The sequence below is a fragment of the Hordeum vulgare genome, chromosome 4H (genome assembly GCF_904849725.1).
Source record: "Hordeum vulgare subsp. vulgare chromosome 4H, MorexV3_pseudomolecules_assembly, whole genome shotgun sequence".
In the NCBI taxonomy this organism is placed as follows: Eukaryota; Viridiplantae; Streptophyta; class Magnoliopsida; order Poales; family Poaceae; genus Hordeum; species Hordeum vulgare.
Genome location: NC_058521.1, coordinates 298,488,660 through 298,560,748, shown reverse-complemented (window position 1 = coordinate 298,560,748; position 72,089 = coordinate 298,488,660). Strand labels below are relative to the sequence as shown.

The window sequence follows — 72,089 nt, the reverse complement described above, 5'->3', positions numbered from 1 at the left end:
ATGTTTGTCACATAATTTTGTTTGATCTACTAGGTTTTTGCATTTCCTGTGTTGTACCTAATACAATTTTTAAATATTGCAGCTACTTGCTAGATGAATAAGATATGGAGTCTGATGGTGTATTTAGCCACCGTTTCGTACCAAAACGGTTGCTGAAATTGACAAGTCTAAGCTCAATCCTTCGAAGAGGAAATACATATATGAAACTGGATTTGGTGATCTCAAAAGCATCTCACCTTTTGTAGTATCGCATGATCTGATGGAGTGCTTGTCAATGAACATAAAGACTGGTGATGTCTACTACACAACTTTATTCTCGTAGACTATGTTGGGCCTCCAAGCGCAGAGTTTTGTAGGGCAGTAGCAATTTTCCCTCAAGTGGATGACCTAAGATTTACCATTCCGTGGGGGTGTAGGATCAAGATGGTCTCTCTGAAACAACCTTGCAATGAAATAAAAAAAATCTCTTGTGTCCCCAACACACCCAATACAATGTAAAATTGTATAGGTGCACTAGTTCGACGAAGAGATAATGACACAAGTGTAGTATGGATAGTAGATATATATTTTTTAATATGAAAATATAATAACATCAAGGTAGCAAGTGTAAAACAGCGATCAAAATGTTGTATAAATGCTTGGTAATAAGGACTAGGTTTTATACTTTCACTAGTCCAATCTCTCAACAATGCTAACATAGTAGAATCAATGATCATACCTCAACTTGCAACAAAGAATCACTCCCAAGTTCGTATCTAGCGGAGAACAACAAGATGAAATTCGTGTAGGTAGTAGAACCACCACAAAGTTATTCTTTCTGATCAATCTTTTGAGCTATTCATATAAGTGTTACAAACAATCCTAGAGTTCGTACTAGAATAAGACCCATGATACATATCAATCAACCCTAATGGCACCTAGATACTCCAATGTCACCTCAAGTATCTGTGGGTAAATTCTACAACATGCATCCAACAATTTCAGTTCTATCATATTCAATCCAACACAAAGAAATTCAAGGAGCACCCCAAGATTTCTATCGGAGAACATAGTATGAAAACGTGCAATCAACCCCTATGCATAGATCCCCAAGGTCATCAGAATCCGTAAGTTGATGCCATGACATTTATCAAGTGAATCACTTGAATACCCCAATGTCACTACGGGTATCCACATACAATACATACATAAAGTGTTCTCACCAATATTCCATCCAGCATAACGAGATCTCAAAGAGAAAGATTCATTTCATCACAACAATAGCAAGGGACAAACACCATATGATCCAACTATATTAACAGAGCTCATGATACATCAAGATCGTGACATCTCAAGAACACGAGAGAGAGAGATTAAACACATAACTAGTGGTATAAAACCTCAACCTCGAGGGTGAAATACTCCCTCCTCGTCATAGCCTCCGCCGGGATGATGAATATCACCATGAGAGATGATTTCCCCTCGTCGGCAGGGTAATGGAAAGGCTCCAAATGGGTTTCTTGTCGATACAGAGAGTTGCGGCGGTGCAGCAGAAGTTCTCTCTTTACTTTTGGGGTTTATGGTATATAGTATTTTTCAGCGTTGGAGTTACGCCAAACGGAGCCACGTGGGCCCCACAAGCCATCAGGGCGCGACCTAGGGGGGTGCGTCCTGTTAGCTTGTGGCCCAATGGTGCCTCCCCTCCGGTGGTTCTTCGCTTCAATATTTATTATTTTCTCAAGAAAAGATTATAAAAATGTTTCGGGTGATTCCAAGTACTTCCATTTTCTTCACAAAAACAAAAGCATGATAATTGTGCTGAAAACAGCGTCAGTCCGGGTAAGTTCTAGATAAATCAAATAAAGTGCATCAAAACCATATAAAAGTATTGTAAACATAGGCAAACATGGCATGAATACTTCATAAATTATTGATACATTGGAGATGTATGAGCACCCCCAAGCTTAATTCCTACTCGTCCTCGAGTAGGTAAATGATAAAAGAAATAATTTATGAAGTGTGATTGCTAGCATAGTGTATAAGTTTGACCAATGATAATTCCAATCACTTTTTCAATCATCATAACTTGCAACGTTTTCATAAAAATTATCATGGTTGAGTAGCTATCAATTCACACGTCATGGTTCAAACAATGCATTCTCTTGAAATACACATCATATGTTCTTAGTCATCAAACAATTTCAATGCATCATCAAGTCTAAGTAAGGGCTCCACATACTAAATTATCATATAGTCTTCTATGATTGATTGTCACACCGTGTGTTTGTACCACTTTGTCGCATTATGTTTTTGAAAAATTTAGAAACATTTAAAAACTTGTTGTGTACTTGTGATGTTTGATATGGATGATACTTGCTTGTGTGATTGATTGTGTTTTAAACCACAAAATTTATTCTTCTCTCAAGAACTCATATATTTGACCCCAAACCTTTGCCCAATCATAATGTCGTGTGTATAGGTCCCATAGCTATTTTTATAAAATAATATTTCTAATCAAAAGGTATTTATTTACTTTAAGCTTTCAAAACCCCCTCAGTTGAGATTTGTACTACAGGTCCTTAGTTTAGGACACATGTTTTACCCCAAAGATTTTATTTTGATCCTTTTATCAAAAATACTTCCCAAAACAACAAAATAATTATTTTAGAAGTTATTTTCCCATTTTAATTAAACAACTTTTCTAAGGCGAGAGATGGTCTTTTGTGAAGGAAAATTATTTTGTTGTTTCAAAAATATTTAAGAAAAATTAGGGAAACTCACTCGCATATATTTTCCATATATAAGAGTTTGAACACATGTTCATGTTCAAAATACTGGAACAAACCCGTGAAAACCATTTTTTTCCTATTTCAAGCTTTTGAAAAAATTTCATAGGAAGTATTATCACTAAAATCCAAGAAACTTCTAGCAAGTCACAAATGAGTTATGTGATCATACTTCCAAGTTTCAACTCAATACAAATAGTTTTGGTTCACCAAACTATTCCAAAAGTCTGTGTGGCGGGAACCAAATTTGACCAACTTTACATTGCCAAGTATATCCAATTAATCTCAAACTTTGCAAAAGTGATCTAGACCCCAAATAAGTATGCTACACCATGTTGTGCATTTGTGGGAATAGATTTGCCCAGCTAGATCTACATAAAGCTGATTGTGTCCATTTCTAGGGATAATCATGTTTACATTGTCAAGATTGCTCAAATGAGCTCAAACCTTGTGATCCCTCTTACTTTTGCCCACCATTCAATCTTTTCAAGTATCATAGCAAGTTGGTTTGGTAAAAGTTAGGTTTTAACCACATCCAATATTCCCCTTGACTCCAAACTTTTACCACAACCCCACGTTGTTACCTTTTGCCTCCACTAAGACTTGCATGGCCACAACTCTATGACTGGGGGTAAAAACCCTCATTTCTACCCCTATGCATCAAGTTTTTACCTTCCTCTACGCTCCCCTCCTATTATGTGAGCTCGGAGAGCATCCAAGGCCTTTTTCCTGTTAGTTTATCCCCCTAGACCCCCTAGATAGAGGAGGTCGTGTCCATGACACTATGAGGATGTCATGGCATGCCAAAACAGCACTCTGGGGGCCCTAAAGTGCACTCGTGCACTATAGCTGCCACCGAATCACGTCTCCTTACAGCCCCGAGCCGCCCCATTGTGTCCCCCGAGGTTCCCTCGGCGTCCGTGACACAGCACGCGGTCGGCCCTCTCCTCTCTCCTCCTCCTTTTCTCGTCCCGTGCGTGTGCCGAGCGCCGCGAGCTCGTCCAACCAAGGGCCTCACATGTGGAAGCCCCTATGGCCTCGCCCGCTCCCTCTCTGTATTCTTCTCAACATGAACCACGACCAAGATGCACCATTGGCTCAGAGTCGAGCCTCCCATGGCCACCTTGGCTATTTCCGCGGACGCCCGTGGGCAGAGCTCGAGGTGAGCCGTGGCCTCGCCTATAAAAGCCTCCCTATCTCCCCCTTGCTCTCTACTCGGTTTCCCCTCCCCCCCAATCGCACGCCCGCACCTTGCCCCCTCCATTTTGGAGCTCAAACGCTCGGGATTGAGTCGGAGCTCACTACCTCGGGTCATCTGCGTTCGCACGGTGAGGACCCTCCCCGTCGTTCTTTTCCCTCGATCTCGAGCCACCTCGACCTCCTGACCCATTCCCCTCTATGTTTCCCTCCGTTTGGTGCATAGGGTGACCAAGGCTTCTACTTCCCGAAGCATCGCCGCCAGACTCCTCGTCGCCGGCGAACAAGGGCTCTCCGGCATCCTTCTCCACCAACATTCGACGTGCGGCAACGCCCTGAGCCCAATCATGCCACCCACTCATCGAACGACCACCAAAATCGCCACCATTGAGCACTACCTCCTCTTTGTCATGAGGTAGGAGAAGACAAGTAGGCCCCTCTTCTCATCCTCCCCTCTCACCGCACCCTCTCTCTCTCTCTGGAAGATGGGGGCCACTGGTTGGGTTAAAATGTCAGCTGACACACGCACCCCATCGCCCTTGGGCCAAATCTTATCGGCCGGGTCGGGTTTCCTTACGATTCGTCCCACTGTCAACAGTCACATTCTTCTTTTCCTAATTTATCAAAAACTTGCAAAAATTCCCTAGATTTGATTATTGATCGAGATACAATAATTCAATCTCCTAAAAACTTGCAAAAACATCACCTATTTAATAGTACCACTTGTGGAATTTTTAGAGAAGGTTTTATACACTCTTTGCAATTAAAAACTACTTTTAAATATTTTTAACCTTCTGTTAAAATGCATTTTTATACTTTTTACACTTCAAAAACTAAGCCCAATATTTTTTACAAATCTTACATTCACCCCCTATTTTACAAACATGGTGTTACATTTTTAGAAAGACTTTATTTTCTTTGTTTTTTTCATGGTCTTATTATTCCGGTTATAATTGAAACTATATATGTGTTTTTAATGAAGGAGTTGGAGCAAGAGACTTTGAAGACCTGGAAGACTTTGTTGAGCCACGCAAGAAGCCCCTTGATCATGACTTGAGACCCTTTCTGCATGTCATATAACACTTACTTTGCTGCACTGAATCATGGTGACTATGGTGACCACCTTTATGGGTTGCCTCCGTTATTTCCTCATTGATACTTGCATGGCATGGCTCTACCTATGCTTAGAGTTGTGCGGGTGGGAAGTAGATAGCGTGCTTAGTAGATGCTATGCAAGCAGGATGGGAAATAAGCATGCTGTCGGAAAGGAAATGTTTTCAAAGACTTTTCAAAAACCCCGTCAGGTGGCACTAATGCCCGGGGGTTATGGTGTTAAGCTAGGTAACCACTAGAGAAACAAGTGGTGTATCAAAGCAAGTGATTGTGTTGTTTATTTTGAAAATGGATTGGTTTAAGTTGCGACCGTTGCTCCAACCTTACATGCACAACCATGATACCCCTTATGGGACGATGCTTTTCTAATTACTATGGTTGGTGCTAGCAGAGAGCCCACATTACTAGTGGTGGGAGTGGCGTGGTCACTCTCGAGATGGGATCATGCCAAGAAAGGATGGCCATGGATTGTTTTTACACACATGAGGCACACCGTTGTGTGCCCTCATGGATGATACATGTGTTTGTCATGAGGGATTGTCACCAACTAGTGGACTCTTTGTTAATATCATCATGGGGAAGGAATTTCTTGTGTACTTACCTCGGGTATGAGCAATACCGCGAGTCGTAGATTGACACGGAAGTTTCCTGAGTCTTGTGGGGAAAGTGTGCAACCTCTAGAGAGTGTAAAACTATTCAAATAGTCATGTCCACGGTCAAGGACAGTTGGATCACCGCTCTTGGGCTATGTCCATGGTTACCGAACTGTGTGTATGTGGTGTGAGAATGATGGTACTTGAGCTAACTCGAAATACTTTATATAATGACAGAACATGACATGTTATATCCCTGTTTATATTGATATTTGTAACTTTTTCATATGGAAATCGGTCACTTCATGATGCATACCTTCAAAAGATATTGATCATGTCATTGCACTTGAAAAGTAGCTTTCTCCAAACTTACCTACTTAGTGATATATCATGCATTGTTATTACCTTGTTCCACAACATGGGTTTCTTGCGAGTACATTCAAAGTACTCATTGGCATGCCACTATTTATTTAATTGGCCAGGCATGGAAGAACATGAGTTTGACAAAGAGTTTGTTGGAGACGAACATGCTAACTAGGACGCTTCCTAGTCAGAATGCATGTAGGGTTAATGCAGATGGCTCCGGTTCACACTTTCGTTTAGGATTTGCGCTGCTAGTTGAGTTTGGTGCATTGGCCTTCATGGCCCTATCTATGTAAGACTTAACCTCCAATGTACTTATTTGTATCAAATGGTATGAATGGATGTAGGACTCTCATTATTCATCTTTTGTGTGTTCGGGGAGCATTGATCTCTAGGATCAATGTACACATGCATTCGATGATCGCGACTTACGAGTAGGGGTCCCCACATTGCTAATACTCAAGGCATATTTTTAGAAGAAACAATATCTATCGAACACAAAGAAAGATATAGGCTTAATGTTTCGCCTCCCAACATACTTACATAAAGATAATTGTCAACAACAATGAATCATGACCAAATATATTTGACTGGATATAGATGTTTGGATCTTTACCCACCACATGGTGCTTTCCAACTAATAGTTTGATGTTGGAATAAGAAGTTGACTCAGCATGAAAAGTAAGTAACATGAAAGTAAATAGATTGTCCCTTCGCAGAGGGAAGGAGGGATTTACAGAGGTGCCAGCGCTCATTGTTTTAAAACGGAGATGAATATGTAATACTGGGTGGTGTGCCTTTCATGTCAATGTCACGACAGAATTTTCAATATCTTATACGCCAATCATATTATTGGCTTCCCAAATAGAATTAAATTTTTTACTCCCCCTCAACCATTCAATCACAATCCATGCCTAGACGTATCCACGGGTGCCCTCCAAACAATCAACTTTCTTGGGGGTGTTCCTGTTTATTTGTTTTTGTATTATGCAGTACTGTGAATCCTTTTTACCAGCCTCTCTTGTGCAATGACAAGTGAAGAAACACTCATGTTGAGAATAACTCGCTTAGACCGCCCCGTCGGTCCATGAGCGGTACGAGCACACAAAACAGATGCTTAGTTGAATGTTTAGAGGTGGCACGTGCAAATTTACTTGGAATGGCAGTGAAATACCATATAGAGGTAGGTATGGTGGACTCTCATGGAATAAACATGGCTCAAGGATTTGGATGCACAAGTATTATTTCTACTTAGTATGAAGTTTTGGCTAGCAAAATGTTCTAAACAAGCACTACACATTGGAGGATCCATAACAATATAACTTCTATGCACATATACCCAAGCATAACCATTACGCTGTCTTCCTTGTACAACTTCAACTATTTGATGTGGTTTGAAAATAATTAATGTCTATTCACAATCATAAAATATGTCCAAGATAATATATTTATATGCAGAACTTCTCTATCTTATACTAATCATTCATGAATTGCTTGTACGACAAATTTGATGATTGTCAAACTTCAATAGATTTTACTTTACAAATAGATATGAAGCAACTACTAAGCATAAATCACAATGATAATTTAATATTTATGATATTTGATTCATTCACAATTTACTCTTACTATATAAGTGAAGCAGAAGAGCAAACATCAAACTACTCCCAAAAGATATAAGTGAAAATCATTGAGTAGTCAAACAATCAAGTAGCTATGTAAGGAATATCTCTCAATGAAGATTTTCAGATCTGAGCATGTTATTGAAAAAGAAAGGAAAAAAAATGCACTCCAAGCATAGCACATATCATGCGGACAAATAAAAACTTAGATTCAACATAGGCTAACCGATACTTGTTGACGAAGAGAGGTGGGATGCGTAGCATCCCCAAGTTTAGATGCTTGAGAATTCTTGAAATATTTACTTGGGGTGCCTTGTGCATCCCCAAGCTTAATCTTTTGTATCTTTTTCAATCCTCTCATATCCTGGTTTCACCGAAGTCTCAAAAACTTCATCTACACAAAACTTGAAATGAACTCGTGAGATAGGTTAGTGCACATAAGAATAAATCAACTCTTTATGTACTGCTAAGACAAGTTGCATGATAATTTTCAAACATTATTTATTGTTCACTATCATTTCCACAATTTATATCTACCAATATAGGCTATGGAAACTATAGGATAAGTAGATAACAAAACTATGACAACAATCTATCTAAACAGGACAGTCTGTAGAAATTAATATTAAAAGTATACCTATGTAACTCAAAGAATTCTAAAACTTTAGGAAAGGGTAGATAATTCATATGAAGGTACTGTGTCAAAATTACAAAAACTTTTCATGTTCGAGTAAAATCTGATAATTCCAATACTACAGTAAAATTTTCTGTTTTTGTGCAGCACACATCACACGTGGAATTCAAGCATTCTAAAGGCAATTCTTGGAACTTTGTATTGAAAAAATATATTATAAATAAAATCTAACAAATAAAAACAAAATAAAATGATTCTCCGAGAAAAACACATATCATGTGATGAATAAAAATATAGCATCAAGTAAGATATACGGGTAACATTGGAGACGAAAGAGCGGATGCCTTTCGGGGCATCCCCAAGCTTAGACCCTTGAGTATTCCTTGGATATTACCTTGGGGTGACTTGGTAATCCACAGGCTTACTTTATTGATGCTCCTTATTCAGCTTATATTGTTATCTCACCCAAAATTTGAAAACTTCAATCACACAAAACTTAATGAAACTTTGTTAGACGGCTTAATATAATAAAAAGTAGATCATGCACTTAGGTACTATCAAGACAATATTCATAATTTTTATCACATGATACCTACTGTATTGTATCATTCCCATAATTTATATCACTAAATATAAGCTACATAAACACTAAAACAAGCAAGCCATGCATGAAAAATAGAATCTATCAAAAACATAATAATGTGTGAAGATCTGAATGAACACCATACTTCCCCGACTATAAAAATTACGAAGAATTAGGACAGTGTAGAGAATTTTCATACAAAAATTGTGTAAAAATTTCATAATGGTTTGACTCTCGAGTAAAATCAAATAAATTATGCACTACACGTAAAAAAATATGTTTTTGCACAGAGTCAAACAAGCAAGTATCCACACTATCCCAAAGGCTTTACTTGGCACCTTATTGAAATAATTGACAGAAAACATTGTTAATAAAGTAGCTTAATAATTTTAACATAGAAAAACAAAAAGGATAAATATTGGTTTGTCTCCCAATAAGCGCTTTTCTTTAATGCATTTTAGCTAGCCATGATGATTTTAATGATGCTCACATAAAAAGTAGTAATTGAAACATGCACGAGAGCATCATGAATCACATAATAAGCAGATTTAAGTCTAACCCAGTTCCTATGCATAGGTATTTTTCAATCAAACAATTTATTTTAGCAATAATCAACTTGCATAGGAAGGAAAAACAAGCATGACTTCAGAACTTTGAACACATAGGGAGGAGACGTGATATTACTACAATTCGTATAAGCATACGTTCCTCCATCATAATAATTTTCTGTAGCATCAGAAAGGAACTCAACAATATAACTATCACATAAAGCATTCTTTCCATGATGCACAAGCATAGAATTTTATTACTACCCACACAATAAAAGTTCTTATCATTCATAGTAGTGGGAGCAAACTCAAGAAAATAACTATCATGATATACTTGATTGATATAATACATGTGAAAATTAAAATCATGATGAGAAGTTTCATGGTTATCCTTATTATTTGTAGCATAAATGTCATCACAATAATCATCGTAGATAGTAGGCATGCTTTCATCTTAATAAATTTTGTCATCAAAACTTGGGGGGGGGGACTAAAAATAGCATCTTCATCAAATATAGCATCCCTAAGCTTGTGGCTTTGCATATCATTAGCATCATGGATATTCATATAACTCATACTAACAATATTTCTATCATTCTCATCATTCAAGGATTTAACATTAAGCATTTTCATAAATAATTCCTCACACAATTGTGCACAATTTTCCGAACCATCATTTTCACAAAAGACATTATAGAGACGAAGCAAATGAGGCAACCTAAATTCTATTTTTTCAAAGTTATCTTTTGTAAAACAAAACTAGTTAAAAATAAGAACTAAAATATCTAATTGCAAGATCTAAAGATATACCTTCAAGGACTCACCTCCCCGGCAATAACGCCAAATAAGAGCTTGATGTATACTACACAACTTTATTCTTCTAGACTATATTGGGCCTCCAAGTGCAGAGTTTTGTAGGACAGTAGCAATCTTCCCTCAAGTGGATGACCTAAGGTATACCAATCCATGGGGGGTGTAGGATCAAGATGGTCTCTGTCAAACAACCCTCCAATCAAATACAAATAACCTCTTGTGTCCTCAACACACTAAATACTATGGCAAATTGTATAGGTGCACTAGTTTGGCGAAGAGATGGTGATACAAGTGTAGTATCGATAATATATATAGGTTTTTGTAGTATGAAAATATAAAAACAGCAATGTCGGAAGGGTAAAACAACGAGCAATATGTTGTATAAATGCTTGGTAACAAGGCTTAGGGTTCATACTTTCATTGGTGCAATCTCTCAACAATGCTAACATAGTAGAATCATAAGATCATCCCTCATCATGAACAAAGAATCACTCCAAAGTTGCTATCTAGCAAAGAACAATAAGATGAAATTGGTTTAGGTAGTAGAACAACCTAAAAGTTATTCTTTCTGATCAATCTATTGAGCTATTCCTATAAGTGTCACAAACAGCCCTAGAGTTCGTACTAGAATAACAGCCATGATACATATCAATCAACCATAATGTCACCTATATACTCCAATGTCACCTCAAGTATCCATGGGTAAATTATGCGGCATGGACCAATCAATTTCACATCTATTATATTCAATCCAACACCAAGAACTTCAAAGAGCACCCGAAGATTTCTATCGGAGAACATAGTATGAAAATGTGCCATCAACCCCTATGCATAGATCCCCAAGGTCATCGGAATCTGCAAGTTGATGCCATAACATATATCAAGTGAATGAGTTGAATACCCAAACGTCACTACATGTATCAGCATGCAAGACATACATCAAGTGTTCTCACGAATATTCAATCCATCATTACGAGATCTCAAGGAAAAAGATTCAATTCATCACAAAAATAGCAAGGGACAAACACCATATGTTCCAACTGTATTAACAAAGATCGTGATACATTAAGCTCGTGACATCTCAAGAACACGAGAGAGAGAGAGAGAGAGAGAGATCAAACACATAGCTACTGGTACAAAACCTCAGTGCCGAGGGTGAACTATTCCCTCCTCATCGTGGCCTCCGCCGAGATGATGAAGATGGCCATTGGAGATGATTTCCCCTCTTTGGCTCAGTATTGTAAATGTTCTAGATGGGTTTTTAGTTGATACAGAGAGTTGTCGTGGTGGAGCAGAAGTTCTCTATTTATTTCCGGTTTTTTTGGTATATATAGGATTTTTCAGCGTTGGAATCACGCCAAACGGAGCCATGTGGGCCCCACAAGCTATCAGGGCTTGACCTAGGGGGGTCACGCTTTGTTAGCTTGTGGCCCACAGATGGCTCCCCTCATGTGGTTCTTCGCTCCAATATTTCTTATTTACTCTAGAAAGTATTATTAAAAAATTGGGCGATTCTGAGAACTTCCATTTTCTTCACAAAAACGACATCATGGTTATTCTGTTGAAAATAGCGTCAGTCTGGGTTAGTTCTAAATAAATCACATGAAGTGCATCAAAACAATATAAAAGTATTGTAAAATAGGAAAACATGGCATCAATACTCCATAAATTATCGATATGTTGGAGATGTATCAACTAGCAAAAGTGAGCTCAGGTATTGAACCCCCTTGTCTTGTTTGTTTTTCTCTGTCAGCATCTCTACAACATGTACTTTCTTCACATCATGTTGTGACATCAACAATTTTAATACGTTCCCTAGTTTTTATGTTGAATCGGGATAAGTCTATTGTCTTTAAAAGAGACATGATGATGAAGGTTTTCAACATTCCATTAGGAAACATAACAAATGAGCTTTACAAGAGGCATGAGCACTGTGATCTCCGCAACATTTATCATGTGAATGGAAGGGCTCCAATTGCTCATACAATGGATGTGCTCCAAAAGGCGAGGAATGATGATGGTGAGACTACCAAGAGGGCATGGGTGCTCTTCGCGCTCGCAATACCCCTAGCACGGGCAACATCGTGCCCTTAGAGTGCTTGAAGAACCTTGAAGAAATTGACAAAGTCACTGAATATGCTTGGAGGAGCAAATTTTAAGCATTGCTATGAATGAGGTCAAGAAGTTCCAGGAGAAGATTAAATCATAGGATATCACCAAATTCTGGGTTACGGGTTGTTTCCCTATGATAGCTGTATACATTTTTTCTTCCTTGAAGTTTCCAATCACCTCACATTATGTTTTTGGTTTTTTGTGATCACATTTCTTTTGTGTATGAGATATTACGAGTGGTGTTATCTTAGATATTATGTGTTGTGTTATCAGGTTATTTGCATGGATCATTTGATTATTCCTCAAGCTGTGATCAAGGAGCAACTATTGAACTATTCTCTCCCAAGGGCATGCTTTGTTCAACAAACCGACTTTGATCTTGTGTGGGAATATGACAAGAACAAGCTATCTTTGGGCAAAACCTCATTTGGAAAGTGCCCTGTTAATTTTCTTCCCCTAGTCTGTTTGCAGCATTTTTATTTCCGTTGTTCGTTTTTCCTTATTTTACTGTGGGGCATTCAGTTGCGGCCTGTGTCAGAGACACCGTATGGAACATTGTCTCCAGAAGGCGGAGTAACATGTGTTGTTGTAGGCAACAGTAGCACAACTTCTCAAGATGTGGATTGTTGTGATACTCAAGATTGCGGTGCTGAAGATGTCAACATTAATGGAAACCAAGATGGCGTTGGTGCAAAAGACTATCCTATAGAAAATATTAATCCAATGAAAAATGGGAGAAGTGTGGAATAAGATGTGTGTGGTCCACTAGATGATTGGCTTCAGAACCCAGTACAATTAGGGGTAGAGCATGAGGTGAGATTATTTCTATTTTTTGCATTATTATTATCTATTTTTATTTTTTTCAAATACCCTTCCATCATGTAGTAATTTTCACACCCACTGACCACCTCCACTTTCATTTTTGTATACATTTCAGCTCGCGCCACATCTCGCTGAAATCTAAAACGATCACACAAAACTATATGTTGCAGATTTAAAAGGGACTACTAATACTTTTGTTCAAGTGTTGCAAGAAATGCATTGTAGGCGAATGGGAAAGCTTCTCAAAGATGTTCATCTCGTTTTGTCAAGTAACCAGCAAGCAACTGATGTTACTTTTGACATTCCGCCACATTACAACAATGATGCACCCAAGGCTGATGAGCGTGGGGTAGCAAGCAAAGTTCTAGCAGTAAGGCTCCTAATGAGCGTGGGGGTAGCAAGCAATGTTTTAGCAGTAAGGATCCTAATGAGCGTGAGGGTAGCAAGCAAGTTCTAGTAGGAAGGTTGCAGATGATCCAAGGACTGACAAGGTGGTGGTTGAGCCGGCTAAAGGAGCTCGAAGCAATCGTTCTAGTAGCAGTGCTCATGAGACTAATGGAGGCAATGTGGTAGAGCTTCGTGTAGAATTTAGTGCTCATGCCAATAATGCCAATGCAGAAAAGGAGCAAGTGTCTAGTGGCAAAGATGTTAAGCATAGTCCCTGTCGGGGATATGACCCCAAGGGATAACTCGCCATTTGGGTTTGGTTAGACCATAGGCAGCTTAAGAAGCATATACTTGATGGGCCGTAGAGATTACAAGAAGGCAAGGAAGAGGACTTACCAAGTGAGTCACCTAATGGCTCGGTACCTAAAGATGATGGCTTAAGGCCCATGAGGTGGAAGATGCCAAAAGCTTTCCTAACTTGGGAAACAAGGCAAGGTAGAATTGTAATAGGTCACGGGCATTTATTGACCCAGACTATGTTCTAAACTCGAGGCCTCTACCTATCTATAAATGGGAGCTCTCGAGCCGAAAAGATCAAGAAAGAAACTCTTGAGGGCTAGCTTAGCTTTTCTGCATCCTTGTAATTGATATCACCATTAATATAGACATATAAGTAGGACGTAGGCTTTTACCTCCATTGGAGGGGCCAAAACTGGGTAAATCCATCTCTCGTTCCCGATCAAGCCCTTCAATCTGCCACATAGCAATGATGGCCTCACACCTAAGTCCATCCACGAGGACATCTACCGTGACAAACCCATGACAGTTGGCACCCACCGTGGAGCTATCGCAACATGGAGCTGAGTTCTCGGAGTGAGCTCTTCCGGGGTTCGGGAGTTACATGGCGGGTCATATGACCAACAGTCGCCATGGCAAGATCTACATTGACGATTCAAGCTAGGGTCCCGATGCCGACTCAATTGAGTACGGGTATCGGGTCCCCTTCAGCAAGATGCACATCTTCATCGGCAAGATCAATGAAATGACGCTCAAGACGAACATCTACACCTACATCTTTGAGACGGGTCGCCGCATTCAACACGGCAAGCGTAGGGCCATACAGAGCCGTTCCTTTGTGGAGAATAACAGATTGGTTCGTCCTCTCAAAGGTGGGAACACTGAAGACAAGGGAACAACAAGCGAAAGTGGCCCGAAAGCGGATAAGAATATGCGGTCAGTACCAATGCGACTTTCAAAAACCAGGGTCAGAGCGATTGTCCTGGAAAGATTTATCAGCCGAAGCGGACGTGCAACTAAGATGATGCGCTAAGAGCACCTTGTCCCAAGCATAGTACTCAAGGAAGGTCGGCCAATCATTCATGGGAAAACTGCTATATCATCCAGGATTCCTAGAACTAGGTTCTTGAGAAACACCAAAGGGGACATCCCGATCTGTACGCACGTGGTGGGTCATCTGGGGATCTCGAGCATCCAAGTAATGGTCGGCACCATGTATTCAGCACCAATGCTAACAAACGAGATAGTAAAGTGAGAAATGGAGCTATCAGCATGGCTGAGCGGATGTTTCCAGAGTATCTCTGTTGGTCTGAGCAGCCGATCACCTGGAGCAGGGAGGATCAACCCCCCCCCCCCCCCGGATGACAATCCTGGAGATCTCGCCTTGGTGGTAGCACCCCAGGTGGGGGTTATACCCTGACAAAGGTCCTCATGGTGGGGGAAGCAGCATCAACATAGTGTATTATGACACCTTTCGGCGGATGAACCTCCCGGGCAGTAGCTTCAAAACTTCAACCACCATTTTTCATGGCATCATCCCCGGAAAGTTGGCAGACCTAGTTGGGTGCATTAGGATTGCTGGCCTTTGGTGATGAGCATAACTATAGGGTCGAGCCTTTAACCTTTGAAGTGGTGAAGATACAAAGCCCTTATCACGCTCTCTTCGGAAGGACAACTTTTGTGTGCTTCATGGCTCGCCCTTGTTATGTCTACATCCACCTCAAGATGTCGGGTCCCAATGGCACTATAATGGTGAGAGGTGACAGTAAGATGGCTCAGGAGTGTGAGGAAGGGGATGCGGCCAGCAATGAGTTGGCCTGCACTGTCGAGGAGGTGAAGTTCTACACGGCTAATGTTGACCCGGCTAACATCAGTCCTGTCAAGAAGCCGACTACTGAGTCCGAAGAACCTCTCAAGTTCAAGACGACCGAAGATACCAAGCATGTTGACTTCATTCCAGATGACTCTTCCAAGCAGTTCACCATTGGGACCGGTATGGACCCCAAATAGGAAAGCGCGCTCATCAAGTTCATCCATGAGCATCATGACATCTCTCCATCAAAGCATTCTGAGATGCATGGACTATCCAGGGAACTCGCGGAGCGCCATATTAACGTGGATTCAAAGATGAAACGAGTACGACATTACCTCTGTCACTTCAACATGGAGAGACGCAAGGCTATTGGAGTAGAGGTTGCCCGGCTCCTAGCTGTCTGGTTTATCGTTGTAGTTTTTCATCCTGAATGGCTGGCTAACCCGGTGCTTATTTTGAATAGGAATGGCACCTGGCACATGTGTGTTGACTATAGATATCTCAATAAAGTTTGTCCTAAAGATCTTTTTTCTCTCCCGTGTAACGACCAGATCACTGACTCTACGACAGGTTGCGAGCGCTTGTGCATCCTGGATGCATACTCACGCTATCACCAAATCAAAATGGCTAAGGAGGATCAGGAGAATACTTCTTTCATAACCCCCTTTTGTGCCTTCTGCTATGTCTCTAAGACTTTCGGGATTAAGAGCATAGGGGCAACCTATCAACAATGTGTACAAAATTGCCTTCACTCGCAGATCGGGCGCAATGCTCACGCTTATGTTGACGACATCATGGTGAAATCTTGGAAGGACGAGACACTCTTGGACGACCTTAGGGACATTTGATAACCTTCGAGTGTAGCAGATGAAACTTAACCCGACAATGTGTGTTTTCAGGGTACCCACGGGTAAATCGCTGGACTTCGTGGTCTCTGAACGAGGCATTGAAGCTAACCCTGATAAGATCAAGGTGGTGACCTCAGTGGGTAAGCCGTCTAATATAAACTAGGTCCAATGCCTGGCGGGTCGTATCGCAGCATTGAGTTCGTTTATAAGACGCCTAGGGGAGAAGGCAATCCCTCTCTATCGGTTGCTGAAAATGACGAACAATTTTGTTTGGACTAATGCAACTAATGAAGGTTTTGAAGCCCTCAAGAAGGAGTTGGTTGAGCCGCTGGTTTTACCCGCCCCGACTGACAAACAACCCATGCTTCTGTACATCGTTGCCAATTCAAGGGCGGTAAGTGTTGCCGTTGTTGTTGAGAGGAAGGAAGAAGGAAAGGAATATCTAGTTCAGCGACTAGTCTATTTAGTTAGTGAAGTTCTGGCCCTATCCAAGAAACGAAATCCACATTGGCACAAACTGGCCTTTGGAGTCTTTATGGCATGCCGGAAGTTAAAACAGAACTTTCAGAAGCATCCAATCACTTTGGTTTGTTCATCACCCCTTTGCGTTATCATACAAAAATCGAGAGGCCAATGGTCAAATCGCTAAGTGGGCAATCGAGCTTGGCCCACATCAGGTGAAATACATGCCTCGAACAACCATTAAGTGCAAAGGATTGGTAGATTTCAGCAATGACTGGACAAAACTACAAATTCGAGAAGACAAGCTAGATAACAGGTACTGGACCTTGCACTTTGATGGATCGAAACTCACGTAATGAAACTCAGGGACATTAGAAGGATCTGGGGCTGGGGTCGTGTTAACTTGTCCACAAGGTGACAAGTTCTGCTATGTTTTATAGATCATGTTTCCCTGTACTAACAATGCAGTTGAGTATGAGTCCCTTTTACACGGGCTAAGGATGGCTAAGGAAATGAAGCTCAGCCGGGTCAGGTGTTTGGGCGACTTAGATTTGATGGCACAACAAGTTTCAGGGATGTGGGATTCTAAGGATCCTTTGATGGCGGCTTATCGATGAGAAGTTACTGATGTGGCAGGTTACTTTCATGGCTACCAAACCGATCACATAGACCGCCGACTCAATGAGGCGGTAGATGTGTTATCGTGACTTGGTTGACCATGGAAGCCGGTCCCTCCCATTGTATTTTCGGATGTCCTTCAAAACCCCTCGGTGAAATTACCATCTTAAGGAGATATAGCTATTCCTAACACAGAATCGTAGCTGGTGGTGGCTCTTCATGCGACCCCTCATTGGACGGTACGATATTTGGCCTATCTCACTCGAGGAGAGCTTTGACTGAGGAAGTTGAGGCCAGCCAAATAGTTCGGCGATCCAAGTTGTGACTATTATTAAGGGCGACTTACATCGGCGGAGAAGTACTGGTGTGTTTAAACATTGTGTATCCCCTGAGGAAGGGCAAGAAATTCTCAATGAAATCCATGCTGGTGATTGTGGACATCATGTCGGCTCCAGATCTTTGGTGGAAAGGACTTTTGTCTTGGGTTTTATTTGCTAACGGCTCATGCAAACGCCAAAGACCTCATACGCAAGTGCGATGGATGCCTAAAGTTTCCTCGACAAGTCCATGTGCTGGCTCAGGAGTTGCGCATGATCCCAATGACATGGTCATTTGCAGTCTTGGGGCTTGATATGGTTGGTCCATCCAAAATGTCTCCGGATAAAAAGGCCCACCTGTTGGTGGCGGTCGATAAGTTTACCAAGTGGGTCATGGGAGAACCTGTCAGCAACTCCCATGTGAAAACGGCTCTCAAATTCTTGAATAAGTTAATCTACTGTTTTTCTATCCTTATAGCATTATCACGGATAATAGCACCAACTTATCCAAAGGAGCTATGGAGCAATTTTGTCAGAAAGAGCATATCCGGCTTGTCCTGGCAGCAGTAGCACATCTCCGATCTAGCGAGCAAGCTGAAAGAGCAAATCAGGAGATTCTAAAAGGGATCAAACCCTGCCTCATGGTTCCGTTAAAACGTACCTCTGGTTGTTGGGTTTTGGAACTCCCCTTAGTACACTGGAGTATCAATATGACTCCAAACAGGTCCATTAGATACACGCCTTTCTTTCTGGTTTATGGTGCTGAGGTAGTATTACCGAGTAATATCCATCATGACTCTCCTCTAGTAGTTGCCTATGTTGAGGGCGACAAAGAACAAGCATGACAAGATTATTTGGAAGCTTTGGAGGAAGAGAGAGACTCAGTAGCAGCTAGATTAGTGATATATCAACAAGACTTACATCGCTATCATAGCCGTAGTGTTAAAACCCGCACCTTCCAAGAAGGCGACCTAGTGCTCGGCCTAATTCAAGATCAAGCAGGGATGCACAAACTTTCACCTCCCTCGGAAGGCCCGTTTATGATCAGCGAAAACTTCAACAATGGTTCTTATTGCCTGATCGATGTACGACCCGGTAAAAACACCACTGAAGCAGACACAACCCGACCGTGGAACATTGCTCACCTGCGGCCTTATTATACTTAGAAGCCATCATCTCATTATTTTATGTACCTCCCCTATTTATGTACATACTTATATGGTTTTGAACATAATAAAGTTGGCATTCCCGAATCTCGGGGCCTCTGTCATTTTCAGCCTACAAGTTAAGCATGAGTCTTTATTATTTCAAAACATGTTACTTTGGAGGTACTGGTCCAAACGAATCGTCATGATCAATGGAATAAAGCTAGCTTATTTGAACTCCAGATGTTTTGCAGTAGAAGCATTATCTTAGATAATCCTATGCTGGGCTTTTCTATTCAATCGTAGGTCACTTGGCGGCTTCCAACTCATCGAGTTTAGCTTTCTCACCCTCTTGATCTGGTAAAGACACCAGAAAATGGTTAAACCTTCATGTACGTTTGGTGTGACTCCGATAACGTGACTCCATGCACTCTTGACTAGTCAATCAACTGTGGACCCTGAACTAGCGAGGTTAAAACATTGGCTTGAAACGTGAGAAGCGGCATACAGAAAGCTAGGATAAACCATGGGTTATCATGCGTGCTTCATTGAAGCAAGACTTGAGCATCGAAAGCTAGTCTCTTTTTACCGAGTCTCACTTAGCCATATTATTGTCACTTTATATTAGCATGATATGATTTTTCAGGTATAGCATTATTTTACGACTCATAAACTTGTGCCCTGGCTATAAAGACATAATACTATCATGGACAGTCCATAGATATATGACTCAGCAAGCAAATATCATGGAGAAATCTCAGGGACTAAGTTACAATAACCTGCCCCATGTTGATTCACGCAACCAGGTATCAAGAGAAGATCAGCCAAGACAAAACAAATTAAAAAAGGACTGGAAATCTATCTCACTCATACACATAGGGATTAAAGGCGAGTTAATAAATACTTGGTCAAACATAAATTCCTTGCCATCATAACAGGATCAAGAGTTTGATAAAGTGGACAAAGGTGCGGTACATGCAAAATAGCTCTTGGCTTAGCATATATTACAAGACACTTGTGGCCCAAACGATGGAATCAGAAAAAATTGTAACCCGACATTCTTGTTTTCTGGGTTAAGCTTTGTTCTGGTCTTGTGCATGAGATGTCTCCGGCTTGTCCTATGCTCGAGTTCCCGGGTCTACAATCTACAGGTCGTCCAAGTTCAATTTGAAGTGGGCCAAGGCTGGAAATATGGCTTCTTAACTCAAAATAGGATATGGATCAACATAAGTGGCGAAGTATTGCTTAGGACATTGCTAAGTCGGAGTAACCGATTTAAACAAGAGTAGTTGAACTCGAGCATTGTTTGAGTCATAGACTGGATAATATCTATTTAGTGACATGTCATTCACAAGCTGGCTGGAAAACACCTGGGCTGCTTTGGCGCATTGAAGATAGCCATCCTTAGTAAACATCGATCCGTCCACCTTTAGCGTTGGAACCCCCCCCCCCAGCCATCTCCGCCGAGTCAAGCTCCGCTAAGTGAGCCAAAGATTGACTCAAGGAATACGTAGCTCCAGCTCGGGCGACTAATCTCTTCAGTTCTCCAAATTGCTTTAGGGTCGTAGAGAGGAAGGTCAGCACACGTTTTATGAGTATAACCTCCTCTTTGTTCCTCATCGTAGTTTTGATTGTGCATAGGCTTCCAGTGTAAAGCTGCATATAGCCTTGAAATTGAGTAAGCAATTATCCTCATGATTGCACGTACGGTGTGCTGCAAAAATTCAACTGCATGAGTCGCCACGTGACTTGTCTTTATAATTGAGTATTGGGATGTAGGATCGAAAGTATGTCTAGAGGGGGGTGATTAGACTACTTGACAAGATAAAACTTAGCCTTTTCCTAATTTCTAGTGTGGGCCAGTTTTAGGAACTATAACTAGTCAAGTACGCCCTACACATGCATATCTAAGAGTATGGCAGCGGAAAGTAAAACATGTAAGTGTAAATAGAGGGTAAGGTAGGGAGATCAAACGCAAAGATTAAAATGACGATTTTTGGCATGGTTCCGATAGGTCGCACTATCGTATGTCCATGTTAGTGGAGACTTAAACCCACGGAGGGTAATGGTTGCAAGAGTCCACAGAGGTCTCCACCCACAATGGGTCAACGAAGAAGCGGCCTTGTCTATTCCACCACGGCTTCCGTCCACACAGGACAAGCCTCACTCACGGTAGATGTTCACGAAGTAGGCGATATCCTTCCCTTACAAACATCTTGGTTCAACTCCACAACACGAAGTAGGAGGATCCCAAGAGACACCTAACGAATCTATGAGCCACCACCCTCCAAAAGGTAATAGATCTCGTAGAACGATGAACTCCTTGCTCTTGTGCTTCTAAAGATATTCTCCACAACACTTAATCACTCTCTCTAAGATTTGGCAGGGGTAGGAGAGGTTGATCTTGTGGAAAGCAACTTGGGGAGGCTAGAAATCAAGGTTCAAATGGTAGGAACGGAATCTCTTGATCTCAACACATGAGTAGGTGGCTCTCTCTCAGAAAAATTGATCTCGCAAGTGTAAGTGTGTTCTGAGTGCTTCCTCCGTGAATGATAGAAAGGTGGAGGGGTATATATAGGCAACCCCCAAAATCCAACCATTACACCATAATTGACTAACTCGGTGACACCGAATTACAAACTCGATGGTACCGAATTTCTCAAACGGTAGTAACTTTGAATCTCGGTGTAACCGATATACAAAAATCTTTAGAACCGAAAAGGTGACTAACGGTCACATGACACAACTCGGTGACACCAATACAAAAACTCGGAAATTCTGATTTTGTGTACCGAGGCAACAGAAGGTTGGTCACCCAAACTCGATACACCGATGCAGATTCGGTTGCACCGAAAAGCTAGGGTTCGTTTGGGATTTATCTAAGTGTAAAATCGGTATGGCCGAGTGTTAAATGTTGGTGGCACCGATTTTCCACATTTCGCTTGGGATAGATATATTTTTGGGAAGACTGGCTGAGTATTTTTGGTGGGTATCTCTAAGCACTTGAGCAACCAATTAATCATAATACCTCATCCCCTTTTAATAGTATTGTCTTTCCTATGGACTCAAATGTGATTTCTCACAAAGTGTTAAATGAAGAGTCTTCTTGCTTGAAGCTTTAGCCAATCCTATTCCTTCCTTCATCAAAGGGGCATCTCCAATCAATCCTATAGCCAAAACATCTTTGAACTTTTTTGAAACGTACTTGGAGAAATTCATTTGTCCAATGATGCATATGTTGTGATTAATTACCAAAACCACCTTAGGGAGCAATTGTGCTTACAATCTCCCCCTTTTTGGTAATTGATGACAACATATGGATCAAAGCTTCGACAAAAGATATAATCAATGATTTGCATTAACGCTTTGAGAGGTATGTGAAAAGCAATTGCTCCCCCTAAATTTATGTATTATTCTAAATTTGTGTTTGGATGCAAATGCACAATCGATTAGGAATATGGGTTGCTCTTCCATGTCACATACAACTTGGTGGTGCGCATAAAAGATAAGAATGAATAGAAATGCACATAGCACAAAAAACAAGTGAATGATCATGACGTAGATACCTCAATGGTAATAACGTAGTAGCATCAAACAATCAAAGCGTACGATCAAACACACATCTAAATAGATAAAGTCATCCAAAAGAATAAATAAAGTTTTCAAAACCAAACAAGAGAAAATAAGTCAAAAGCTCTCCCTCTCTCGAAGCCCTGTTGATCTATACACTTCTCCCCCTTTGGCAACAAGTACTAAAAAGTTCAAAGGTATAAACTAAGCGTATCTCTGGGCATGATCTCCTCCGGTAGAAGATGTTGGATTAGACAAGAGTGCATCGACGAATGCTTCAGTTGATGTTGCTGGAGCACGAGCTCGAGGTATAGACACTGGAGGTGGTGGCGTAGGAGCTGAACTTGAGCTGATGAAGACGGTCTATCTTCTGATACTGGCACAACTGCTGACTTGGTCTGGGTTGAGAAACGTGTGGTAGTACGAAGAGGTGAATCATCATCATCATCATCATCATCATCATCATCATCATCATCATCATCATAATCATCATCTTCATCATCTGAGCATGGAATCTGCACTGAGTCAACTTCATGCTGAAGCTGCTTGACTGTAGTGGTCAACTCCATAACCTTCATATCCAGGTCATGGAACATTGTTTCCAAAATTCTCTCTAGGCTCTTCTGGTTTAGCAAAATCTCAGAAATATTCTTGTCCATCCCTCGGATGGTGCTGACCAAGAACGACATATGTTCCTCTCTGGTTTAAGCTGGGGTGGTGGAGCTAGAGCATTCTTAGCAGCCTCTGCAGCCTCTCTAGTTGTAGTTGAGCTTGGATGAGTGTCATACATCACAACTTCATTATCCTCAAACTCTAGTTGATGTGGCAAATGAGGATGACCAAGCTGATATGCATGCTTGACAATATTGGCTTTAATGAGCATCTGAATGTATGGTGCATATCTGCGAGATCTCTTATGATCTGCAGAACTTCTCCTCATAGTTTGAGCAATCAAATCCATAACTTTGAAACGAGTGTGGATGTCTAAATGATGCAGCATATTAATGGAATAGCCTCTAATCATTTGGTCATCACCTAATTTGGGTATTAGTGTATGCCTCAAGATAGTGCTGGTAGTGTTTATTCCATCTCAAAAGAATAGACAGACCCAATCTTGTGAGACGACAGGAAGTCATTTGGCACTGGGTCGTACATATTTGCCATGGATTTGCGATTCTTCTTTGGTTCTTAATACACATCCAAGTCCTTTGCTCGTGACTTTGGAGCACCAATGATAGTACCCCATGTTGGGGAATGTTGCATGGGAAACAAAAACTTCCCTACGCACACGAAGACCTATCATGGTGATGTTCATCTACAAGAGGGAGCTCGGATCCACATACCCTTGTAGATCGCTAAGCGGGAAGCATTAAGAAACGCAGTTGATGTAGTGGTACAACTTCGTGATTCAAATCACCATCGTCCCACGATCTGTCCCGATCTAGCACCGAACGGACGGCACCTCCGCGTTCAGCACACGTACAGCTCGATGACGATCTCTGCCTTCTTTATCCAGCAAGAGAGATGGGGAAGTAGATGAGTTCCCCGGCAGCGTGACGGCGCGCAGGTGCTGGTGATGATCTATTCCTACAGGGCTCCGCCCGAGTTCCGCAGAAATCCGATCTAGAGGAAGAACTATGAGGTATAGGTTTGAGTTGCACGTGGCAAAGTTGTGTCTCAAAAACCCTAAAACCTCTAGTATATATAGGAGGAGGGAAGGGGCTAGCCTTGGGGCTCAAGAGATCCCCAAGGGCGCCGACCGAAAGGAGGAGGAGGACTCCAACTCCAATCAAGTTTGGAAAGGAGGAGACCTCCTCTTCCTTCCCACCTTAGTCTTTTTTTCTTCTTTTCTTTGGTTTTCTTCTTGTGGCGCCATAGTCCACTTGGGCTGGCCTCACCAGCCCACTAATGGCTGGTGCGCCACCCTAGGACTATTGGTATCACTCGCGGGTAGGTGGGCCCCTCCCGGTGAAAACCCGAAACCCATTCGTCACTCCCCGTACACTCCCGGTAATGCCCGAAATCTTTCCGGTGACCAAATGAAACCATCCTATATATCAATCTTCGTTTCCGGACCATTCCGGAAACCCTCGTGGCATCCTTGATATCAAATGGGACTCCGAAAAACCTTCGGTCACCAACACCTATAACTCAACGATACTAAAACGTCATTGAACCTCAAGTGTGCAAACCCTACTGGTTCGAGAACTATATATGCAGACATGACCCGAGATACTCCTCGGTCAATATCCAATAGCGGGACCTGGATGTCCATATTGGATCCTACATATTCTACGAAGATCTTATCGGTTGAAGCTCTGTGCCAAGGATTCATATAATCCCGTATAACATTCCCTTTGTCCTTCGGTATGTTGTCTGAGATTTGATCGGCGGTATCTCTATACCTATTTCAATCTCGTTACCGGCAAGTCTCTTTACTCGTTCTGTAATACAAGATCCCATGACTTACAGTTGAGTCACATTGCTTGCAAGGCTTATATGTGATGTTGTATTACCGAGTGGGCCCCGAGATACCTCTCCGTCAAACGGAGTGACAAATCCCAGTCTTGATCAATGCTAACTCAACGGACACCTTCGGAAATACCTGTAGAGCACCTTTATAGTCACCCAATAATGATGTGACGTTTGATACACACAAGGTATTCCTCCGGTGTCAGTGAGTTACATGATATCATGGTCATAGGAATGAATACTTGACACGCAGAAAACAATAGCAACAAAATGACACGATCACATGCTACGTTCATAGTTTGGGTCTTGTCCATCACATCATTCTCCTAATGATGTGATCTAGTTATCAAGTGAAAACACTTTGCATATGGTCAGAAAACCTTAACCATCCTTGATCAACTGGCTAGTCAACTAGAAGCTTACTAGGGACATTGTTTTGTATTTATATCGACACATGTATCTATGCTTTCATTCAAAACAATTATATCATGGATAATAAACGATTATCTTGAAACAAGAAATACGACACTAACTATTTAATCATTACCTCTTGGGCATATTTCCAACACTCTCCCACTTGCACTAGAGTCAATAATCTAGTCTCACATCGCTATGCGATTTACATTGGAATGAATCTAACACCCATACAGTTCTGGTGTTGATCATGCTTCGCTCGTGGAAGAGGTTTAGTAAGCGGATCTGCAACATTCAGATCCGTGTGCACTTTGCAAATATTTATGTCTTCTCCTTCGACGTAGTCGCAGATGAGGTTGAAGCGCAGTTTGATGTGTCTGGTGTGAAACCTTGGTTCCTTTGCTAGAGCAATGGCACCAGTGTTGTCACAGAACAGAGTTATTGGATTTAGTGCACTCGGCACAACTCCAAGATCCGTCATGAACTGCTTCATCCAGACACCCTCCTTAGCTGCCTCTGAGGCAGCCATGTACTCCGCTTCACATGTAGAATCTGCTACGACGCTTTCCTTGGAACTGCACCAGCTTACCGCACCCCCATTAAGAATAAATAAGTATCCGGTTTGAGAATTAGAGTCATCCGGATCAGTGTCAAAACTTGCATCGACGTAACCCTTTACGATGAGCTCTTTGTCACCTCCATAAACGAGAAACATTTCCTTAGTCCTTTTCAGGTAGTTCAGAATATTCTTGACCACCGTACAGTGATCCACTCCTAGATTACCTCGAAACCTGCCTGACATACTTATGGCCAGACTGAAGTCCGGTCTAGTGCACATCATTGCATACATGATAGACCTATGGCTAAAGCATAGGGGACGGTACTCATCTTTTCTCTATCTTCCGCAGTTACAGGACACTGAGTCTTACTCAATTTTATACCTTGTAATACTCACAAGAACCCCTTCTTGGACTACTCCATTTTGAACTTCTTCAAAACTTTATCAAGGTGTGTGCTTTGTGAAAGTCCTATTAGGTGCCTTGATCTATCCCTATAGATCTTAATGCCTAATATGTAAGCAACTTCTGCTAGGTCTTTCATTAGAAAACATTTGTTCAAGTAATCCTTTACGCTCTCTAAAAACCCAACATTGTTTCCAATCAGCAATATGTCATCCACATATAATATTAGAAACTGTAGAGAGCTCCCACTCACTTTCTTGTAAATACAAGATTCTCTAACAACTTGTATAAACCCAAATGCTTTGATCACCTCATCAAAGCGCTTATTCCAAGTCCAAGATTCTTGCACCTGTCCATAAATGGATCGCTGGAGCTTGCATACTTTGTTAGCATTATTTGGATCGACAAAATATTCAGGTTGCATCATATACAACTCTTCCTTAAGAAAACCGTTTCAGGAACGCCGTTTGGACATCCATCTGCTAGATTTCCGTTTTGACATCCATCTGCCAGATTTCATAATCGAAAAATGCAGCGATTGCTAACCTGATTCAGACGGACTTAAGCATCGCTACCGGTGAGAATGTCTCATCATAGTCAACTCCTTGAACTTGTGAAAAACCCTTTGCCACAAGTCCAGCTTTATAAACGGTCACATTACCGTCTGCGTCCGTCTTCTTCTTAAACATCCATTTGTTCTGAATAGCCTTGCGACCTTCAGGTAATACTTCCAAAGTCCACACTTTTTTTCATACATAGTTCCTATCTCGGACTTCCTGGCCTCCAGCCATTTGTTGGAATCCGGGCCCACCATTGCTTCTTCATAATTCGCAGGTTCATTGTTGTCGAACAACATGATAGATAAGACAGGATTACCATACCACTGAGGAGCAGTACGTGATCTTGTCGACCTGCGAGGTCCGATAGTAACTTGATCCGAAGCTTCATGATCATCTTCATTAGATTCCTCCTCAACCGATGTGGCATCGACAGAGGTTTCCCCCTGCCCTGCGCCACCATCTAGAGGGAGCAGAGGTTCTACAACCTCATCAAGTTATATCTTCCTCCCACTCAATTCTTTCGAGAGAAACTCCTTCTCAATTAAAGCTCCGTTCTTTGCAACAAACACTTTGCCCTCGGATCTGAGATAGAAGGTATACCCAACTGTCTCCTTTGGGTAACCTATGAAGACGCGCTTTTCCGCTTTGGGTTCCAGCTTTTCAGGATGAATCTTTTTGACATAAGCATCGCAACCCCTAAACTTTAAGAAAAACAACTTTGGCTTCTTGCCATACCATAGCTCGTATGGTGTCGTCTCAACGGATTTTGATGATGCCCTATTTAAAGTGAATGCAACTGTCTCTAATGCATAACCCCAAAACGATAACGGCAAATCGGTATGAGATATCATAGATCTCACCATATCTAACAAAGTACGATTACGACGTTCGGACACACCATTACGCTGTGGTGTTCCAGTAGGTGTCAACTGTGAAACGATTCCACATTGTCTTAAGTGAGCACCAAACTCGAGACTCAGATATTCGCCCCTCGATAAGAACGAAGGAACTTGATCTTCTTGTTATGATGATTTTCAACTTCACTCTGAAATTGCTTGAACTTATCAAACATTTCAGACTTGTCCTCATCAAGTAGATATATCCATACCTACTCAAATCATTAGTGAAGGTGAGAAAATAACAATATTCGTCGCGCGCCTCCACACGAATTGGACCGTGCACATCAGTATGTACGATCTCCAACAAGTCACTTGCATGCTCCAGTGTTCCGGAGAACGGATTCTTAGTCTTCTTGCCCATGAGGCATGGTTCACATGTGTCAAGTTATTCAAAATCAAGTGACTCCAAAAGCCCATTGGTATGGTGTTTCTTCATGCGCTTTACTCCAATATGACCTAAGTGACAGTGCCACACAAATGTGGCGCTCTCATCGTTAACTCTACATCTTTTGGTCTCAATGTTATGTATATGTGTGTCATCACAATCAAGATTCAAAATGAACAAAAACCTCACATTGGGTGCATGACCGTAAAAGATATTACTCATAAAAATAGAATAACCATTATTCTCTGACTTAAATGAGTAACCGTCTCGCAATAAACAAGATCCAGATATAATGTTCATGCTTAACACATGCACTAAATAACAATTATTTAAGTTCATAATTAATCCTGATGGTAACTGAAGTGAGACTGTGACGACGGCGATTGCATCATACTTGGAACCATTTCCCAACGGCATCGTCACTTCATCCTTCGCCGGCCTTTGTTTATTCCGTAGTTCCTATTTCGAGTTACAAATATGAGGAACAGAACCGGTATCAAATACCTAGGCACTACTATGAGAGTTGGTTAAGTACACATCAATAACCTGTATATCACATATACCTGGTTTTACGTTGGCCGCTTTCTTATCAGCCAAATACTTGGGGCAGTTGTGCTTCAAGTGACCCATCCCCTTGCAATAATAGCACTCTGTTTCCGGCTTAGGTCCAGCCTTGCGTTTCTTTGTCGGATTGGCAACAATTTTTCCGCTCTTCTTGGAGTTACCCTTCTTGCCTTTTCCGTTTCTCTTGAAACCAGTGGTCTTATTGATCATCAACACTTGATGCTCTTTCCGGAGTTCTGACTCTGCGACTTTCAGCATCGCGAATAACTCGTCGGGTGACTTGTTCATCCCTTGCATGTTATAGTTCAACACAAAGCTCTTATAGCTAGGTGGTAGTAATTGAAGAATTCTATCAGTGATAGCCTCTTGCGGGAGTTCAATCCCCAGCTTAGCTAGACAGTTTGAGTACCCAGACATTTTGAGCACATGTTCACTAACAAATGAATTCTCCTCCATCTTGCAAGCATAGAATTTATCGGAGGTCTCATACCTCTCGATCCGGGTGTTCTTCTGAAAGATAAACTTCAAATCCTGGAACATCTCATATGCTCCATGACGCTCAAAGCATAGTTGAAGTACCGGTTCTAAGCCGTAGAAGACTACACATTGAACTACTGAGTAATCCTCCTTACGCGATTGCCAAGCATTCAAAACATCTTGGTCAGACGTAGCGGGTGGTACATTTCCTAGCGCAGCATCAAGGACATAATTCTTTTTCCCAGCTTGTAGGATGAGCCTAAGATTACGAGCCCAGTCTACAAAGTTGCTACCATCATCTTCGAGCTTAGCTTTCTTTAGGAACGTATTGAAATTCAGGGTTGCTACTGTGTGAGCCATTGATCTACAACATAAAATATTAAAAAGTGGACTTAGACTATGTTCAAGATAATTAGAGTTTAACTAATCAGATTACTAATAAACTCCCAGTCAAATAGACATCCCTCTAGATACTTGAGTGTGGCATGATCCAAATTCACTAACTCAAGTCCGATCATCACGTGAGTTGAGTATAGTTTCAGCGGTAAACATCTCTATGCTAATCATATCAACTATAGATTCATGCTTGACCTTTCGGTCACTTGTGTTTCAAGGCCATGTCTCCACATGATAGGTTCATCAAGTTTAACCCGAGTGTTCCGCGTGTGCAACTGTTTTGCACCCGTTGTATGTGAACGTTGTGTCTATCACACCCGATCATCACGGGGTGTCTCGAAATGCTGAACTTTCGCAACGGTGAGGAGTCGGGGAGAACACAATTTATTTTGAAATTTTAGTGAGGTATCACCTTTTAATTCTACCGTCGTTCTAAGCAAGATAAGGTGCATAAAAGGATTAACATCACATGCAATTCATAAGTGACATGATATGGCCATGATCTTGTGCTTCTTGATCTCCATCACCAAAGCACCGGCATGATTTACTTGTCACCGACGCCACACCATGATCTCCATCATCATGCCTCCATCGAGGTTTTCGTGCTATCTATGCTATTACTACTAAAGCTACAACCTAGGAATATACTAAACGCATCCGCAAACACAAACGTTAGTATAAAGACAGTCCTATGGCTCCTGCCAGTTGCTGTAGCATCGACGTGCAAGTCGATATTACCTATTACAACATGATCATCTCATACATCGAATATTTCACATCATGTCTTTGGCCATATCACATCACAAGCATACCCTGCAAAAACAAGTTAGACGTCCTCTAATTTGTTGTTGCATGTTTTACGTGGCTGCTATGGGTATCTAGTATGATCGCATCTTACTTACGCAAAAACCACAACGGAGATGTGCAAATTGCTATTTAACCTATCTCCAAGGACCGCCTTGGTCAAATTCAATTCAACTAAAGTTGAAGAAACCGACACCCGCCAGTCATATTTATGCAACGAGTTGCATTTTGGTCGATGAAACCGGCCTCTCGTAAGCGTACGAGTAAAGTTGGTCCGGGCCGCTTCAATCCAACAATACCGCCTAATCGAGAAAATACTAAGAAGGGCTGCAAATCGAACATCAATGCCCACAGAAACTTTTGTGTTCTACTCGAGATTACATCTACGCATGAACCTAGATCATGATGCCCCTGTTGGGGAACGTTGCTTGGGAAACAAAAAAAATTCCTACGCACACGAAGACCTACCATGGTGATTTTCATCTATGAGAGGGAGTTCGTATCCACATACCCTTGTAGATCGCTAAGCGGGACGTGTTAAGAAACACGGTTGATGTATTGGTACAGCTTCGTGATTAAAATCACTGTCGTCCCATGATCCGTCCCGATCTAGCACCGAACGGACAGCACCTCCGTGTTCAGCACACGTACAGCTCGATGACGATCTCCTCCTTCTTGATCCAGAAAGAGGGACGGGGAAGGAGATGAGTTCGCCGGCAGCGTGATGGCATTCCGGTGATGGTGATGATCTATTCCTACAGGGATCCGACCGAGCTCCGCAGAAATCCGATCTAGAGGAAGAACTACGAGGTATAGGTTTGAGTTGCACGAGGCAAAGTTGTGTTTAAAAACCCTAAAACCTCTAGTATATATAGGAGGAGGGGAGGGGCTAGCCTTGGGGTTCAAGAGAGCCCCAAGGGCGCCGGCCAAAGGAGGAGGAGGACTCCAACTCCAATTCGGTTTGGGAAGGAGGAGTCCTCCTCTTCTTTCCCACCTCCCTCTTTTTTTCTTTTCTTTCGTTTTATTGTTGTGGCGCCATAGTCCATGTTGGTTGGCCTCACCAGCCCACTAATGCTTGGTGAGCCACCCTAGGACTATTGGGCTCACTCCCGGGTGGGTGGGCCCCTCCCGGTGAAAATCCGGAACCCGTTCGTCACTCCCGGTACACTCCCGGTAATGCCCGAAATCTTTCCGGTGACCAAATGAAACCATCCAATATATTAATCTTCGTTTCTGGACCATTCCGGAAACCCTCGTGACTTCCGTGATCTCATCCGGGACTCCGAACAACCTTCGGTCACCAACACCTATAACTCAACTATACTAACACGTCATCAAACCTTAAGTGTGCAGACCCTACGGGTTCGAGAACTATATATGCAGACATGACCTGAGACACTCCCCGGTCAATATCCAATAGCGGGACCTGGATGTCCATATTGGATCCTACATATTCTACAAAGATCTTTTCGGTTGAACCTCTGTGCCAAGGATTCATATAATCCCATATAACATTCCCTTTGTCTTTCGATATGTTACTTGCCCGAGATTTGATCATTGGTATCTCTATACCTACTTCAATCTCGTTAATGACAAGTCTCTTTACTCGTTCCGTAATACAAGATCCCGTGACTTACACTTGAGTCACATTGCTTGCAAGGCTTATATGTGATGTTGCATTATCGAGTGGGCCCCGAGATACCTCTCTGTCACACGGAGTGACAAATCCCAGTCTTGATCCATGCTAACTCAACAAACACCTTCGGAGATACATGTAGAGCACCTTTATAGTCACCCAGTAACGATGTGACATTTGATACACACAAAGTATTCCTACGGTGTCAGTGAGTTACATGAGCTCATGGTCAAAGGAATGAATACTTGACATGCTACGTTCATAGTTTGGGTCTTGTCCATCACATCATTCTCCTAATGATGTGATGCAGTTATCAAGTGAGAACACTTTGCATATGGGCAGAAAACCTTAATCATCCTTGATCAACTGGCTAGTCAACTAGAGGCTTACTAGGGACATTGTTTTGTCTATATATCCACAGATGTATCTATGCTTTCATTGAACACAATTATAGCATGGTTAATAAACGATTATCTTGAAAGAGGAAATATAACAATAACTATTTTATCATTGCCTCTAGGGCATATTTCCAACACCCCATTCTTCAATTGTGGCTTCATATCTATGGCGATTAATCATCCACACAATTGTGCCATCTGCATAGAAATGAACTGTTGAATAGAATTGCATAATCATTTCATCATTCCATGCAGTCATCTCTCTTCCAACAAACTATTCAATGTCAACAAGATTGAAGTTCTCTCTCACATGAGGAGAGAAATGTTCATTGGCTTTGATGTAATTCCAATCTTCTCTTGACTTCCTCAACCCTACATCTGTTATCTTCTTTATGTCTTCAGCTATTGGATTAGCCTCATTGTGAACTGGCAAATGAGACCTTAACTTCATGAGAATAGGTGCATTTTCAACATCTTCCTCTGGAGCAAAGGGTTTGGAAGCAATGCCTTTCTCTTTAGCAGCTGCAAGTATGTCCTTTGTAGTCCTCTTGGGAGCTACAGGCTTCTTTAGAGCTGAAGGCTTTGGAGCACAAGGCTTCATAGCATCTGACATAAGCTTCTTTTTCTTATTTGTAGGAGGGTCCTTAGCTGGTACTTCCTCTTCCTCTTCCTTAGCAGCACCGTCAGTTTCTGCTGGGTCTTCATACATGGAACTTTGTCTACCAATGACATGAATGGTTCTCTAGTTGACTCTGTTCACACATGTCTTCTTATGAGGTTTCTCAAGGGTAAGTGTCATCCCTTGCCTTGTAGACTCCGGAACTCTCATGTTAAAAGGTTTAGCGTACTCGTTCCTAATAGTTATTTTGACAACAGGCTTCTCTTTCTGCTTCTGGAGAGCAGACTCAACAGGAACAAAGTTTGAATCTTTTTCATTAGAATTCAACTTCCTTTTGGTCCTGGTGGAAACCTTGGGAAAGCTATTGGAGTTGGGGCGTGGCTTAGAAGGGGTCCTCTTAGGAATATTGCCTGAACCACAGACATCATGGGTCTCACTAAAATTGTTCGCACGGTCATTGGAACCTCACATCTTGCAAACCAAGCTGACAAGATGACACATAGACTTGCTGACCTTGTGAAAAAATATACAATTGTTGGAAAAGATAAGCACCACAAAATTGCAGAAATGTTTCAAAATTTGAACTTAGAAACTTCGGTTATGATCTATTACAAATTTTATTCCGGTTGCACCGGGTTGAAATTTTTGGAGTCACCGAGACAAACCACTTGCATTAACAAATACTTGGGCAAAATTTTTGGTCTAACCAAAAAGAAGAACTCAGTCTCACCGAAGTGGTTCTTCGTAACCCTAAAAAATAAATCGGTGGAACCGATTTTATCAACTCGGTATCACCGAGATGAAAGTAGCGGGAGATCAGATCCAAAAACAATCGGTTCTCTATGCTATGGAATTTTCTAGTGGTGAAGAGGAGTTTCACACAGTGGATTGTAGATGGGAGTAACCTAATGAGCGTGAATCAGATAAGGGAGTGCATAAGTGATTGGATTCATACCCTAGCTCGGTGATGAAACTGCTAGGCGATGACAGCAGCCAAGATTCTGATGGCGGCGGTGAATCCCAATGGCGAAGGCGCACGGGGATGCACAGACAATGACCAAGGGTCCTGGTAGGGCAGTTTGGGGTTGGGAACACCACCTATGAAGATAGAATTTCAAAGCATCAGGTACTCCGGTATAAATACCGCTCCTTGTCGATGTCATCGATACAGAAATTTCGGTGTCACCGAGTTCCTCTACTGTTTGTTGACAGGGAAACTCGGTGGAGCCGAGATTATGGTATCAGTGGTCCCGAGATGGAAAACCTGGATCAGCTTTGAGAATTGGTGGAACCGAGATTTTTAGGTTGGTTACACCGAGATTCGCAAAGAGGTTTTGGAAGGCAGTGTGATAGCATGGCTTATTAGGGATGATAGATGATACATCTCCGTCGTATCTACTTTTCCAAACTCTTTTGCCCTTGTTTTGGACTCTAATTTGCATGATTTGAATGGAACTAACCCGGACTAACGCTGTTTTCAGCAGAATAGTCATGGTGTTGTTTTTGCGCAGAAATAAAAGTTCTCAGAATGAACTGGAAATTTACGAGAATTTTTTGTGGAATATATAAAAAATACTGGCGCAAGAATCAACCGGAGGGGTGGAGCGAGGAGCCCACAAGCCCACCAGGCGCGGACCCCCCTGGCCGCGCCTGACAGGCTTGTTGGTCCCTCAGAGCTCCACCGCCTCCAATTCCAACTCTATTTAGTCCCTTTCGTCCGGAAAAAAAATCAAGGAGAAGAGTTCATCGCGTTTTATGATACGGAGGCGCCTAAACCACATGTTCTTCCTCTGGAGGGCAAATCTGGAGTCCGTTCTGGGCTCCAGAGAGGGGAGATCGTCGCCATCGTCATCACCAACCTTCCTTCATCGCCAATTCCATGATGCTCTTCACCGTTCGTGAGTAATATCATCGTAGGATTGCAGGACGGTGATGGGTTGGATGAGATCTATTATGTAATCGAGTTAGTTTTGATTGATCCCTTGTATCCACTATGTTCTAAGATTGATGTTGCTACTACCTTGCCATGCTTAATGCTTGTCACTAGGGTCCGAGTGCCATGATTTCATATCTGAACCTATTATGTTCTCGTCAATATATGTGTGTTCTCGATCCTATCTTGCAAGTTGTAGTCACCTACTATGTGTTATGACCCGGCAACCCCGGAGTGACAATAGCTCGAACCACTCCCGGAGATGACCATAGTATGAGGAGTTCATGTATTCACTAAGTGCTAATGCTTTGTTCCGGTTCTCTATTAAAAGGAGAACCTTAATATCCCGTAGTTTCCATTAGGACCCCGCTGCCACGGGAGGGATGGACAATAGATGTCATGCAAGTTGTGCTCCCTAAGCACGTATGACTACATATGGAATACAGGCCTACATTACATTGACGAACTCGAGCTAGTTACATATCTCCCCGTGTTATAACTGTTGCATGATGAATATCATTCGGCATAATTATCCATCACCGATCCAATGCCTACGAGTTTTTCCTACTGGTCCTTGCTACGTTACTTTGCCGCTACTGCTTTCACTGCTGCTACTGTTACTGCTACTGCTGACATTGCTGCTACTGTTACTCTGTTGCTACTGCTGTCACTATTGCTACTGGTTACCATTGCTACTGTTGCTATCACACTACTCTGCTACTGATATTTTGTTGCAGATACTAAGTCTTTCACATGTGGTTGAATTGACAACTCAACTGCTAATACTTGAGAATATTCTTTGTCTTCCCCTTGTGTCGAATCAACAAATTTGGGTTGAATACTCTACCCTCGAATACTGTTGCGATCCCCTATCAATACTATTTTCTGGCGCCGTTGCCGGGGAAGGATAGCTCTATTCTCTGAGTCACTTGGGATTTACGTCTGCTGATCACTATGAGGAATACGAGAGATCCAAAAACTAAAGCCTTGCCCTCAATTACGAGGACAGGTAAGGAAATGCCATTTAGCTCTGCACTTGATTCACCTTCAGTTATGAGTAAGTTTGCGACACCACCCCCTGCTAGAAATTTTGATGTGTCGCATGTGCTTGATGATGCTACTTCTGTTGTCCATGATGCTTGTGATGATGCTTTGCTTGAGACTTCTTTGCCACTAGGTGCATTCCTTGATGCACAAATTGCTAGAGTTGCTGCTAGATGTGATGATACTTCTGAAACTGCTGAGATCATTGAAGTAGAACATGCTATTTCGCCTGTTAGAACTAGCTCTCCTAGATACGAATTGCTTGATATGCCTGAGGGTTATGTTATGGAGAGAGAGATAGCTCATGACTTTCTTGCTTGTAAGGATAGCTATGATGTTGAGAAATTACTGTGCAAGTGGAAAGAAGAATCTTTGAATGCTAGGATGAAATACGACTCGAAGTTGGCTACTTCACCTATCTTTGTGACCGATAAGGATTATGAATTCTCTGTCGACCGTGAGTTAATCACTATGGTCGAATCTGATCCTTTTCACGGTTATGAGTCTAAAACGGTTGTAGCACATCTTACCAAACTGCACGATATAGCCACCTTATTCACGAATGAGGAAAAGATCCGCCACTACTATATCCTTAAGTTGTTTCCGTTCTCGCTAAAGGATGATGCTAATACTTGGTTCACTTCTCTTGCTCCTGGTTGTGTGCGTAGCCCCCAGGATATGATCTACTACTTCTCTGAGAAATATTTCCCTGCCCATAAGAAGCAAGCTACCTTGCAGGAAATATACAACTTTGTGCAAGTTGAAGAAGAGAGTCTCCCACAAGCTTGGGGGAGGCTTGTCCAGCTACTGAATGCTTTGCCCGATCACCCTCTTGAGAAGAATGAAATACTTGATATCTTCTATAATGGACTAACCGATGCTTCTAAGGAGTACCTAGATAGTTGTGTCGGTTGTGTTTTTAGGGAACGAACTGTAGAACAAGCTGAGATCCTATTCAATAATATCTTGTGCAATGGGAACACTTGGACTATTCCCGAACCACCTCCAAAGCCAACTCCTAGGAAAAGAGGTATTCTATTCCTCGGTCCTGAAGATATGCAAGAAGCTAAGAAATCTATGAAAGAGACACTACAAGAAATATGCTCATACATGATGTTTTTTAAGACGTCGTTGATGAATTCGTCATAAATCTATGACGATTTCATCTGAGATTGTCGTAAACCGTTTGAGGGGATCAAATCTACATATTAATTACGACGATGTGAGTTAAAAACGTCGTAACCGCATAAGATGCGATCGTCATAAATTTTATGACGATTATAAAAATGTCGTAACATGTTCTAACTATGTTGACATGTCACTCGTGGGTCCATTCTATGTCACGCGCCAAACCCACATAGTTTGTGAAGCAAACTACTATTCTGTCATTTCAAAAATTCTCGAAAAATTCTCATAAATACTTTGGATCATATATTCCTCAAATATGTGAAAACCCTTCCTTCCATAGTTCAAAAATAATTCAGCAATATTCATTTTCCTATTATGTTCAGAATAGCACTTGTGAAGGAAGTGCTATTTCGATTTTTTTGATTACCCTCATAGTTTTTGGGCACTCTTTCCTATCCAAATCATTGCCTCATGAAAACTTTCGTAACGATTTGCCTAGTAAATATTTCTGAGAAAATTTCCAAAATTTGTGTTCAGCTAACACCTTTGTGAAAGTACTAGATAGGAATATCCTGATGAGTTGACTTTTTTCCACATCATCTATGTGCCCAAAACATAGCTGTCCACAAAATTTTAGCCACATCTAACAATCCATGTGAGCTCATTATCCAATCTTTGTTTCTAGTAATATTTTCATTTTGTGAAGCAACTACATTTTATATTACTTTATAGTTGATGAAAATTTACCACGGGATGAAACTGACCATATATAATCTCACTCCACCAAATTTTACCTCATTTAATTAAGCCAGTTTCCCTTAATATTTTTCCCAATATCCTGTTGAGTAGAGAACATTGTGAAGGAAGTACAATTTTTATTTATTCAAATTTTATGAAATTTTTACAGTGTCTTAATGTGCCCAAAACTCATTTTGGGCATTCGAAAAATGAAAAACGAAATTTTCGTGCAAAGAAAATGAAAGCTCCCTTTAAAAACATTGTTTGTCATTCTAATATGCACCCCTGCATATAATAAGACATCATTTCTTTGAATTTTTCAGGTGAAAGTATAAAAGCAAAACACAATTCATGCGTTTTATTTTCATTGATGGAATTATTTTCCACACGGATCAATGACATGGCAGCCATCCATCCACCCATCCATCCATCCATCCATCCATCTATCTATAGAAAAAAGGGAAAAAGGAAAAGGGAAACCCCCACCCGCAGCCCAACTACCCAAACCCTAAGTCAGATGTCATCGAACCCATCTTCTCGCCGCCACCACCTCCTCCCCATCACCCTCCACCGCCTGCATCTTCCACCGCGTCCGCGTGGCCGCCTCTGCCCTCCGCGCGCTCCGCACCCTCCAGGGTACAGGCGCCACCACCCGCCGCCGAGGCCGACCACCGCGTCCTGCTCTACTACACATCCCTCGATGTCATCCGGGGGCACGCGCCATCCCACGGGGGCTCCGTGCCTCCGTCGACGAGCGCGACCTTGCCATGGATGCCTGCTACCTCGAGGAGCTCACGACGCTCCTCCCGCGCGCCCGCCGGATCACGCTCGCCTAGGTCTTCGTCGGCGGCCGCCACCTCAGCAGCGCCGAGGAGCTCCGCTACTTGCATGAGTCGGGCGAGCTCCGACGCGTCGTGGTCGGCACCGCGTCCCTCACTGCCTGTGGCCCGTGCGGCGGCGAGCGGTACGTCCTGTGCGGCAGCTGCGATAGGCTCCACAAGGGATACAACCTCAAGGGCGGCGGCGGGTTCTGCACCTGCACAGGCTGCAACGAGAACGGCCCTGTCTGGTCCACATCAACGGGTAGTACTAGTATCACTTACTCTTTGCAAGCTATGCTCACGACATTTAAATCTGAATCTGAGTTCATTCAGTTCCGTGACCCAAGTAAATGGTTTATACTAGGCTTTTTTTGTCTCTTTATCATCTTGTAAATAAGTGAAAGATCATTGTAGGCATCTGAATGTTCCACCTGAAAAAAAATGGAAGAGAAATTTCAGCTGATATAAATAAATTAGCATATGCATTGCACCATGAATGTGATGAGAGACCCAAAGTTGTAGGTGCATGAGGGATGCATGTGCCACGCTCTCCTAAAAATGCCCTGTGCTTCCTTGAAGTTTCCTCCAAATGCAAAATAAATAGTAGTACAATGATATCGATGCAGATATCATCTGTTCATACAGTGTACACACGGTGTGTCATGCTCGTGCATCAGCCGTACATCGGTAGATGAGAGTACATATTGTTACTGGTCATCATGTCATGTGTACAAGTGCAACCGATCTGTAACTCTATGGGTGGAGACACACCCTAGCTTTATCATCTTGTAAATAAATAAATTGACTGAAACTGTCATTTTCCGTAACAGTGTGTTATCAAGAAGAAGTATGGGCAGGATGCCACCAATGTTGGAGATGAAGGTGGTTTTGCACCTAACATTCAGGTATTCCCCTGTTCTTATAGGTTTGGGATGAGATTCTTATGTCTTGGTGTTTTGATGTACTCCCTCCGTCCTAAAATAATTACAATTTTATACTAGAGCTGGTATAAAGTTGAGACACTTATTTTGGGACGGCGGGAGTATAAAACTCATGTATCTGGGTTGTGATCTGATTTCCTTTTGTTTTCTGTTATTGTAGGAGAACAAGGAAGGCCTTGAGCTCTTGAAGACTGCAATTGAAAAGGCTGGATACACTGGCAAGGTTTGCCTGCTCGAATTGATCTGTTGTGCATTTCTCAGTGAGCTTTTAAGTTTGTAATTGAAGGAGACCTGTTGTGCATTTCTTAGTGATCTTTCCTGGACACTCTAAAATGCTGATTCCTAATTAGTGTGTCCTGAACGGTGAATTATCTGGATCACGTGGTCTTTCCAAGCAATGCTTATGCACAGTGTGGTCTAAATTCTAATCCCGCCTACAAAAATCTGTGAGTGCTTTAGAAATCCTACCAGATTTAGTGTTGTAGTAAGTTGTAAATAGTATACTCCCTCTGTAAACAAATGTAAACAAACATTATCCTGTGTAAACATTGAAATAGTGTATTAGTAAAGATACTAAGATGCATGAGTAGTTCCTTAGTGCATTGTCTTGATAGTGCCAGGTTGACTATCATTTGCTTATGATTGACACCAAACTCTGGAGATTTCTTTGGATTGGATCTTTGTCTACTGAAGTATTTACTATGATTAGTATAATCTTTTTGATGCATGTCTTTTTTTATCAGTATAAAAAAGCGGCCCTAGGCGTGCACTTAGGTGTGCCTAGGTGCTAGGAGACTACAAAATGCCTAGTGCTTAATTAACGCCCAACGCTTTCTTTATTCTTGTTTTTATAACTGCATTTGCTGCTTCGCCTTCTCTTATTTGCATTTTCTGCTTGTTGTCCTTTTTTCTTTGCACTTGCTGCTTTGCTTGTTAAGGTTTACTTTTGTTATTTATGTATACACACTTTAATGGAGCAGACATGTTATATGCATTTTTCCCTTGCAGTTGGCAGTATTATAAATGCATCTTTTGTTACAACTTTCTCCCTCTATAAAGAAATATAAGACTTTTTAGATCACTACTACTTTAGTGATCTAAGAAGTCTTGTATTTATCTATAGAGGGAGTACATGCTTGTTTAGTTTCTTATGGGTTTGGATTATAGAGCAATGATCATCTTTAACTATTAGAGCTATTATCTGTTTTGTAGATTGTCATTGTACTGTTCAAGACTTGTTTTATCTGTTGTAGACCGAAACATGGCCGACGGCTGCCACGACGCGATGTCTGAGGTCTTGTTGAAGATGCCTTTCGGCGTGCTCCCAGGCCGGCGTGTCGAGCATGTACCATTACTCTACGCAAAACACACACAAATGTTGTGTCATTTTCTCTCTATATTAGAATATAACACTTTGTCAGAACATGCAGTAAACATGGCAGGCAAGCCATCGGGCTGATGTATATTTACATTGCAGGCAGATATGCTTCCGCATCCGCAAACCAGTCCACCGTTGGCCTTGTCCGTGGCTTCCTGGGCGCCGCCTCTGTCGCTCCTCTGGGTAGGCAGGGTATAATCATCAGAAGAAATGAATCTAATCAATCGTGCTCATGTTCATCGTAGGCTAACTAATAACTGATAATAAGGTTGTGAACCTTGTAGAAGTCGACGGCGATGAAGTTGGCCCATCTGCCCCTGGACGCGGCGTGGCAGGCGTTGAGCATGCCCAGTAGCTGCGCCGAGTTGTCCTTGCACGCCTCTTCTCTATGCAGTTCTTGTAAACCATTCTCTCATGTACTTACAACTTTTTGGTTGATGTGTAGTGTTTCAACAAACAGCAGAAAAATCAGTTTGATGTATGGATGCTTCATGCGGTGGTGGCTAATGATCTTTGTACTGATGACAGTTTTGTGGTATGTGTACTGCACTGTTTTGAAACAGTGATGTTGCTTAGTTTGTCCACTCAAGCATTCCCTCCAATCACTCGTTGTTGCTTTAGTACAGCTGTATAAAGTTATACTAAAGCAGTGACAACTAATATGGATCAGTGGGAGTATCAAAATTTGTACCTGCTTTCATGCTATGCTGCTGTAGCTGTCTACCTCCATGTCCCTTGAGAAATGTCATTACCAGAATGCACTGTTCAATGCTAGCTTCTGCTGTGCATACCATGTGCACCCAGTTTAGGAGTAGCTTCATTATACTTAGGATGTATTTTGTCACAGGCAAGCTGCATTTCTGCAGAAGCAAAGTAATCCTGGGGTTAGTAAAAAATTCAAGTTCGTGTACCACCACGTTTGCTATTGTGAATGATGTGCTCAGCTGTATGCAGATGAGAAGCATTCGTTGAATCCATTGAACTAGAAAAGGGACAATCTAACTGTCGCAGACAGTAGTCGATGCAATTTTAGCTTTGGAAGTCGACCTCATCTGCACTTGAACAACCTACTATTCTTGTATGTGAACAAATTTCTTTAAGAAATCATGATGCTTGCTTCATTTTGTTTCTCCTAAAGCTTCAGTCACTCTTTCTTGAAATGCGTTAGTCGGTGTTGACAAATAACAAAGAGTGTACAAGACTGAATAGAAGTTTGAAGTTTGTATTTTTTAAAGAAATAGAGGTTCATGAAATAGAGGTTCATGAATTACAAAGAGTGTACAAGACAAAGAGTGTACCAATTAGTATATCATCTAACGAGGTTCATGAATTATATTCTGCTTCATCTTGTCGATGCACACATTTTTTTATAATTTCTGTTATTTAAATACCTGCATTGTTAGTTCACACTTTTTTTATAAATGTTGTTATTTAAATACCTGTAGTGTTAGTTCACATCTTATTCTTATTTTTTGCATAGGTAAAGTACAAAGCCAAGTATGAAGCTATGAAGCGTATCAACAAAGAGTAGCATATGTATTGTAATAGTAGGCAGTAGTAGGTATATCTGGGTTGTGGTGTAGTGTAAAGATTGTAATAGACAAATTTAATGTTGGTTTGGACGAATTTCATTTGCTCCCTAGACTGTTTGAAATATTGATTCTGAATGTGATTTGAATACCTATGGAATGACAACTTGACAAGGGGACCAAGTTATGATATTTATTTGACAAAATGTGAAATTTCTGACGTGTGGGACTAATTTTGTGATCATCATGACATGTTGTACCAGTACAAAAATAGAATGGAAAAAAAATCAATAGAAAGTAAAAGGCCACAAACCAAAATTTGAAAGAAAAAAAAACTAAAAGTGGCTATAAATAGGCTAAGGCCCAAAAAGAAGCCCAGTAAGAAAAAGCCCAAAAAAATAAAATCAGCCCATGTGATCAATCGAAATGGGTTGGGCTGATTTCAACCATGACATTTTTATTTCATCATAATTTTGCCACGTAGGACTGCCATGTAGGACCGGATTTGATTTCTAACGACGATTTAGGATCGTCGTAAAGGTTACGACAATCCAGGAATCATCGTAAAAGTTACGACGATTTTGATCAAAACGTCGCTGCTGTTCATTTGTGATGCTCCGTTTTCGACGTTTGGTTTTTCGTCGTGACATTGTCGTAAATTAAAAACCGTGACGATGTAGCGACGAAAAAATAGCGTCGTGTATTAGCATATTCCTTGTAGTGAGAAAGGCATTAAATCTGAAGATGTCAAAAATCTACCACCTATCGAAGAGATCCATGGTCTTGATAACCCGATACAGGTAGTAGAGGTAAATTCTCTTCATAGATTCAATGAGAGTGATATTCCTTTTGATAAACCTTCTAGATTATGCCTGGATGAATTTGATAACTTTGTTGCCAAACAACAAAGTTTCAATGATTATGTTAGCAGACAATTGGAACAGAATGCTCGCATGCTTAGTCATTTAAGTGCTTGTGTGGAGAGAAACGTCACTGATCTTAAGCTCTTGTGTAAACATGCCTCTATGGTTACTACTCAAGTATTACAAGTAGTTAAGTCTCAAAATGACTTGCTCAATGAGTTGAATGACAATTCTGTTAGAGTCGTTACTAGAGGCAGTAGAATGGCCCACGAACCTTTGTATCCTGAGGGTCGTCCTAAGAGAATTGAACAAGTTTCTCAAGGAGTTAGTAGTGGTGCACCTTGTCATCCTAGGAAGAAGAAGAAAGATGATAGGAACTTGCATGCTAGCAACCCTATTGCTGTTACACCCGAGAATCGAAACGATGTCTTTGTTTCTGATGTTGAAACACAGTTTGGTGATGAACATGAGCCTAATGATAATACCGATAGTGATGTTCATGTTGATGCTCAACCTAGCAATCACAAGGATGTGGATATTGAACCTAGTGTTGATATTGATAAACCACAACCTAAGAATAGGAGATACGATAAGAATGAATTCATTGCTAGGAAGCATGGTAAAGAAACGAAACCATGGGTTCAGAAACCCATGCCCTTTCCTCCCAAACCATCCAAGAAAAAGGATGATAGGATTTTGAGAGATTTGTTGAAATGATTAGACCTGTCTTTCTGCAAATGCGTTTGACAGATATGCTCAAAATGTCTCCCTATGCCAAGTACATGAAGGATATTGTTACTAATAAGAGGAGGATACCTGAGGTTGAGATTTCCACCATGCTTGCTAATTATACCTTCAAGGGTGGAACTCCTAAGAAACTAGGTGATCCTGGAGTGCCCACTATACCTCGCTCCATTAAAGGAAACTACGTTAGAACTGCTTTATGCGACCTTGGAGCCGGTGTTAGTGTTATTCCTGTCTCTCTTTATCGTAGACTTGAACTGGATAAGTTGACACCCACTGAAATCTCTCTGCAAATGGCCGACAAATCAACTGCTTTCCCTATCGTCATTTGCGAGGATGTGCCTGTTGTGGTTGCTAACGTCACTATCTTAAAAGACTTTCTTATTCTGGATATTCCCGAGGATGATGCCATGGTGGTCATACTTGGAAGACCCTTTCTAAACACTTCAGGGGCTATTATAGATTGCAACAAAGGCAATGTCACTTTCCATGTCAACGGTAATGAGCATACGGTGCACTTTCCGAAGAAACAATATCGAGTACACTTCATCAATGGTATTGAGAAAACTTCATCGATTCTTATTGGGAGCTTCGAATGCCCTATACCTACTATTAAGATGAAGTATGATTTGCTTGTTGGGGATATGCACATCCCCATTGAGGTAACCTAGTGACTATTCTAAAATTCTCCGTTCCTTTTTATGCTATTAGAAAAAGTTTGTCAAGGATACTTGATCAACCTCATTGGCGGATTTCATTCGGTGACCGTGGGATGGATGAATCGAGGAGTCACAATCCTCTGTTCCAAGCTTTCACCTTCGGTTGCTTAGAAGAAAAATGATAGATTTAGCTTTAGTTTTCCTTGTTTTCTGCTTTTTGCGTCCCGTAGAAAAGTGTCCCGAAAATAAAAGATCTCTGAATGCCGTGAAAATCAAGTATGATTTTTTCTGGAATTTTTGAAAAATTCTGAGACGGAGAGCTAGTCAGGGGGATGCACAAGTGGGCCACAAGCCCTGGAGGCGCGGGCACCCCCTGGCCGTGCCTACCGGGCATGTGGGGCCCACGTGTCCCCCTCCACTTATTCCAGCTCCCATCTCCTTCTCCTTCCTCCAGAAAAAATCGTTTCGCAGCTCAAACATGTGTTCTTGCTCTTCTTGCTGTGATTTTCGATCTCCTTGTGCAAAGCCCCATTCACCAAACTGTTTTGGGGAAATTGCTCCTTGGTATGTGACTCCTCCATTGGTCCAATTAGTTTTTGCTCTAGTGCCTTATTAGTTGCGTATTTTTGCTGCCTTGGTGACCCTGTTCTTGAGCTTTGCATGCTAATTTTAGTTGGTCCCAAGTAGTTTTGATGCGTGATATGGCCTCTAGGCACTTGTAGGAGTAGTTGCTATGAGTTTCGTTGAGCCTTGTTCACTTTCCCTTTGAGTCACTGAAAATTTAAGAAAAGGAAGATGTTCAGGAGAAACTATCATGGTGTTTCCTCAAGCAAGAGGGGTCCCCGTCTCGCGATTGGGGAGCCCGATCCTTACTAACCGAGGAACGCACAGGTATAACCATGTGAATGGCCTTCTGATGAATTCATGATTGATGCAGGTTTCAAAGACGAGTTTGATACACTTGTTCACAATGTCGGGCTCGAAGGATTCATCTCCGATAAATGTGAATAGTATACTGCTCTTACTACCTCTCTTGTTCGTAGATTCAAATTTTTAGCTGGTCGTGACACATCCGTACTGTTCGATCTCTATGACAAATCGTATACCATGGATTTAGAGGATTTCAATAGAATTTGCAAGATACCTGATTGGGCTAGTCTCAACGATCCTCCTAAATCTTCGGTTAGAGATTTTTTCTCAAGTATAACTATCGGAGAAACTAGAGATATTACGCAGGCTACCATGGGGAGCATTCATTTCCCTGCCTTGCATTACTTTGCCCTCTTCATAGGTAGATGCATTAACGGAAAAAATGAGCATTGTCACCTCTGCGGACCTGACCTTAGTAATCTTAAGAGCGCAGTAACGGGTTATAGAACTTTCAACATGAGAGCTATAATAGCAAGGAGGCTGAATAATGATGCTAATGAAGGGGATTTATTTGGTGGGATCTATGCCACTCGCATAGCAAATTTTCTTGGAGTACCCATCCGTGAAGGAGATCCCCCGCTCCATACAGCTTTCCTTGATCGTGCCGCTATGACACACTATCAGTTCCTTGAGAGGGATAATGAATGCCTCCTATACCAGTTAATATTTAACCGACATCGTGTTTTCCATATTACCCTTCCTGCTTCTGCCTTCTTTGACTTTTAGGTAAAACGGAGATATTACATAACCAGAGGAGAGGCAGAGGAGTATGGGAGGGAGGCAAAGGTTGCTCGCCTCCGTGAGGCAGCTATTCAGGCGGTAGCTACAACACTCCCGTACAACCCCCATTACGATTTTGGGTATCGCCCGGACCATCCATGGGAGTAGACCAACTTAGGCCAAAAGCCTAAGCTTGGGGGAGTATGTGTTTCTCACCGACTTTATATTCATGCTTACGCTTTCACTTTGATAGTCGGTGATCACACTTTGCCACCGTATCATCCATGCTAGTTTATTTATTTTTCATGTTTTCTTCTCGTGTGTTTGTCTAGTTTGAGAAAACCCAAAAATATTTCCCGTTCTTCTTTTGCTTGTTGGGAGCTTTCCCATGTAAATAGTTTTCTTTTTTTGGGGTCAAGGTAGAAGACCATGGTTACAATGTTTAGTGGCTCTCACATGCATATTTGTTTATCTGTCAAAGAGCCATATTACTCTGTCTTCTCCTTTGTGTTTGCCTGCAGATTCCAGCTTAGTCCAATGCACGAGCACTCTTATTATTGTTCACATCATTCGGTTGTGAAAGTGAAAGGAAATAATGACGATATATGATTAAGTGACTGAGCCTGGAAAAGCTGGTATGAACTCGATCTATTTTGTTTTTGTAAATATGACTAGCTCATCGTTCCTGATTCAACTTTGTTGTGAGAGAAACATGTTTGCAATGACAACTTAGAGATCATAGTTTCTGATGTCATGCTTAATTAGCTAGGAGCTTAATATAGTTTGTCTAGAATGCCAACATGAATTTGAGATGATTATCATGTAGTATGATAGGATGGTATCCTCCTTTGAATGATTCAAGTGGCTTCACTTGCCGCATGTTTACGCATGTAGTTGAAACAAAATCAACATAGCCTCTATGATATTCATGTTCATGGTGATTTATGTCCTACTCATGCTTGCAATCAATGTTGACTAGTCTCAATGCATTTTGATGACTGTTGTCGCTCTCTAGTCGGTCGCTTCCCAGTCTTCTGCTAGACTTCACTTGTACTAAGCCAGAATACTCCTTGTGCATCCACTTCTATAAACCCAAAGTTATTCCATATGAGTCCACCATACCTACCTGTATGCAGTATCCACCTTTCGTTCCAAGTAAATTTGCATGTGCCACTCTCTAAACCTTCAAGAAATAATCTGTTTTGCATGCCCGAACTGCTCATGTGGCGACAAGGGGCGATCAGTATCTTCCATGCTAGGAGTGTTATCCTCGATACGTGTTTATTCACTATCACTCATGAGAAAGGGGCCGGTAATTGGAATGCCCATTTCCATGTTCAAATCGAAAAGATAATTACAAACAAAACTCCCCCAGGTTTGTTGTTGGTATGGACGGCACCCGAGTATTCTGCTAGTCATGGAGTGTGATTGATCGGTGGTGGGGGAGTCAAAACTTTACTTTTCTGTTTGGGAACCGCCTATATTATGTGTAGCATGGAAGATGGTGAAAACTCTTGGTCATCGCGTTGACAATGAAAGCATGCCACCCAAAATTATTTCTCTCTGTTTTCAAAGCTTGAGCTCTGGCACCGCTGCAAATCAATGCTTTCCTCTGTGAAGGGCCTATCTATTTATGTCTCTATTGAGTCATCCTCTTCTTACAAAAGCACCAATTAGAGAGCACCTCTTTCATTTTTATGCTTTGCTTTTAATTTTTATTGAGTATGACTGTGGCTGGATCTTCTTTGCTATGAATTACAATGTTCGGTCAGCCCTTGGTCTTTGAAGGTGCTCTGCATTTATATTTTGTGGTCTCAGAAAGTGCTAGCAAGATACCATTTGTTCATACTGCTTCATGATTGTTTTGATTGAATTGTTGACGTTTGAAACTTATTATTATTGCTCACTAGTTGATTATGCCATTGATATGAGTTCATCATGAGACCTGAATGTCATTGCTTATGTGGTTAGCTTGTGATCTTGCTGAAAATCTGAATATGACTTAGACATAATTGCAACAACAAGATCAAACAGAGTTCGTAAAAGTTTTTCTTTTGTCTCTTTCAGTTTGTCAACTGAATTGCTTGAGGACAAGCAAGGCTTTAAGCTTGGGGGAGTTGATACGTCTCCGTCGTATCTACTTTTCCAAACTCTTTTGCCCTTGTTTTGGACTCTAATTTGCATGATTTGAATGGAACTAACCCGGACTAACGTTGTTTTCACCAGAATTGCAATGGTGTTGTTTTTGCGTAGAAATAAAAGTTCTTGGAATGACCTGGAAATTTACGAGGTTTTTTGTGGAATATATCAAAAATATTAGCGCAAGAATCAACCGGAGGGGTGTAGCGAGGAGCCCACAAGCCCACCACGCGCGGCCCCCCCTGGCCGCGCCTAGCATGCTTGCGGGGCCCTCAGAGCTCCACCGTCTCCAATTCCAGCTCAATATAGTACCTTTCGTCCGGAAAAAAATCAAGGAGAAGAGTTCATCGCGTTTTACCATACGGAGGCGCCGCCACCACCAGTTCTTTCTCTGGAGGGCAGATCTGGAGTCTGTTCTGGGTCAGGAGAGGGGAGATCGTCGCCATTGTCATCACCAACCTTCCTTCATCGCCAATTCCATTATGCTCTTCACCGTTCGTGAGTAATCTCATCGTAGGCTTGCTGGACGGTGATGGGTTGGATGAGATCTATCATGTAATCGAGTTAGTTTTTATGGGGATTGATCCCTAGTATCCACTATGTTCTGAGATTGATGTTGCAACTACTTAGCCATGCTTAATGCTTTGCACTACGACCCGAGTGCCATGATTTCAGATCTGAACCTATTATGTTCTCGTCAATATATGTGTCTTCTTGATCCTATCTTGCAAGTTGTAGTCACCTGCTATGTGTTATGACCCGGCAACCCCGGAGTGAAAATAGCCGGAACCACTCCTGGAGATGACCATAGTACAAGGAGTTCATGTATTCACTAAGTGCTAATGCTTTGTTCTGGTTCTCTATTAAAAGGAGAACCTTAATATACCTTAGTTTCCATTAGGACCCCGCTGCCACGGGAGGGATGGACAATATATGTCATGCAAGTTCTTTTCCCTAAGCACGTATGACTACATACGGAATACATACCTACATTACATTGACGAACTGGAGCTAGTTACATATCTCCCCTTGTTATAACTGTTGCATGATGAATATCATCCGGCATAATTATCCATCGCCAATCCAATGCCTACGAGTTTTCCCTACTAGTCCTTGCTATGTTACTTTGCCGCTACTGCTTTCACTTCTGCTACTGTTACTGCTACTGCTGTCATTGCTGCTACTGTTACTCTGTCGCTACTGTTGTCACTATTGCTACTGGTAACCATTGCTATTGTTGCTATCACACTACTCTTCTACTGATACTTTGCTGCAGATACTATGTCTTTCATGTGTGGTTGAATTAACAACTCAACTGCTAATACTTGAGAATATTCTTTGGCTTCCCCTTGTGTCAAATCAACAAATTTGGGTTGAATACTCTACCCTCAAAAACTGTTGTGATCCCCTATACTTGTGGGTTATCAATAGACTACTCATATCAATAAGGAATTCCTGCTTTCCCGGGAGCCCATTCGAACAAAACTCCCAGGTTAAGCATGCTTGGCTTGGAGTACTTCTAGGATGGGTGACCGATCGGGAAGTTCATCCCGGCTGCGCATGAGTGAGGAGAAAGTACGCAGAAAAGACTACTATTCATATGTGGGGCCAGTCTATATCTCGCCAGGAGTAACGACCGCCGCCGGGTGTGTCTAGGGCGTTACAAGTGGGTATCACAGCCAGGTTCGCAGTTACACGGATGTTTGCGGACAGATGTGCGGTCATGTTGTTCAAGACGTTTGTGACACGTCGTGGCACACGACATGGCACATGTACTGGAGTGGATGCACAGACATTTGTGCCAAGAGGGAACACTCCTGTGGCCCGATGAGGACGTCGATTCCTTTGAGTGGTGGTGTATGTGATAGCTTGGCTTATTAGGGATGATAGACCACTCATATCAATAATGAATTCCTTCTTTTCTGGGAGCCAATTCGAACAGAACTCCCAAGTTAAGTGTCCTCTGCTTCGAGTAGTTCTAGGATGGGTGACCCACCGGGAAGTTGATCCCGTATGCGCATGAGTGAGGACAAAATGCACAGAAAAGACTAGAATTGATATGTGGGGCCAGTCTAGATCCCATCAAGAGTAACGACCGCTGGCGGGTGTGTCCGGGGTAGCCCTTGTCGACACGATACTCCAAGTGCTCCTCACACAGAGGGATCGAGAAGTGCTTGTTCAAGTTTTTTGATCTAGCATGAATAGAACTTGACACAAGAAAGTGTAGATAGCTAGACAAGGGTCCTAGGCATTCTTTTCTATCCAATTGGGAAAAGATAAATCAGAATCCAAATAGCAACAACTGGATATCCTCAAATGAGAAAACATATGCAGACCAACATGCTCAGAGACTAAGATGTCAAATGAGATCATGGTCAACATGCCAAATCATCCTAGCATCTATCAAGCACTTTGGCGATGACGAAGTCATCTATATATCACTATATAGAATTAGGAATCAAGTAAGAATACTTGATCACATGTCATAGTCATCGATTAAGCACGAGTGGGGTTAACACTTTTAAATAATGCATTAGTGTGTTCACATCATTTAGGAGACGTTTGTACTCAAGTCTTAGAGTAAAGCTCCCCTAGATGTGACATCCCCCCTAAGAGGGATCAACTAACCTTGGGTTTTGTCGTAGAAGACTTCAAGTAGGTGGATTATTGGTGGATCCTCATTGTTGATAAAGTCCATCTTGAGTTGGGAGAAGTCATTGTTGTTTCTTACTCTTCTAACCTACATGGGCTAGTCCCAAAGCAAAGGAACAAACACGGGAGGTGATGTCCAAAGATGCTTTAATTACCTTGTGCCTTGCTCACCTTTGAGGGAATGTGTGACTCCTTGAACTAATGCATACGGTTGAGATTGATCGCATATAGTTCTTCCCAAAATGTATGGGAGTGCATTTCATTGGCGAATTCACCCCTTAAGAAGTTTCTAGTTCGTCCTCTTGGGTACCCACATCACCTTGATGGGCATCCTGAGTTTTGGTAGCACTAGATAAGGTAGTACTAGAAGTCTCCTTGGGAACCCACTCAAACTTGGCATGGGGTTCTTCTTCAAATGAGTTAATGTCCTATTAAAGCTTTCCCTTGCCCTTGTGGTCTTGTGGTAGAAGTCCATCTTGTGAGCTTGTTCCCGTAGGAGGAGTAGGATCATACTTCTCCTCTTGAGGAACAAACTTGGGAATGGGATATGGACCTTCTTCCCAAAAATCTCCGTTGACATTGAAGTAGCTAACACCTTTCTTCTTTCGATATCCTCCTTGCTTGCGCACAATTTTCTCAAATTTCTTACTTTTGGCAAGACAATTGAAGACACCTCTCTCTATAATACCTTTCAATAGATCATTTCCTTGCTCAAGTGTAACTTGTTTAAGAGAATCATTAGTGGAATAAAGAGAGGTATTAGCAACAATATCATTTGATTTAGCTTTAGCATTGTTTTTACTAGAAGAAGAAACTTTCTTGCCTTTGTTACTAGTGTTCTTACGTTTAACTTGTGGAACAAAAGTAGACAAGAGTAATCGTTTGGCTAGATAAGCGGAACTCTTCTTTCGAAGATCATCATTGATTGCTTTTAGGAACACATGCTCTTTCTCTAAATTTAGCTTCTCGAAGTGTAGCTTCTCATGAGTTCTTGCAAGATTTATATGATCTTCTAGAATAGTTTCATGAGCTAACTTAAGAGTGTTTAATTCTTTAGTTAGTCGTTCAATTTCTATCTTATCATCATCATTCGATTTCTCTTGAGTAGCATGAGAATTAGCAAGTTCATTTTCAATAATATCACTAGTCTTATCAAGGAGCAAGTCATCTTCTCCTAACAAGTCATCCTCATCACTATCAAATCAAAATACTCGGGTTGTGATAGCTTGGGGCCTTTTGCCATGAAGCAGTTTCCAATCCCTTCATTTGGTGAATCAAATATTTCGTAGTTGTTGGACGAAACAAGTGCAATGTCATCAACACCTTCATCTCGACTATAGTAAGAGTTGGAGTGATAGGTTCTCTCGGACTGGTTGTCAGACTCGGCGCGAGAAACCCATTTACCAACATGATCTTGATGTCTTCTTCTTGAACTGCCCTTGGTGTTCTTTTCCTTCTTTTGTGATTCTCTGCCTCTCCGGGAGTGTCTTCGTTCATAATTATCTTCTCTACTCCTCTCTATGCAAGGTGACTCATCTCTTGCGCTTTGTCTTCTGGGTGACTCTTATCTTCATTTGTGGGGAGCTGAGCACTAATTTGAAAAGTGTCCGGGCTTTCCCCAGTTGTAGTAGTTTCAGTCAGGACTAGACAAATGATTCTTCTCATATCTTGACATTGAGCTTATCTCTTTGCCTCTACTATTGTAGAACATGTTGAATTTTCTCACCATGAGGCTGATCTCTTCATTGGTTACAAGATTGTCACTTGAAGAAGTGGGAGCATCGACTGAAGCTTTGTAAGAACCGCTTGACTTGTTGTGCAACTCATCTTTTTCTTTGAGAGACATTCCATGAGCAACAATCCTTCCAATGACTTTAGTAGGCTTGAGATCTTTGTAGCTGGGCATCATTTGGATTAATGTGCACACTGTGTCATATCTTCCACGTATCTTCCATCCAAAGCTCTAAGTATCTTCTTGATGATGAATTTTTCGGTCCTCTCTTCACTTCCTAAGCCGGCAATCTCATTTGTGATGAGATCTAGGCTAGAATACATCTCAGCGAGTCCTTCACCATCATTCATCTTAATCTTGTCAAGCTGACTTTGAAGCACATCCTACTTAGATTCGTTGTCAGAATCGATACCTTCGTGCATATCAATAAAAGTATCCCAAAATGCCTTTGCAATCTCAAGGCAACTAATTTTGTTGAATTCTTCGGGACACAAACAGATGAACAGGATGTCACATGCTTGAGCATTAAATTGTAGCATCTTCAATTCTTCTGTTGTGGCATCATGATCTAGTTCTTTCCCTTATCCAAAGAAATCACCTTGCACACCAACACGAACAACAACCCAAATGACAGGATTATGACCAAGAATATGCATTTTCATTTTATGCTTCATACTAGCAAAATTAGTGGCATCGAAATACGGACCTCTACGGTGATAATTTCCCTCACTAGACGCCGTACTCTCCTAGGTTGTGAAACCAATGCAATGGAGACCAGGGGGTGATTGGACTACTAGACAAGATAAAAAATTAGCCTTTTCCCAATTTTTATCGTGGGCCAGTTTTAGCAACTATGACTAGTTAAGTACACCCTACGCATGCATATCTAAGAGTATTAAAGCGGAAAGTAAAACATGCAAGTGTAAATAGAGGGTAAGGTAGGGAGATCAAACGCAAAGGTTAACACGAGGATATTTGGCTATCGTACGTGTTAACCTTTGCGTCGTGTACCTTTGTGTCCCGATAGGAGGCTCCCAAGCGACACCTAACCAATCTAGGAGGCACCACCCTCCAAAAGGTAATAGATGTTGTAGAACGATGAACTCCTTGCTCTGGTGCTTCTAAAGATAGTCTCCTCAACACTCACTCACTGTCTCTCAGATTTGGTAGGTTTAGGAGAGATTGATCTTGTGGAAAGCAACTTGGGAAGGCTAGATATCAAGGTTCAAATGGTAGGAACGGAATCTCTTGATCTCAACACATGAGTAGGTGGCTCTCCCTCATAAAAATGGATCTGGCAAGTGTAAGTGTGTTATGAGTGCTTCCTCTGCGAATGAGATGTAGGTGGAGGGGTATATATAGGCAACCCCCAAAATCCAACCGTTACACCATAATTGACCAACTCGATGAGACAAAAGTTACAAACTCGGTGATACCGACTTGCTCAAACGGTAGCAACTTTGAATCTCGGTGGAACCGATATACACAACTCGGTATAACCGAAAAGGTGACTAATAGTCAGATGACACAACTTGGTGAGAACAACACAAAAACTCAGAAATTCTGATTTTGTGTACCAAGGCAATAGAAGGTTGGTCACTCGAACTCGGTACCATCAATGCAGATTCGGCTGCACCGAATAGGTATGGTTTGGTTTGGTTCGGGATTCGGCTGCCCGAGACCGACGTTCCAGAAGATTCCCCTTTTATTTCCGTTGTCGTAGTGTGTTTATTTTTATTTGTCGCATCATCATCGCATCATGCGCATCATCAGCATTGCATCGGCATCCCGTTGCCGCCAGTTTTCAAACTTGCATTCGTTGTTAGTTGCCGGTTCTCGTCGTTGTTTGTTCTGAGCCCGACCACACACGCACGCAACGGCGGCATCGTCAAATCCCTGTTTTAAAAGTGTATGCAAAACTTTCTCTGATTGGGTTGGAATTTGACGTGCGGTCTTATTTAGATATAGGTAGGCTACGTGTCGAATTTCGTCGAAATCAGAGTCCATTTGGTACCCGAACGGTCGTCCGTAGCGGCACCTTATTAAGTCTATCGTCGGACGTCTTTCGATTTTTAAATCTCGTTGCCGGGTCGCCCGTTTTCCCTCTCGTCTCCGGATAACTACTCTACACAGCCAGTTACCCGTCCCCGCATGCGGAATTGTTCGATCCCAACCGTGTGGTTGGATGTGGAACGAAATTCCGCTAAACCTAGCCCCCCCTTTGTCTATAAATACACCTCCTCCTAAATTTTAGACAGCCATCCCTCTCTCCTCGAAACCCGTGCCACCCCTAACTCTAGCAGCCTCTCTCCCACCTCCTCTCTCATCCTGCGGGCGGCCCGCCAGGCCCGCGCAGGGGCCTGCCCGAAGCCCATCTGGGCTTGCCCCCAATCTCCATGAGCTACTCCTTCTCCCGAGCCATCCATGGAGCCATCGTCGGCGTCCTCGCTGCCGGCGCCGCCCCACACCATGGCGAAGTTGTCCTGCCCGACCAGCTCGCCGGAAGCCCCACCGGAGCCTCGCCGTCCTCCGCCGCCCGCCTTCTGTCCCCGCCGCCGTGGCCTACACCGCCGCCCGCGCCAGATCCCGGCCTCCCGTCGCCCCGGCCTACGGCCGCAGCCCTGCTGGTCGCCTCCCGTCGGCCCCGCCGCCCTGGAACCCGCGCCGCCCCGCCTGCTCACCGTTCCTCGCCGCCCCGCCTGCTCGCCGTTCCTCGCCGCCCCGCTCCTGGTGGCCACCAGCCGCCGCGGTCAACTCCCGTTGCCGGCTCCCTACTCGGGCGGGAGGAGCACGACAGCCGCCAGCCTCGCATCGCCCCTGGCCGCATGGGCCTCCTGCCCGAGCCGAGGCCCAGGAAACCAGTTGAGGCCAGCGCGCCCTCGCCTCTGGTTGCCTTGGCCTGCCAGGCCTCGGGGCCCAACAACATCTCCACCGACCTGGCCCATGGCCCCAAATGAGCCCCACCTCTATCCAACGCCGCGTGCGCTTCTTAGTGTTTTGCGCCCACCAATTTGTCACGGTTAGATTAATTAGGATTTTCGAAATTATTTTAATTCCTGAAATTGATAAATATTAAAACGTTTGTAGGTTTTAAACCGTATGTCGGATTGGGGTGATTTAGATAAGTAACTCATGTAGAATTTCGCATAGATTACGAATTTGCAACTGGCATAAATGTTTGAAGTAGTTTGAACCGCCAAATGCCTAGTTTTGTGTGCTATCCCAATAGGATTGACCCCGTATTTATTTTTTTGTGCGTGTTCGGATTGCTCGAACTCCGTATATAAAATGCTCATGTTTTAGGAACCCTTTTGCCATTTATTTTAGAGTAGTTGTTGGTATTTTTGCATGTAGGATTCCGTAGCTAGTTATTATTCCGCGTTTAGGACATATTCCCGCATATACGTGTGGAGTTGTTTTTATTTTGCAACCCCACATGTTATATATGTTTTCGGGGTAGCAAAATACATAGGATTTAACTGTGTATTTAGTTTTTGCTTTAGAGCAAGTTAGATCGCGTGATATTTTGCCATGTTGCCCTCTTGTCCCTTTTGTGTGGTTTAATCCGTGCTTCATTTGAAGGAGTTGTCAACCAGAGAGTTGCTCTTGGATGTTTAGTCTAGCCCCTGGTAATTTTGGTTGAAATAGAAATCCATGTTTATGTGTGGTTTGCTTGCTCTGAACTTGCTAGGAAATAGTGTTGTTTGAGAGATGCTGAAATATTTCTAAGTCTGAAATCTGTTATATTTTGTTGCTGTCTTTGCATGAGTTTATCTGGTGATCTGTAGCTCTTCTAAGGTTGGTGCAATGGAGTTAGTTGTAGACTTTAGGATTCTCTAGCATGTTGTCTATTTTCATGCCATTTGGAGTCCTGTAGCTTATGGTTTTGCCGCTGCAATATGCCTTCAGATCGAAAACTGCAGTTTCATAAACTGTTATTTTCACTATGTCTGAAACTGTGTGTGAGAAGCCATTTTGTGACTTCTTTTCCTAGTGATCCATGCTTCCATGCTAGTTTTTGTTAGTTGTACGTTGTAGTGATACTTGCCCTCTATCGTGTCATGCCTTAGTTGAGTACATTGGATTTGTGTAGCTCGTAGTTTTGGGGTGTAGAAAATGCTATGTGGCTGATTTTGGCAGATTGTAGTGATTTCTTGTTTAGCTCGTAGTTGTTGAACCGTTGGTCCGCTTTGATCGTGTCCTATATGAAACTTTCTTAGAATCTCATGTAGTTTCATATTATCTTGCTGGTTGTGTGTTTTGAGATTCTTGTGACCGTAGTTGCACACATTTTGCATTCATGCCATCATATCTTGCGGTGCTTGTATCTTTTGAACCATAGCTCCGTTGGAGATGTTCTTTATGTGTAAATTGCTTGTAACGATGCGTAGAATCACGTGAACCTATTGGTTTTGTTGTTTAACAAACATTTAAACGTGTTAGTTCAGATCTCGACAGAATTGTAAATTAACATGTGAGGTCGCCTCGGAGGTGCTATATGTCATTTCCGACCTCATTGAAAATGCCTAGATAGGTAGTTTAATTACGCTTCACATCTTGCCATGTTTACTCACATTTAATATTGCCGAGTACCTAATCGGGATAGAACTAAATAACTCGTATGTGGAGTTTCGTCAATATGCAACTCGTTGCATATTGAACTTCACTTAATGTGTAGTGTTTGATTGTTGTGAATTGTCATGCCGTGACATGCATGTATTCAGTTGTTCAGGCATCATATGTCATCTGCATCGTGTGGTGAATATCGTGTGTTTATTCTTGTTTCCGGTTTGCTTCGTTTCGATAGAGTTCCGCAAGAGTGTTGGAAAGTGAGGACCCGTTCGACTACATCGGTTCGTCTACTTCACGGAGTCATTCTTCTTCCGAGCGGGATCTCAGGCAAGATGACCATTTCCCCAGATACCATTACTATCATTGCCATGCTAGTTTTACCGCTTTTGTCGATTATTGTCTTGTTGCCTACCACATGTTAAACATCATCCTCTCAACAATGCCAGGAAAACCTTCAACCTGTTCACAACCTAGCAAACCAGTGATTGGCTATGTTATTGCTTGCTTAACCATGTGTTAGCTTTGCTAGTTGCAGGTGCAGTTGTTTCCATGTGCTAACATGGGTTCCTTGTTACCACCCTATTAAATGCTATTTAAATTAATGCACCTATATACTTGGTAAAAGGTGGAAGGCTCGGCCTTTCTAGCCTGGTGTTTTCTTCCACCTTTGCCCTCTTAGTTTCCGTTACCGGTGTTATGTTCCATAATTGAGCGCTCCTAACACGCTTGGGGTTGTTATGGGGACCCCCTTGATAATTCGTTTTAGATTAAAGCTGGTCTGGCAAGGCCCAACATTGGTACTGCATTTGCCCAACATAGTAATCTTGTTAATACTGAAAGCATAGGGCGTCATGAACCCGAGGAGTAATTTTACATAATACACGGAGGGCCAGTGCTGATGGTGATGGTCCAAAACATAGCACTATGCGGGGCCAACCCAGGGCAACTTGGGAGATTTCTATCAGGCCACCGTACGCTTCGCTCATCCGTCGTGTCCTGAGAACAAGATACGCGGCTCCTATCGGGATCGTCGACATGCCGGGTGGCCTTGATGGAGTAGTTTTACCTTTGATGAGATATCTTGTGCATCGGGATTCCGGTGATGCTTTGGGTAATCTCAAAGTTGAGGTTTTCCACTAAGGAGTCCGACGAGATCGCGAGTTTCGTGATCGAGGATTTCTATGCGGCTTGTGGTAATTTGTGATGGATTAGTTGGAGCACCCCTGCAATGTTAAATGTTTTGGAAAGGCGTGCCCGCGGTTATGTGGAAATGTGGAAACTTTGTTTAACACTGGTTCTAGATAACTTGAAGTTAACTTAATTAAAATATGCCAACTGAGTGTGTAATCGTGACTGTCTCTTTCATGAGTTCCTTCTCCGATCGAGAACACGGTGGGGTTATGTCTGACGTAGGTAGGTGTTCAGGATCATTTGATCATCAGTAGTCCCGTCTGCTATGCGTAGATCCCCCCTTATTAATTGTACTCATAAATTTAGCCACCAAACATATACTTAGCCGCTTGCTGCAGCCTCACCACTTAAACATACCTCACCTATTAAGCTTTGCTAGTCATGATACCTTTGGAAATGAGATTGCTGAGTCCCCTGTGGCTCACAGATTACTACAACACTAGTTGTAGGTACAGGTAAGGGTTACTTGACGCAAGCGCGTTGATTGTTCATTTGGAGTTGCTTCTTCTTCTTCTTCTTCTTCTTCTTCTTCATCGATCTAAGATGGGTTCCAGGCCGGCAGCCTGGGATAGCAAGGATGGACGTCGTTCTTCTTTTCTCGTTTGTTTTCGTCCGTAGTTGAACCCTGCTTTTATTCATGATGTTTATGTATTGTACTGATGTGACTCTGATGTAGCTTGTGGCGAGTGTAAGCCAATTCTTTATATCTCTTCTTTTCAGTACATGTACTTGTAACGATATCCATTCTTGCGAAACGACGAGATGCGCTTCTATCCCTGACGAGGCCCTCGTGCCAAATTGGGGATAGGATTGCATCTTGGGCGTTACAAGTTGGTATCAGAGCAGTACCGACCTAGGAGCCCCCTTGATTGATCGAACTTGGCCGAGTCGAGTCTAGTGAAAATCTACTTTGAGCCTAGTTATATATCGGAGAGTAGGATTGTTTTTTCTCCTCTTCTATGATCTGTTGAGGAATCTTGACGTAATAATTTAATTCTACTCCTCTTCTTACTCAAAAAAAATTTAGGATCACGCGGATATTTTTGGAATCTATATGATGTCGATGTGACGGAGTTCTGTCTTGGTGCCTCCTGTCTGACTTGATTTATTCCGGGGAGTTGAGTTCCACGGCATTCTCGAGCACATCGTTATCATTCAGGTTTCTTAGTATCTCAGAACGAAGGATGTTCGTAGTTGTTTCAATACTAGTAGTAGCGAGATAACCCCGATGTCCCCAGTACCCGTGCAGATTGTTCGGGAGTATTGCCATACTTTGTATTGTTGTGATCATGAGTGTCTGTAGTAGATGAAGGTCCGAGATTCTGGTCTGTGTGTTGACAGAAGTGATACATTGGACGGGTTAGTATAGGAGTTGTGTGACTTATTACTCCTTGTATCCGTGTGCCAGATTGCATGACCAGAAATTTTGGGAGTTCTTAGGTGGGAATTCAAGTAGTTACTTATAGGACAATCTTCCAACAAATGCATGATGTTAGGTTGGGGTTCGACATATAGTGGATTCATTTTTTCACGGTCGTCTTACAGCGGTTCTCGTTGTGTCTTAAAGAGTCCTTGTAGCTTGCTACGACTCGGGGATGCTTCGTATCTCGTGTGCACTGCCTTGCACAGGATGGCTACTGTAAGGATCGAGCCCGTGCGATCCTGTCCATGAAAATATCGAATGGAAATCTCTCTCATGTGTTTGTTCTGGCTTGATTCATAAGCCTCACCCTTTATTTATTTGGAATATGGTAATTCGAGTTTCTTCAATGTCAAGTGGTGAATTCATATCCTTCCAAGAGGCTTTCTCGTATTTTTATGTGAGAATGCAAATTCTTTTGCTCAATCAATTGTCTTATCAATTCTTTTCAACCGGAGTTGTTCTGTCAAGTCTTTTCAACTGGTGTGATTCTCTTCAAGTGAATTCTATCCTATTCAATTTTGCAAGATCAATCTCTCTTTTCCTTCCAGAGTTGTCTCATCTGTCCCAAGTTGTCTTTGTTTTTCCCGCCCTCCCACCCTTTTCTTGAGTGATTCAATTTTCATCCAAGAGTTTTATTTTCATTGTTGCTTCCACTATCTTTTCTTCCGTGTCCTATCCGGTGATTCATTGTGAAGATTATCAGGAGCTTCGTTTTCATCTTTATTCAGTCTTGTTATCTTTTCTGGTGAATTCAGTTCAAGCTATCCGTGTTCATCATATCCTTTTCATCCTTGTAAATTATTTCCCTTGTTGGAGATTCTTATCAACCTATCTTGTTATTCATTCCTCTCTTTTCTATACGGAGCGCTGAAGTTATCTCAGTAGTTTCTTGTTTTCAATTCTTCAATTATTTCAAGGTGCTCAGCCTCATCTAGTTTTCTTTATACCGGTGCGATGTCTCTTTTATAAGCAATCTTTTCAATGGTGGTTTCTTTCAGTGGGTCCATAACCCAGAAGTTCTTTCCCAGGATCGTATCTGGCTCTTGTAGTCTTTCCGGAGTTCTCTAATTCTTTTCGACTATGACATTAGTATGAGTTTCCATCAATCATATTCCTTCTACAAGATCAATTTGATTTGTTTCTCGTATTTAGCTCAACCTTTCATTATTCGTTCTTCCGGAGTGTCTCAGTAGTTCTTGGTGGTGTTCTCTTCATCCTGTTGAGCGTTGAAGACCGAAGGAGTGTTTCTCTCAAATCCTGCTCCATTCTTATGAAGATTGTCATCTCAGCTTGTGTTATCTTCTTAGTTGTTGTCAATCATGAGTATTCCTTCCATATCTATCCGGTGTATTTCTTTGTTGTGTTCATTTCTCGATCCTCCATAGGCCATCATTTCAGAAGATTCTTCGTTCTCAGCTTTCAGCTTTCATCCTCAATTCTTCTCAATTGTTGTCTCTTTGTTCGTCTCTCAATTATTCCGGTGCCTTGTTCAAGTTTTCTGTTAGGTGGCTCGTGATCTTTTCGTTCTCATGTATCTCCATTCATTCATGGTTGCCTCATTCATATCAATTCTCACTGGTGTGTCTTTCAAGACTTCCTCAAGTTTGTGTTCATATATCTCTCCTCAATCATCTTTTCAAGAAGAATAAGTGGTACGCTAAATCCGTTGCTTGTCATCAATTAAACTTGATGAAGGATAAGCATAACATAATTCATATTCTTTCTTCATCAAATGGTTTCAATTATTCTTTTGGAGTGGCGCATGATATCAATTCTTTTCGCAAGTGCTTATCTGTCTTTTCAGAAGTTCCAAGTTCTATCAAGTATCTCTTTGAGAAGCTTCATCTAAATCATTGCAAGGCTTTTAGTCTTATTCTTTCATCATTTCATTCCGGTGTTCCCCAAGAGGTTCGTCACGGTGGTGCATCAAGGTTTCAATCCATTCTCACAAGTTCTTCAAGATTCTTGTGATAGTAGTTATCATTCTCTTATTCTTTCTTTGTTCCCAATGATCTATTTTTATTCTCTGGTTTCGGAGGCATTGTGATGTTGCTCTTTTGGGGCAATCATGTTGTTCTATCAAGATCATGGTGTTCCCTTGTTCTATTTAGTTGTTTGTTATGAATCTTGCCTAATTCTCCCATCTTATCGAATTTTTGTCCCCTTTTCCTACCGAAGTGCTGCCGAAATTTTCCGTGAATTCTTGCCTGTTTCTCATATCATTCCTCATAGCTTTGCAACCTTCAAGGATCGTTGGTTTCACTCGTTTGTCAAAGAAGCGATTAAGTTTTACCTCTTGCCTTCTCTTCCTCTCCCCCTTTCATTCTTGGATCTCGGGTCGAGATCCTCTTGTAGTGTAGGAGTGTTGTTACAGCCCGAGACCGACGTTCCAGAAGATTCCCCTTTATTTCCGTTTTCGTCGTTTGTTTATTTTTATTTGTCGCATCATCATCGCATCATGCGCATCATCAGCGTTGCATCGGCATCCCGTTGCTGCCAGTTTTCAAACTTGCATCCGTTGTTAGTTGCCGGTTCTCGTCGTTGTCCGTTCTGAGCCAGACCACACATGCACGCGCCCCCGCATCATCAAATCCCTGTTTCAAAAGTGTGTGTAAAACTTTCTCTGATTGGGTTGGAATTTCACGTGCGGTCTTATTTAGATATAGGTAGGCCGCCTGTCGAATTTTGTCGCAGTCGGAGTCCGTCTGGTACCCAAACGGTCGTCCTAGCGGCACCGTATTCGGTCTATCGTCGGACGTCTTTCGATATTTTAAATCTCGTTGCCAGGTCGCCCGTTTTCCCTCTCGTCTCCGGATAACTACTCAACACAGCGACTTACCCGTCCCCGCGTGCGGAATTGTTCGATTCCAACCGCGCGGTTGGATCCAGAATGAAATTCTGCTAAACCTAGCCCCCCCTTTGTCTATAAATAGACCTCCTCCTAAATTTTAGACAACCATCCCTCTCTCCTCGAAACCCATGCCACCCCTAACCCTAGCAACCTCTCTCCCACCTCCTCCCTCATCCTACGGCCGGCCCGCCAGGCCCGCGCAGGGGCACGCTGATACGTCCATTTTTCATCATGCTTTCATGTTGATATTTTTCGCTTTATGGGCTATTATATTACCTTGTGGTACCATATTTATGCCTTTTCTCTCTTGTTTTGCAAGGTTTATTTGAAGAGGAAGAATACATGGGCAGCTGGAATTTTGGACTGGAAAAGGAGCAATTCCGAGTCCTCTATTCTGCACAACTCCAAATGCCATGAAAATCAACATGGAATTTTTTGGAATATATAAAAAATACTGGGCGAAAGAAGTACTAGAGGGGAGCTACTAGGGCCCCAAAAGCCTGGTAGCTGCCACCCCCTGGTGGCGGCTACAGGGCTTGTGGGCAACCTGACGACCCACTAGCCCCCCTCTTTTGCTATATTAAGGGTTTCGTTCCAGAAAAAATCAAGGAGGAGCTTTTTCGTGGATTCTCCGCCGCCACGAGGTGGAACTTGAGCAGATCCAATATGGAGCTCCGGCAGGACGATCCTGCCGGGCAAACTTCCCTCCCGGAGGGGGAAATCGTCGCCATCGTCATCACCAATACTCCTCTCGTCGGAGGGGAGTCATCTCCATCGACATCTTCATCAGCACCATCTCCTCTTCAAACCCTAGTTCATCTCTTGTAACCAATCTCCATCTCGCGACTCCGATTGGCACTTGTAAGGTTGCTAGTAGTGTTGATTACTCTTTGTAGTTGATGCTAGTTGGATTACTTGGTGGAAGAGTTTATGTTCAGATCCTTGATGCTACTCATTACACCTCTGATCATGATTATTATTATGCTTTGTGAGTAGTTACTTTTGTTCCTGAGGACATGGGATAAGTCATGCTCATAATAGTCATGTGAATTTGATATTCGTTCGGTATTTTGATATGATGTATGTTGTCTTTTCCTCTAGTGGTGTTATGTGAACGTCGACTACATAACACTTCTCCATGTTTGGGCCTAGAGGAAGGCATTGGGGACTAGTAAGTAGATGATGGGTTGCTAGAGTGAGAGAAGCTTAAACCCCAGTCTATGCGTTGCTTCGTAAGGGGCTGATTTGGATCCACTAGTTTAATGCTATGGTTAGACGTTGTCTTAATTCTTCTTTCGTAGTTGCGGATGCTTGCGAGAGGGCTTAATCATAAGTGGGATGCTCGTCCAAGTAAGGGAAGTACCGAAGCACCGGTCCACCCACATATCAAACTATCAAAGTAACGAACGCGAATCACATCAACATGATGAAACTAGCATGACAGAAATTCCCGTGTGTCCTCGGGAGTGCTTTTCCTCCGATGAGACTTTGTTCAGGCTTGTCCCTTTTCTGTACCATTGCTACTACTTGTTACTTGTTACATTTCACTTGCTACGTTTCACCTCGCTACACCATCACTTGTTACCGCTACTTTCAGTGCTTGCAGTTAGTACCTTGCTGAAAACTGTTTATCAGAGCCTTCTACTCCTCGTTTGGTTCGACACTCTTACTTATCAAAAGGACTATGATTGATCCCCTATACTTGTGGGTCATCAGGACTCTTTTCTGGCGCCGTTGCCGGGGAGTGAAGCGCCTGTGCTAAGTGGAATTTGGTAAGGAAACATTTATATACTATGCTGAAATTTATTGTCACTTGTCACTATGGAAACTGTTCCTTTGAGGAATTTGTTCGGGGTATGTTCACCACGAACAGAAGCTCGAGGAATTGTTCCTCAACCTGAGGTACCTACTGAAAATATCTTTTATGAAGTTCCTTCGGGTATGCATGAGAAACTGCTGGCTAATCCTTTTATAGGAGATGGATCTTCACATCCAGACTTGCATCTGATCTATGTAGATGAAGTTTGTGGTTTATTTAAGCTTGCAGGTTTGCCCGAGGATGAGGTAAAGAAGAAAGTCTTTCCTTTATCTTTTAAGGATAAGGCGTTGACATGGTATAGGCTATGTGATGATACTAGATCATGGGACTACAATCGATTGAAATTGGAATTTCATCAAAAGTTTTATCCTATGCATTTAGTACATCGTGATCAGAATTATATTTATAACTTTTGGCCTCGTGACAGGGAAAGCTTAGCTCAAGCTTGGGGGAGGCTTAAATCAATGCTATATTCATGCCCCAATCATGAGCTCTCAAGAGAAATTATCACTCAAAACTTTTATGCTCGGTTTTCTCATGAAGATCGTACCATGCTTGACACTTCTTGTACCAGTTCTTTTATGAAGAAGGATATTGACCACTAGTGGAACTTATTGGAAAGAATCAAACGTAATTCTGAAGATTGGGAGCTTGAAGAAGGTAAGGAGTCAGGTATGAATTTCCAGTTTGATTGCGTTAAATAATTTGTTGAAACAAACACTTCTAGAGATTTTAGCGCTAAGTATGGACTAGACTCTGAGATAGTAGCTTCTCTATGTGAATCTTTTGCTGCTCATGTTGATCTTCCCAAAGAGAAGTGGTTTAAATATCATCCCCCTGTAGAAGTCAACATAGCTAAACCCAATCTAGTTGAGGAGAAAGTCATTGCCTTTAGTGATCCTATTATTCCTTGTGCCTACGCTGAGAAACCACCATGCCCTGCTAGGAAAAAGGATTATTCTAAAGCTCCAACTGTGATACGTAGGGGTTACATTAGACCACTTGCACCCCCTGAGGAAATTAGAGTTGAACCTAGTGTTTCTATTATCAAAGATCCCTTAGCCGAAGACATAGACGGGCATGTTATCAAATTCTGTGAGGAATCTGCTAGAATTGCTAAACCTCACGCGAAAGACCTGTAGTTGGCCTGCCCGTTGTTTCTGTCAAGATAGGAGATCACTGTTATCATGGCTTATGTGATATGGGTGCTAGTGTTAGTGCAATACCCCGTTCCCTATATCATGAAATCAAAGATGAGATTGCACCTGCTGAGTTAGAACCCATTGATGTCACCATTATGCTAGCTAATAGAGACACTATCTGCCCCTTGGGAATTGTGAGAGACGTAGAAGTCCTGTGTGGTAAGACGAAATATGCTACTGATTTCCTCGTCCTTGCTACTGCACAAGATAGCTTTTGTCCCATCATATTCGGTAGACCCTTTCTCAACACTGTCAATGCTCACATGGATTGCATTAAGCGTACTGTCACTGTTAGTTTCGAGGGTGTGTCTCATGAATTTAACTTCTCCAAGTTTGGAAGACAACCCCATGAAAAAGAGTCGTCTGGTAGGGATGAAATCATTGCTCTTGCCTCTATTGCCGTACCTCCTACGGATCCTTTAGACAAATATCTGCTTGAGCATGAAAATGATATGCATATGGATGAAAGAGATGAGATAGATAAAATTGTCTTAGAAAAATATCCTATTCTCAAGAATAATCTGCCTGTTGAACTGCTTGGGGATCCTCCCCCACCGAAGGGTGATCCTGTTTTCGAGCTTAAATAGTTGCCTGATACTCTTAAGTATGCCTATCTTGATGAGAAGGAGATATATCCTGTTATTATTAGTGCTCTCCTCTCGAATCACGAAGAGAAGAAGTTACTAAAAACTTTGAGGAAGCAACGTGCGGCTATTGGATATACTCTTGATGATCTTAAGGGTATTAGTCCCACTCTATGTCATCACAAGATTAAAACTGATCCTGACTTCAAACCAGTTGCTGATCATCAATGGAGATTAAATCAAAAGATGAAAGAGGTTGTGAGAAAAGAAATATTAAAGCTTCTGGAAGCAGGAATCATTTATCCTGTTGCTCATAGTGTGGGTAAGTTCAGTACATTGCGTACCTAAGAAGGGAGGTATCACCGTCGTTCCTAATGATAAGAATGAATTAATCCCACAAAGGATTATTACTGGCTATAGGATGGTGATAGACTTCCGAAAACTGAACAAGGCAACCAGGAAAGACCATTATCCTTTGTCGTTTATCGACCAAATGCTAGAAAGGCTATCCAAACACACACACTTCTGCTTTCTAGACGGTTATTCAAGTTTCTCGCAAATACCTGTTGCACAATCTGATCAGGAGGAAACCACTTTCACCTGCCCCTTCAGTACCTTTGCTTATAGACGTATGCCTTTTGGCTTATGCAATGCACCTGCCACCTTTCAAAGATGTATGATGGCTATATTCTCTGACTTTTGCGAAAAGATTGTTGAGGTTTTCATGGATGATTTCTCCGTTTACGGTTCTTCCTTTGACGATTGCCTCAGCAACCTTGATCGAGTCTTACAGACATGCAAAGATACCAACCTCGTCTTGAACTGGGAGAAGTGCCACTTCATGGTTAATGAAGGCATCGTTAGTACACAAAATCTCTGAGAAAGGCATTGAAGTTGATAAGGCTAAGGTTGATGCAATTGAGAAAATGCCTTGCCCCAGAGATACCAGAGGTATACGAAGTTTCCTAGGTCACGCTGGTTTCTATAGAAGGTTCATTAAAGACTTCTCTAAGATTTCTAGGCCTATTACCAACCTCTTGCAGAAGGATGTTCCTTTTGTTTTAGATGAGGATTGTGAGGAAGCTTTTGAAATACTTAAGAAGGCCTTGATAACCGCACCTATTGTTCAACCACCTGATTGGAACTTGCCCTTTGTAATCATGTGCAATGCTAGTGATTATGCTGTCGGTGCTGTTCTTGGACAAAGAGTTGACAAGAAGTTGAATGTTATTCACTACGCTAGTAAAACTCTAAACAGTGCCCAAAGAAACTATGCCACTACGGAGAAGGAGTTTTTAGGAGTCGTGTTTGCATGTCAAAAGTTCAGATCTTATATAGTTGACTCCAAACTCACTATTCACTCTGATCATGTTGCTATTAAGTACCTTATGGAGAAGAAGGACGCTAAGCCTAGGCTAATCAGATGGGTTCTCCTGCTACAGGAATTTGATTTGCACGTTGTAGACCGAAAGGGTGCTAATAACCCTGTGGCAGATAACTTGTCCAGGCTAGAGAATGTCCTTGATGACCCACGACCTATTGATGACAACTTTCCTCATGAGCAAGTAAATGTCATCCGTACTTCACATAGTGCACTGTGGTATGCTGATTACGCAAACTATATTGTAGCCAAATACATACCACCCAGTTTCACCTACAAGCAAAAGAAGAAATCCTTCTTTGATTTGAGACACTACTTTTGGGATGATCCTCACCTTTACAAGGAAGGAGTAGATGGTGTTATTAGACGTTGTGTGCGTGAACATGAACAGGGACAGATCCTGCAGAAGTGTCATTCTGAAGCCTACGGAGGACACCATGCTAGAGATAGAACTGCTCATAAGGTATTGCAATCAGGTTTCTATTGGCCCACTCTCTTCAAGGATGCCCGTAAGTTTGTCTTGTCCTGTGACGAATGCCAAAGAACAGGGAACATCAGTAAACTTCGGGAAATGCCTATGAACTATTCACTTGTCATTGAACCTTTTGATGTCTAGGGCTTTGATTATATGGGACCCTTCCCGAGTTCCAATGTGTACACTCACATCTTAGTTGCTGTGGATTACGTCACTAAGTGGGTAGAAGCTATCCCCACTAGAAATGTTGATCACCACACCTGTATTAAGATGCTTAAAGAAGTCACTTTTCCAGGATTTGGAGTCCCTAGTTATTTGATGACTGATGGCGGTTCACACTTCATTCATGGTGTTTTCCGCAAGATGCTTGCTAAGTATGATGTCAACCATAGAGTTGCATCTCCTTATCATCCTCAGTCTAGTGGTCAAGTCGAGTTGAGTAATAGGGAGATCAAATTGATCTTACAAAAGACTGTCAATAGATCTCGGAAGAATTGGTCTAGTAAACTTGACGATGCAATATGGGCTTAAAGGACTGCTTATAAGAATCCCATGGGCATGTCGCCTTATAAAATGGTTTACGGTAAGGCCTGTCATTTACCTCTTGAGCTAGAACACAAGGCTTATTGGGCAATCAAAGAGCTTAACTTCGATTTCAAACTTGGCAGTGAGAAGCGGTTGTTTGATATCAGCTCATTAGATGAATGGAGGGCCCAGGCATATGAGAATGCCAAGTTGTTCAAGGAAAAGGTTAACAGATGGCACGATAAAAGAATACAGAAACGAGAGTTCAATGTAGGTGATTATGTCCTGCTATACAATTCTCGCTTAAGATTCTTCGCAGGCAAGCTTCACTCTAAATGGGAAGGTCCTTACATTGTCGAGGAAGTATATCGTTCTGGTGCCATCAAAATCAATAATACGGAAGGAAATTTTCCTAGAGTGGTAAATGGGAAAAGAATCAAGCATTATATCTCTCATACTCCCATAAATGTTGAGACCAATATCATCAATATCATAACTCCAGAGGAGTACATAAGGGATGTTTATCAGCCTGTTTCAGACCCTGAAAACAAAGAGGTATGTATTTCGGTAAGTAATTGGACTCCGAAGCTTTTCCAATAGGAAATTTCCTCCATTTGGGAATTTTTGGAAAATTAGAAAATAAAAAGCAGTCCGGAGAGTGCACGAGGCGGCCACAAGCTTGGTAGCCGCCACCTACCCCCATGGCGGGGGCTACAGGGCTTGTGGGCAACTCGTGTGCCTCCCGGACTCCGTTTTCTTGCGGAGCACTCCTTCTGGTCCAGAAAAAATCATTATATATACGCACGAGGGTTTTGATCTCCGTATCGCGCAGTTTTCCTCTGTTTTCGTTTCGAGCCTGTTTTTGTTGCAGATCTACATCGTCATGACTTCCCCAAAAGCTCCTAAGGACAAGATCTTCGAGAAGGTCATCAATCCCTATCTCACGGAAGTGCTGAAACACCCTCAATCTATCAAGATGAGCGAGGGGATGTTGCACATCCGTGATGTTGAGGGGCCTAAGAAGATCAGAAGCATCGAGACAAGGCTCGAAGCAATGGAGAAACAAGTCTTCAAGTGCCAAGGGATGGTGGAGCGTGGACTCAGCGCCAACCACATGATGATCACGGAGTTCACCAGCAAGCACAAGATGGATGCCATTGACATTGGGAAACACCTCTCCAGGCTCTATGACATGGTTGATCAACTTCGGGCCAGATCTATGACCTGCAAAACTGTGAGTATGAGTATAGATTCAAATCAATACGGTTGGCTGCAGATTTGAGGATTCCGGCGACTCGTTCATCCTGCCATGATGGGGCACCTATGCCTTGGAAGACGGAGGATCAAACTACTCCAACAACACCACCACCATCACCACCAAAGGAAGACAACTAAGCATTGGTATGGGCAATCCCCTTGGCTTTTGCCAAGCTTGGGGGAGTTGCCCTGGTATCATATCACCGTTATATCTTTTGCTTTTACCTTTGTTTTAGTTATTTCCTTTTCAGTTTTTATTTCTTCTCTTAGTGGAATAAGTCTTTAGTGTTTAGTTTGAGTCTTTTTCTTTGTGTCTCCCCCGATGTATTTGAGCTTGCGAGCTATATAAAAAAGAGTATCTTAGTCAAGGGCTTTGTTTTGTGCCGTGATCAAAAGTATGAAAAGAACGATAGCATGAAAGATCACAAGATAATCTTATGGAAAGTGATAGCTTCACATATAACAATTATGATGATTGAAACTTGTTGAGAATAAACCAACATAGACCTCAGTCATTATTGAAATTAATAAGAAGTAATAAGGAAAGAGAGGTTCACATATAAATATATCATCTTAGACACTTTCTATAATTGTGACCACTCACCAAACTATTACATGCTTAGAAGTAGATGTTGGACAAGGAAGACAACATAATGAATTGTGTTTGCTTGGTTCCAAACAATGTTATATGATTAGAGATCCCTTAGCATGTGACGATTGCTTCCACCTCATATTAGCCAAAACTCCCGCACCAAGTAGAGATACTACTTGTGCATCCATAAACCACCAACCCAGTTTTGCCATGAGAGTCCACCATACCTACCTATGGATTGAATAAGAACCCTCAAGTAAGATGTCATCGGTGCAAGCAATAAAAATTGCTTTCTAATATGTATGATCTATTAGTGTGTGGAAAATAAGCTTTATACGAACCTGTGATGAGGAAGACATAAAAGCGACAGACTGCATAATAAAGTTCTTTATCATAGGAGGCAATATAAAGTGACGTTCCTCCGCACTAAGAGGACACGCATCCAAACCTCAGAAGCGCATGACAACCTCGGTTTCCCTCTGTGAAGGGCCTATCTTGTACCTTTACTTTTTTCCCTTCTAAGAGTCATGGTGATATTCACCAATTCCCTATTTTGCCTTTGTCTTGGCTACCGTCACATGCTTGGGAAATATCTATATTCATATATCAACTTGGAGATGAGTACTTATACTTTATTATTGTTGACTTTACCCTTGAGGTAAATGGTTGGGAGGCAAAACTATAAGCCCCTATCTTCCACTGTGTCCAACTGAAACTTTGATATCATGAGTACCACGTGAGTTGTAACAATTGTGGAAAACAAAAGTGATGATTGAGTATGTGGGTTTGCTTTACAAGCTCTTATTTGACTCTTTCTGATGTCATGATAAATTGCAATTGCTTCAATGACTATGGACTATTGTTGGCTACTTCTCTGTAAGGTTTTTGTTTCATACTTTGCCTTGTGAAGGAATTGTTACTTTCCCATAAGAATCTTTATGATGTATTGTTGTTCTATGTGTGATCATGATGCCCTCATGTCCGTATTATGTTTTATCGACACCTTCATCCCTAAATATGTGGACATGTTTATGGAACTTGGTTTTCGCTTGAGGACA

The 72,089-nt window shown here is 42.1% G+C and overlaps 1 protein-coding gene across 1 annotated transcript; it reads left to right on the top strand.

Moving 5' to 3' along the window:
• Window positions 1-15,619: 15,619 nt before the first annotated feature.
• On the top strand, window positions 15,620-41,718 carry LOC123450469 (proline-rich receptor-like protein kinase PERK2). Its single transcript, XM_045127703.1, has 9 exons — window positions 15,620-15,825; window positions 15,940-16,065; window positions 16,562-16,650; window positions 16,804-16,904; window positions 38,520-39,134; window positions 39,703-39,777; window positions 39,974-40,036; window positions 41,026-41,383; window positions 41,476-41,718. Exons 1-8 carry the CDS (start codon window positions 15,620-15,622, stop codon window positions 41,104-41,106), a joined length of 1,356 nt encoding a protein of 451 aa, XP_044983638.1. The 3' UTR covers window positions 41,107-41,383; window positions 41,476-41,718.
• Window positions 41,719-72,089: the final 30,371 nt, after the last annotated feature.

Coding starts and splice junctions, on each gene's coding strand:
- LOC123450469 (XM_045127703.1), top strand. CDS start 15,620: ATGGCTCAGGAGTGTGAGGAAGGGGATGCGGCCAGCAATGAGTTGGCC. Junction 16,905..38,519: donor TCGTTGCCAATTCAAGGGCG/GTAAGTGTTGCC, acceptor AAAGGGAAAAAG/GAAAAGGGAAACCCCCACCC. Junction 39,778..39,973: donor GTTTTGCACCTAACATTCAG/GTATTCCCCTGT, acceptor CTGTTATTGTAG/GAGAACAAGGAAGGCCTTGA.